Here is a 72,089-nt window from a genome sequence, read left to right as displayed (position 1 = left end):
TCATGCTAAGGAAAGGAGAAAGCGCTTAATGGAGCATTAATGGATTTATGACCTGGAAAAAAAGGTTATACCAGCTTATAAGGAAAGTTCACCCAAAAATGATAATTCTGTCTCCATTTAACCTCTCTTTACTTGTTTTAAACCTGGGAGTTTCATTCTTCTGTTTAACGTAAAAGCAGATATTTTGAAGAATGCTGAAAACCGGTAACCATTGACTTCCTTAGTACTAATTGAAACTCATAAATGTCTGGAACAATTTGATGGACAGGAAAAGGTTATGCCAGCTGTATATATAAAGGGTTATACCGAAGAATGCTGAAAACCGGTAACCATTGACTTCCATAGTATTCCTACTATGAAAGTCAATTGTTTCAGTGAAAGATTATACCAGCTTAAAGGGATATTTTACTCAAAAATGATAATTCTGTCATAATTTAACCTCCCTTTAATTGTTTCAAACCCTTAATGAGTTTCTTTTTTTCTGTTGAACGCAAGAGAAGATATTTCGAAGAATGCTGAAAACCGGTAACCATTGATTCCATAGTATTGGTTTAAACTCATAAATGTTTGGAACAATTTGATGGAGAGTAAAAGTTTATACCAGCTTAAAGGGATAGTTCACCCTCTTTATGAGTTTCTTCCTGCTGTTGAACACAAAAGAAGATATTTTAATGAATGCTGAAAACCGGTAACCATTGACTTCCATAGTATTCATTTAAACTCATAAATGTTTGGAACAATTTAATGGAGAGTAAAAGGTTATACCAGCTTAAAGGGATAGTTCACCCTCTTTATGAGTTTCTTTCAGCTGTTGAACGTAAAAGAAGATATTTTAATGAATGCTGAAAACCGGTAACCATTGACTTCCATAGTATTCGTTTAAACTGATAAATGTCTTCAACAATTTGATGGAGAGTAAAAAGTTATACCAGCTTAAAGGGATAGTCCACCCTCTTTATGAGTTTCTTCTGTTGAAAACAAAAGATATTTCGAAGAATGCTGAAAACCGGTAACCATTGACTTCCAAAGTATTCCTACTCAGAAAGTCAAAGGTTTAAGCTTTCTTCAAAATATCTTCTTTTGTGTTCAGCTGAAGGAAGAAACTTTAAACTTTAAGGGATAATTCACCCAAAAATGATAATTCTATCATCATTTAACTACCTTTACTTGTTTCAAACTTGTACTTGTGTTTTTTTCTGCTGTTGAACATAAAAGAAGATATTTTGATTAATGCTGAAAACTGGTAACCATTGATTCCACAGTATTCAATTAAACTCATAAATGTTTGGAACAATTTGATGGAGAGTAAAAGGTTATACCAGCTTAAAGAGATAGTTCACCCTCTTTTTGAGTTTCTTTCTGCTGTTGAACACAAAAGATATTTCGAAGAATGCTGAAAACCGGTAACCATTGACTTCCATAGTATTCATTTAAACTCATAAATGTCTGGAACAATTTGATGGAGAGTAAAAGGTTATACCAGCTGTATATATAAAAGGTTATACCGAAGAATGCTGAAAACCGGTAACCATTGACTTCCATAGTATTCCTACTCAGAGAGTCAAAGGTTTAAGCTTTCTTCAAAATATCTTCTTTTGTGTTCAGCTGAAGGAAGACACTTTAAACTTTAAGGGATAATTCACCCAAAAATGAAAGTTTACCCTCTTTATGAGTTTCTTTCAGCTGTTGAAAACAAAATATATTTCGAAGAATGCTGAAAACCAGTAACCATTGGCTTCCATAGTATTCCTACTTAGAAAGTCAATTGTTTCAGTGAAAGATTAAATTCTGTCATCATTTATCCTCCCTTTAATTGTTTTAAACCCTTTATGGGTTTCTTTTTTTCTGTTGAACGCAAGAGAAGATATTTAGAAGAATACTGTAAACCAGTAACCATTGACTTCCATAGTATTCCTACTTAGAAAGTCAATGGTTTTAGCTTTCTTCAAAATATCTTCTTTTGTGTTGAGCTGAAGGAAGAAACTCATAAATGTTTGGAACAGTTTGATGGAGAGTAAAAGGTTATACCAGCTTAAAGAGATGGTTCTCCCAAAAATGATAATACTGTCCTAATTTAACCTCCCTTTTCTTGTTTCAAACATTTCTGAGGTTCATTCTTCTGTTAGAATCAGAATCAGAATCAGAATCGGTTTTATTGCCAAGTGTGCTTCACACACACAAGGAATTTGTTTTGGCTACAGAAGCTTCCAGTGTACATAAAGTGACATGTGACAACACAAAATAATCTGAAAAAAAAAATAATAATAATAAAAAAAAAAAATAATAAAAAAATAAAATAAAAAAATGATGAACATTAAACAGATGCGGTTAGTGAAGAAACCTGGATGTTGAGTTGTATGTACAGATTGTTATAAATATACAGGTTATAAGGTGCTGTGTACAAGTGCGAATGTAGAAAGTATTGCATTGTACATTGATATAAGGTGCTGTGTACAAGTGCGTATGAGAAAGTGTTGCACATATTTATTGCACAGTAGGGGAATATTTAACTGTTCATAAGGTAGACAGCCTGAGGAAAGAAACTTTTCCTGTGTCTGGCTGTTTTTGTGCTCAGTACTCTGAAGCGCCGACCAGACGGTAACAGTTCGAACAGGTAGTGTGCTGGGTGTGAGGCGTCCAGAGTGATTTTGCGAGCCCTTTTACTCACTCTGGAAGAGTACAGTTCTTGAAGTGTAGGAAGGGTAGTGCCAGTGATTCGTTCAGCAGTCCGGACTATTCGCTGTAGTCTACGGAGGTCAGATTTGGCAGCTGAGCCGAACCAGACGGTGATTGAAGTGCAGAGGATGGATGGTTAAACACAAAAGGAGATATTTCAAAGAATGCTGAAAACCGGTAACCATTGACTACCATAGTATTTTTAAACAAAAGTCAATGATTTTTGAGCATTCTTCAAAATATCTTCTTTTGTGTTTAGCTAAAGAAAGAAACTCATAAATGTTTGGAACAATTTGATGGGCAGGTTATACCAGCTTAAAGGAAAAGTTCACCCAAAAATCATAATTCTGTCATCATTTAACCTCCCTTTACTTGTTTCAAACCTTTTATGAGTTTCTTTTTTGATTAAACGCAAAAGAAGATATTTTGAGGAATGCTGAAAACCGGTAACTATTGAGTTCCATAGTTCAATTCAATTCAATTCAATTCAATTCACCTTTATTTGTATAGCGCTTATACAATGTAGATTGTGTCAAAGCAGCTTCACATAAAAGGTCACAGTAAATTGGAACAGTGTAGTTCAGTTTGTAGTGTTTAAGTTCAGTTCAGTTTAGCTCAGTTCAGTGTGGTTTAATAATCACTACTGAGAGTCCAAATACTGAAGAGCAAATCCAACGATGCTCAGCTCTACAGATCCCGAACCATGCAAGCCAGTGGCGACAGCGGAGAGGGAAAAAAAACTTCACTAATGGCAGAAGTGAAGAAAAGAAAAAATCTTGAGAGAAATCAGGCTCAGTTGGGCACGACCATTTTAATTTCTCCGCTGGCCAAACGTCTTGTGCAGAGCTGCAGTCTCAGCGGCGGAGGCTGGAAGCTGGCATCAGCGAAGACTCGTCTGTCTCTGGAGCGTCACAGAAATCAGTCTCATGTTCTCCACTCCTCCATGACCATCACAGTAGCTGCTCAGGATACGGTCTGGTCCAGGATATGGAAACCTTGGGATCATCTCGTCGTTGGTCTTGGATCGAATCAGTGACTCTGCATAGTCTGAGGGCCTCGGGAAGAGTATCCCCAAGTGGAAATGGAGAATAAAGAAAATAATTAGCGTAGCTGATGTTCACAGTGTATATCAACAAGATGCAGAACCTGTGTGGAAGCCCCCTAAGTGGTGCACTAAGTGTATGCTTTACTGAACAGATAGGTCTTTAATCTAGTTTTGAATTGGGAGAGTGTGTCTGAGCCTCGGACGTTATCAGGAAGGCTATTCCAGAGTTTAGGAGCTATAAATGAGAAAGCTCGACCTCCTTTACTCGACTTTGCTATTCTAGGTACTACCAGAAGCCCTGAGTTTTGAGACCTTAAAGAGCGAGTTGGATTGTAGCGAGACAGAAGATTGGTTAGATAAACTAGATTATTTAAAGCTTTATATGTAAGAAGCAATATTTTAAATTCGATACGAAACTTAACAGGCAGCCAGTGTAAGGAGGATAAAATTGGGGTGATGTGATCAAATTTTCTAGACCTGGTAAGAACTCTGGCAGCTGCATTTTGTACTAATTGAAGTTTGTATTGATAGTATTTGTTTATGAAAGTCAATTATTTTTAGCTTTCTTCAAAATATCGTCTTTTGTGTTGAGCTGAAGGAATAAACTTATAAATGATTGGATTCATTTGAGAGAGAGTAAATAGTGAGTGTTCATCATTTTGGGGTGAACTATCCCTTCAGAGGGACAATTTAGCCTAAACTGATTCTGTTGATGCCACTTTTGGGTGGAAGTAAAAACATGCTGTTTTAGAGTGCGTCATTTTAAATGCAAATGTGCTGCTGCTACTGCACCTTTTCCAAAAGGAGGTGGTGCCTTTACAGCTTGTGCATCTCTTACTGCAGCTAAAGAAGGACAATTCTTGTGTGTTAAAGTCACTTTAAATAATGGCATTTAAAAAAAATGTATTTTTGGTATACACCATAGACTGTAAAATATATGGACGGAGTATCCGTGACGTCACCCATAGGTTTCTGAACACTGCAAAAGAAGCTACAAGTAGGCGCGGCCAACCGTCGCCATTTTGTTCGCGCATCATCGCACCCACGGCGGGATACCAAACAAGGGCAAAAAGGCGGAGAGTGAGCGGAGCTACAGACACCTGCTGGCACTTGCTTAGACCTGGCAGACAGACTTTACTTTGGGAGAAACGCTTGATACTTTATTACCTGCGACTCGTTTGTGTTCTGACCACATGTGCTTGGTTGTACACTATATCAATAAAGTGTTTAGACTTTTAAAAACACTGTTGTAATACAGTGAGCCACTAAGCATTGCTCTTATGACGTTTTTCTACAGGAGGAAAACCCGAATTACTTCCAAACACTTCAGATATAGTGTGTGTTAGTAAATGCAAGTCTATTGATGAACTCCAGGCATAACACTGTAGGACAACGCTTCAGATGACTGTTCTAGAACCTACAGCTAATCAATCTGTCACATTATGGAGTGCTTTACAGCTCTAAAGAACATTATAAATGATAAATGATCTTAAATAAAACACACATTTATAGAGATGGTATACAAGTTTATAACTTTACTCACATGGGAAACGAGGCAACATAAATGGTTTGTAATCACAATTAAATGCACACAGCATCCCATATCATCTGATAATTGTAAGAAATAAGTCCAAAAGGCAGCTGACTGTGTAAAGCCACATAAAACAAAACAAAAATACGATGAATATGCCGAGATCAGTGGCTAATCTGCCGGATTCAGCTGAGGTGAAGTGACAGCGACCAGCGAGACCTAGCTGTCACTCAAGTGGCCACGCCCTTAATTATGCAAACTTAATATAACCTAATATAAAGGAAATGGATGAGTTATAAAAAAATTCACCCCCCTCACAGTTGTCATGGAGGGTAATAATAGCTATATGAACCAAAATCGTTCTTTGTACCAGGCTGTAAACACCTTTTTTTCTGCTGTAAAGTTGGCCATTCTAACAGTGGGCTAAATTGCAATTTGCTCTATTATGGAGCCAGGACTAGCGGAATTTTGATGAATTGCAGTTTCAGCTACTTTCGTATTGGCTTCCCGAGGGAGAGTGGGAGGTTGCCGCTTGGTATACACTCACATGCAGCCTAAGAATGTATAGGTACAATCTGATCAAGTAATTAAAAGTCTTATGTATACAAATAAAGAGTATAAAAGTAAGTTTTATTAATTAAAATGTTTATTTTTTAGCCAATAACTTTATCGTGAACTTTTATCACATCATTTTTTTTTGGTCTGTCTCCAGCAGGTAAGGTCTGCTGCAGAAAAAATAAATAAAAAAGTCAGCGCCCAAAGAAGGGTTTGCTGGTGTAGAATATTGGTAGATCTGGCCTTTAGTACTTGCCTAACCATGTGGCTGGGGAGCAGAGGATGATGAGCTGGATGAAGCAGAAGGTTGAAGGGGCTTGATCTGTTTTAATGAGTTTTGGGAGAATCTGAGTCTGCGGAGACATTCAGAGCCTCAACAGCGACTAACCGCTCACACAGTAACTGACAGCAACTCTCACTTCAGCTTTTACTTTCTCTTACATGCTCTCACATCTCCTCACTTTTCCTCTTGTACTGTGTTTCACTCTTATGATGGCATTTTTTTCTTGGTGAATAATGTTAATGGGACACCTATGATGAAAATCATCTTTTGTAAGCTGTTTGGACAGAACTGTGTGTAGGTATAGTGTGTCCACAATCATACTGGAGTTATATAAACCCAATAAGTCTTTTTTTTAGTTTCCTGATGTTAAAATTGGGCTCAAATCCCACTGATTTTGAGGCCCACTGCAATGTGATGTAGGAGTGCGGTTTTTCCCGCCCCCCGAATTGATTGACAGACACCATGTTTCTATAATGACATTCATACACGTGTCCATAGAACATTTTTTTGCAAAGAAACTGAGATTAAAATATCTGTCTCTGTGATTTTTATAAGTTGAAACAGCCTGATCTATTTTACGTTTTGTCAGTTTAGTGGCTAATTCGTACGAAGAGTTCAGTCGTACGAAATTGTACGATTTTAAAAAGCAGGCGTGGCACCTAACCCCACCCCTAAACCCAACCGTCATTGGGGGATGAGCAAAGTAGTAAATTATACGAATTAGATCATACGAATTCATGCGAATTAGCCACTAAATCAAAAAGTTACCAATTGCCGTGAGATTGTGTTGGTTGAAAACCTTTTTAAAACAGAGCATGTTTGTAATAAAGACAGTAAAATCACTATGTAATAGAGTGGAGGAACTTCATCAGTGTCTGTATCTATCACTGACTGCTGTTTATCTGATGTAACCCAGGAGAAGCAGACACACATGTGGGAGCGGTGGGTGGGGAGAAGCAGCTCTTTTGCATTGAAAGTCACAGACTACAAAAAAACAAGCAACAGTATATTATACACCAAAATGGGCAGATTCTGGAGGCTCTAATAAATGATCTGATGGGTATTTTCAGTCGAAACTTTACAGACACATTCTGAAGACACCAAAGGCTTATCTTATATCTTGTAAAATGGGTAAAATAGGTATCGTTTAACATTCAGATTATGTGTGAATTTGGAGACCTCAGAGACCCTCAGAAAATAGACTTAACATTTAACCATCAATTTTCCCCCCTAAATTATTTCAGAAGATGCAGCTTGCATACACCATGCTCATCCCATCCCTCAGCTCCTCATAAAGTCATCAATCGGTCAGACGCAATCACGTTTTATTTGACACCAGGCTGTTTTTTTCCCCCTAGGCACTCTATGAAATTAAGAGATGTTCAACTAAATGTTGAATTACGTGAGCAAAGCCAATTGAAAGAGCTCCACCCTGATTTATGGATGCAATTACAGCACACCTTCACACCCATCTCTCTCTTTATCTTCTATATATTCATTTTCTGAAGGACTTCTGAAGATACGTCCAAATTGTGGTATATATATATATATTTTTTTGTGGATTCTAAACGTTTCACATCCATGCACATATCTTTTAAATGGTGTAATATGTATGTCACACCTACGGGGGTTGGATAATGAAACTGAAGTGCCTTGTTTTAGACCATAATTATTCAATGGTATAGGGTAGGGCCTTGTTTTGTGGGCAATACAGCATCAGTTGGTCTTGGGAATGATAGATACATGTCCTGCACAGCGGCCAGAGAGATTTTGAGCCATTCTTCTTGCAGAAAAGTGGCCAGGTTATTACATGAAGCTGGTGGAGGCAAACGTTTCCTGACTTCTCCAAAACACCCCAAAGTGGCTCAATAATATTTGGGTCTGGTCACTGTGCAGGCCATGAGAGATGTTCAGCTTGACTTTCATGTTCATCAAACTACTCTGTCACCAGTCTTGCTGTATGTATATGAGCATTATCATCTGTATACTGTATGTGGGGCTGTAAACAAACACAGACAGAGACGTAGGGTATACTAAACTCATGTTAGCATTCGCATTACGTTTTTTATGAAGATATATGCGTTTCCATTAAGCAATTTTAAATGCGGTCTTCACAAATGAAAATAGGTGGATTGTTGTTGTTGTTACATGCAGGGTTCTTCTTTCTTTTGGTCATGTGGTATTGTGATGTCATCATTTCCAAAAAGTAGCATTAGTTATTAACAAAATGTAAACAAACAAAACAAAATGTTAAAGGCAGCGTTTTGAGATTTATTCATTTATTTATTCATTCATTCATTTTCTTTTCGGCTTACTCCCTTTATTAATCTGGGGTCGCCACAGAGGAATGAACCACCAACTTATCCAGCATAAGTTTTATGCAGCAAATGCCCTTTCAGCTGCAACCCATCACTGGGAAACATCCATACACACATTCACACACATACACTACGGACAATTTCGCTTATTCAATTCACGTATACCACATGCGTTTGGACTTGTGGGAGAGACCGGAGTATCCGGAGGAAACCCACATGAACACAGGGAAAACATGCACACATAAATGCCAACTGACTCAGCCTAGGCTTGAACCAGCGACCTTCTTGCTGTGAGGCGATCATGCTACCCTCTGCACCACCGTGACGCCCTGATTTATTTATTTATTTATTTATTTATTTATTATTTGTTTTACTCTGTAGCCCAACATTGAAAATATTCAGGGCACCAACAATGGCTTTGCTGTATTTATGAAAGTCTGAAACTGCAGACATGCCTTATTCCGTTGCTGTGTGGAAGGGTCCTCAACTCAACCAGAAGACCCCAGCCATAATAATTATAACAATAATTTATTGCTAAATACATAAATTATTATTTGTAATTTTTGATATCATTCATTTATTCATTTTCCTTCAGCTTAGTCCCTTTATTCATCAGGGGTCGTTACAGCGGAATGAACCACCTGCATATGTTTTACACAGCGGATGCCCTTCCAGCCGCAACCCAGTACTGGGAAACACCCATACTCGTACATTCGCCAACATACACACTATGGCCAATTTAGTTTATTCAATTCACCTACAGTATGTCTTTGGACTGTGTGGGAAACCGAAGCACCGGGAGGAAACTCACGCCATGAGGAGAACATGCAAATCCACACAGAAATGCCAACTGACCCAAACCAAACTCAAACGATCTCTTGCTGCCTCCAATTTTTGCTATCAGAATTGATACAAAGAAGGATAATTGTTACATTGTATGTCAAAGATAATAAATCAAAACATTTTAAATGCACGTTTTTCTCCAAAGTTTGCATGTGTATAATTATAAAACTGTTGCACATATTTAACCATAAGTAGTATTAAATATTTCTTAATTTCATTTCAGATTTAGGTTGTTAGCCAACTTTTTTTATCCTAAATTTTAAGGCCAATTCTCAGAGATAATAGGAAACAAATATGGCTTAAAATAGTTGAATTGTACAGTTGAAGTCAGAATTATTTGAATAATATTTTTTTTTAATATTTCCCAAATAATGTTTAACAGAACAAGGAAATTTTTACAGTATGTCTGATAATATTTTTTCTTCTGGAGAAAGTCTTATTTGTTTTATTTTGGCTAGAATAAAAGCAGTTTTAATTTTTTTATGAACCATTTTAAGGTCAAAATTATTAGCCCCTTTAAGCAAATTTTTTTTCAATGGTCTACAGAACAAACTATTATGTTTAGAAATGTGTTGAAAATAATCTTCTCTCCGTTAAACAGAAATTGGGGGGAAAAATAAACAGGGGGGGCTAATAATTCAGGGCGGCTAATAATTCTGACTTCAACTGTATATGGTGGTCAAAAACCAAATGTGGCCCCCTTTGCAAATAGCTGATACTTTTTTTTTTTGCTTTTAAAGGGGAGTATTAAGTATTGCTGCAATTAGAAAAGTATCTCATTGTATATATTTAAGTGGCATGAAACATACTTGTCTAAATGACACAAATATTATTCTGTGTTTCTGTAACTCTAGAACAGGGGTAGGGAACCTATGGCTCGGGAGCCACATGTGGCTCTTTGACCAAAAATATGTGGCTTTCCCTTAAATTCCCTTTTTAATGTATTTTTACAGCAAAATTAATAAGAACTCAGTTTACAATAAAAGCGGTGCTGTGAATTAACTTGAATTGCGACACTAATAAAGGGCAAGCAACTTACATTTTTATGGTCACCTCGTACAAGTAGATTCAAACAGCATTCATGAGTGGTGATGGCGAAAGAGAACAATCCTATAAATTGTCCTTTCTTCATTTATGGACTTGCTCAACGTGATGCTTTATATTTGTTTATTTTTGAGTTGTACAGGGAAATAAATGAAAAAAGGATGTAAGATACACTCCAATGGCTCTTTAAAAAAATTAATTTGCTAAAAAAATCAGAAATGGCTCTTTGCTAAATAAAAAAAAAAGTTTCCCAACCCCTGCTCTAGAAGATACTAAAGATATCTTAATATAATTTTAGAAATATTTTTTAAAGAACATTTCCTTTGGCTTCACACTTTTTAAGGCTCTAAATGCCTCAGTTTCAAAGTTATTGGGATCTCTGTACCCTGCTGAAAAATCCAGCTTAAACCAGCCTAGGCTGGTTGGCTGGTTTTAGATGGTTGACCAGCCTGGTTTTAGCCATTTCCAGGCTGGTTTGCAGCCATTTCCAGCCTGGTCTTAGCTGGTCAGGCTGGAAAATGACCAGCTAAATCCAGCTAAAACCAACTTGACCAGCCTGGTTTAAGCTGGACATAGCTGGTTTTGGCTGGGCTCCCAGCCTGGCTAGGCTGGTCAAGCTGGTTTTAGCTGGTCGTTTTCCAGCCTGACCAGCTAAGACCAGGCTGGAAATGGCTGGAAACCAGCCTGGAAATGGCCAAAACCCCTCTAAAACCAGGCTGGTCAACCAGCTAAAACCAGCCAACCAGCTTAGGCTGGTTTAAGCTGTTTTTTTTTTTCAGTAGGGTGAAGGCTTCTTAAAAGTTGCATGCTCTTTGTGGCATAAATACACGTAAGAGAATAGTGTTTGGAATAACTGTCTGGATTGGTCAACCATCTTCTTCATCATCCTTATTGACAGACTCTTCCACAGAATTCTCACTTACAGTCTGTCTCTTGTAAATGGCAATAGAAGTTTTGTACACCTTGACAGAAATCAACTGTATAGGATCAACGTTTAGACCCATTCAGTACATAGCATTGAATGATTTTTGAACCAAAATGTGTTGATTTTCATACCTTAAAGAATATTTCTCATTGCTTTATACCTGTTTATTTGTAAAACAGATCTATCTGAACACTATTGCATTGTCTTGCAAAATTTATGAAACTAGTTGTTTATTAAACAGGACACCTGCTTTATAAACTCAGAGCGGTATATGTGCAATAAACCTGCTTGATTTTATGTGGATTGTTTACAAGTTCTGTGTTTGGCCTGTGTCGGTTGTCCAGTGCTGTTTAAAGCACCTGGTAAAAGCAGTCTATATGCTTATAACCTTGCGGTTGCAGATCAATGAATTTCAGTAAAACACAACAGAAATAACATTATACAGCACACCTAGAAGCACCAAGATAATGGTGTGCATAGTGATGTTAGCATGTTTGCCTCGTTACCATAGAAATACAGTATTTTATGACGGGAATAGAAGACAATTTTACGTTTTGACCCTTGCCACTGTCATGACACTCAGCGTGAAACAAGTTTTCTGTTTGATGTGCACAATTACAGACGCACAATGCAGTACGAGATGATTTTAATTTACATCTTAACTATGGTAAATGATGTTCAAATCAAATAAATGCATGGATCCAATATACTGATAAACAGGAGATTTTTTTCTTTTGAAGATTACACTTATTGTTGACAAATGCAATCACATGCAAAGCATTCTGGAACTGCAAATCCACTATTAGGGTTAAGTAGACAATACAATTACTCTGTCAAAAAACATCATGGTGTTATTACATTTTCATTCATTCAAGTCAAGTTTAATATGAAAAAGCATCATATTTATCTATCTATCTATCTATCTATCTATCTATCTATCTATCTGTCTGTCTGTCTGTCTGTCTGTCTGTCTGTCTGTCTGGCTGTCTGTCTCTGTCTGTCTCTGTCTGTCTGTCTGTCTGTCTGTCTGTCTGTCTGTCTGTCTGTCTGTCTGTCTGTCTGTCTGTCTGTCTATCTATCTATCTATCTATCTATCTATCTATCTATCTATCTATCTACATATCTATAAATATCTATATATATATCTATCTATAAACACTCCGGATTCGGCACCTCTGAAATCTGATCCGGCACCTCATTTGACCGATCCCCGTCCTTAACTGCCCTCTTCCCGTCTGCTGTTCACTCTCACTTTCTTCCGCGACTCCGCAACCCTCTTCACGTTCATCCGCGACACCCCCGCCTAGCTCACTTTCATCCGCGACACCCCTCTGCCATCCAACGCACCGACACCCCCCATTCCCCCATATATATATATATATATATATATATATATATAAACAAATGAGTAGCAGTGCAATATGACTGGGAGGCGTGCCTTGGCGCGATGCCGCATGCCGAGTACTTAACGCTCCATTCACACAGGGCTTCAGCGCCAACGCTTGACAGAGGGTGTGTCTGAAGTTGGGGCTGACGCGATCGTCATAGCAGCATCAGCCAATGAAATTAGTCAGCAATAGTCCACTGTCTGAGCTGGTGAATTTGAATTCAGCGATCTGATTGGCTGACGTTTCCGTCGGCGCTTTAAAAGTTAAGCAAGTCCCAACTTTTGCAGCGAGCAACGGCTCTGAAGCGGCGCCGACGGATCCACAATGCAGTACGGCAACGCCTGACGTCACCCATTTAAAGTGAATGGGAAGTGTTAAAGCTGACGCCCCAGTGAATGGGGCGTTAGTGTCCCACCAGTGGTGATATACATCCATATCGCACATCTACTAGTGTGATGTTGCGTTTATACAACAATATGACAGCAAACTCATGTATATAAAAAAGAAAATCAAACACGGAGAGTCTCAAATCCTTTTGTATGAGGAACAACTTTCTTCCACCACTTATTCACATCTGCAGCTAACTGTCAGAACAGCAGAAACTGTTCAACTAATTCACCAACGTCACTTTAGAGCTAGTGTTTGAATCATTCTAACATAACATAATCTAACATAATGTCTAAAGTGATGACAAAACAGATGATTTTGCTCACATTTTAGGATTATAAGGCTGAACAGCATGAAATGCCATCTGTCTTCAGAGATTTCCCAGTATTTCTCTGTTGCAATTGGGATATCACAATAATTAACCCCGAAAAAGCCAAGGCAAAGCAAACACTACCAGACTACCATGGTATAAATACAGCATTACAAAATACAAAACACAGATATCAACTTAGAACATCACTTACCTGTTCTATAATGATTTGACCACATGTAGTTTGAAGTTACGCTGAGTTTTTCCTCCCCAAATGGTTTATAATAAGGTCTCTGTCGCCATCTTGTGGCAGAACTTTAACCGTCTTCGCTCTGCTCAGTATGACAGGCTGATTGGTGCCGATGCGCTCAATCTCCAAAATAATTTAAAATAGGCTCTATCCTTATAAATAAACTGCAAAGATACAATCTAAACAACTATGTTCTTGCCTAAAAAGCCTGAAAAGTACATTATGTTGTCCAACAGCTGCAATATTGGTCAAACTGTAGTGAGTTTATTGATCTGCTGTCAATCTATGTCTGTGGAGTAATACGCTATAGTGAAGAGGCTGAACAAGTGCTGTTTTTGCAGAATATCGCATGGCTATCAGCCAATTTGATTCAAGAACAAGATACGTATATTCATATCTTAAAATTTATTTTATTATTATTATTTTGGCCCCATTGAATTGAATTGAATTCATCTTTATTTGAAAACAGTGTAGTTCAGTTTTCAGAGTTTAAGTTCAGTTCAGTTTAGATCAGTTCAGTTCAATGTGTTTTAATATTCACTGCTGAGAGTCCAAACACTGAAGAGTAATCTATCGATGCGCAGCTCTACAAGTCCCGAACTATTCTCTCTGTTAACTCACCCCCGATCCCCCCCACCCTCCAACTTACTCCGCCCCTGGGATGGAATAATAAATGCTGTACAAGTATTGTTCATAATAAGTTCATGTTAGTATACATTAACTAATGAAACCTTATTGTAAAGGGTGACCATTATTTCTATTTCATTATCATTGTTCTTAATTAATTAATTTGTATTTTTTGAGTGTCGAAGACTCCTCACTGGGAGGGGCTCTGAGGTCTGTCATTCACAGGTAACCATGGCAACATCAGCAGGCCTCTAATGATGCAGTGTGTGCACAGATACAATCACATTTACATAAATGCATATGCGCAGTTAATGCAGAGATCTACCTAACAAAATCAATCTGGTCTGTGCGTGTAAGTGATTGTATACATTTGTGTCCATTCACGTTCTCTCTCTCTCTCTCTCTCTCTCTCTCTCTCTCTCTCTCTCTCTCTCTCTCTCTCTCTCTTTCTCAGTGTTGATTGGATTCTGCCAGCTCATGCTCACTGTGCATATTAATTAGGAGGAGAGGCGACCTGCTGTGCCCTGGATCACACTGTGCTCTTGTCCTTTTGGGAGAGAGAGAGGACATTTTTTGTTGCAGGGGTTCATCTCCTGCAGGTGTCAGTGCTGCCTCATGACAGATCATCCTCATGAGAGATCGACTGCAGTGCATTATGGGATAGGCCTTCACAGGTAGATTCGTTCGAAATGGCCTACTACTCTAATATGTATTACATTTGAATGTGAATCTATTACACGATTGTTTGAAACAACACAGGCTCATTGTTGAGACATACCTGTGTCTACATTTTTGGGAAAGCACAGATATGTACCCGGAGGTATGTCTGGCTGCATTTGTCTGTAAAATGAATACTACGCTACACTACGAAGCTGCTGATGGCTTCTGTTTTTATTTCGCACTACCAACTGACCTCCTACTTCTGTGTGGATGGAATTTCTGGTGTTACCAGTTTGCTCAGTGGCTTGCCATGTAGGCTAGCGAACTTGGGATGCGAAGCGAACCGCGACAATAGAGTTCAAGTCCGGCGAATAAAGCAAGTAAAACAACAGCAAAAAATTAAATTAACGGGAAAACAACAGTCTGAGAACATGGTGAGATCTACAAATGTGGTAAAATCACACAGCCACGAGCGCTTTTCTTTTGCTGAATTGTATATTTTTGCTGCCTTTGGTGGATTTACATGAGAAGACGACTAACAAATGGCATGCGCAAGAGAAATTTGAGATCTCAATAAGCATCACAGCAGCCTCTAGTGCATTTGTGAAAAGAAAACATGCTAACTGACTGGTACATATTTCACGGTCTCCAGAAATGTAGATCTGGGTATGTATCCACAATGAGCCTGGGTTGGTTCGAAAAGTATGTTCTATATAGTATGAAATGAACTCGAATATACTACATCCGCCATTAATCATTATCATGTGACCTCCCTGCAGCTGGAAAAACTGGAAAATGGTATAATATGTATGCCACACCTGTAGGTGGTGCTGTAAACAAATACAGCCAGAGCCTTAGGATACACTAAAATCATGGCTGCTTTCCAGTTCATTTTTAGACATGCATTTGCTTCTCTTCCTTTGTTCCCTTTGGGGAATTTTGACGTGCGTTCCACTTCTTCAAGTGAACGAGGGAAGTTTACATTGACCACCTTGATCCCTTGATTTTGACAGAGGGAGCGACTCTATATGCACTTTATATGTCCCAGAATGAAATGCAATTGGGGGAGAGGCTGCATTTGACTTCGCCTACTACTCAGAAGGTGCTACATTTGAAATTTAATTTACTACATGATTGTTAGAAAAGTATGTTCTATATAGCAGGGTTTCCCAACCCTGTTGCTGAAGGCACACCAGCAGTATACATTTTCAACCTCTTCCTAATCAAACACACCTGAATCAACTCATCAGAACATTAGAAGAAACTCCAAAACCTGAAGCCAATGAATTAGATAATGGAGACATCCAAAATATGTACTGTTGGTGTGCCTCTAGGAACAGGGTTGGGAAACACTGCTATATAGTATGTTAAAGCAGTAGTATGCGAGCCGAGTAGTATTGTAGTGTCTGTAGTAACAATAATGAGTATATGTGACAGTATAATGAGTATATAAAACAGTATATGAGAAGTACTCGGATGATCTACTACTTTCGTTGAGATTTTGAAGTTTGCATCTGATGTACGCTACGCTACGCTATCCCAAAATATCACCTGAGAGAATTCATGAATGGGAGTGAAGCAACGCAACAGATGCGAGTTGGTCACATGATAATGACAAATGGCAGATGAAGTATGTCCATTCATACTACTCACATTCATACTATATAGCAGTGTTTCCCAACCCTGTTCCTGAAGGCACACCAGCAGTACACATTTACCTCTCCCTAATCAAACACACCTGAACAAACTCATCAGAACATTAGAAGACCCTCCAAAACCTGAAGTTAATGGGTCAGATAATGAAGACATCCAAAATATGTACTGTTGGTGTGCCTCCAGGAACAGGGTTGGGAACGCCGCTATATAGTGTGTTAAAAACAATAGTATGCAAGCCGAGTAATATGTCTGTATTCATAGTATAAAATAAATAGTATGTGAGAAGTACGCGGATGACCTACAATTTCTGCCGAGATTCTGAGGTTTAAATCCGATAGACGATACGCTGTCCTATAATGCTACGTGCCAGAATTCATGAATGCGAGTGAAGCAATGCAACTGACGTGGGTTGGTCATGTGATAATGTCAGATGGTGTAAGTCGTATATCCATTCATACTACTCACATTCGTACTATATAGCGGTGTTTCCCAACCCTGTTCCTGGAGGCACACCAACAGTACGTATTTTGGATGTCTTCATTATCTGACCCATTAACTTCAGGTTTTGGAGTTTCTTCTAATGTTCTGATGAGTTGATTCAGGTGTGTTTAATCAGGGAGAGGTTGAAAATGTGTACTGCTGGTGTGCCTTCAGGAACAGGTTCGGGAAACACCCCAGGTAGCAAAGAATTCTAGCCTAAATTTGGCATAAAGCTGGCACAGCAGACACTCATCCGGAACTGGCATACAACATGCCAGATGTAAAATGTAGTATTTAGCCCAGTTGTTAATGATTGATATGTGGGCCATGTAAGTTTGGCCTATCTTGACCCACATTTAAAATACATTTTAATTATTTTCATTCATTTTATTTTCTGTCTTAGTCCTTTTAATAATCAGGAGTCGCCACAGTGGAATGAACCGCCAACTTATCCAGCATACGTTTAATGCAGCGGATGCCCTTCCAGCTGCAACCCATCACTGGGTAACACCCTTACACACTCATTCACACACTCATCCACTACGGACAATTTAGCTTACCTAATTCACCAACAACGTACGTCTTTGGACTGTGGGGATACAGGAGCGCTCAGAGGAAGCCCGCACCAACAATGGAGAACATGAAAACTCCACACAGAAACACCAACTTACCCAGCCGAGGCTCGAACCAGCGACCTTCTTGCTGTGAGGCAATAATGCTATCCACTATGCCACCCTTTATTATTTTCAAATAAAGGAAAAAAATTCTACCAAACAAGTTGCTTCAAGGCAAAGCACACCCATAGCATGCCTAAAGCGCAATGCTTCATGGGTTTATCAATTTCATTGCAGTCATAACACAGCAACATATCCGGCCCAGTTCAAGCCCAGTTATGGGTTAGTAACTTGGCTGAGACTTGGCTCAAATGTGGTCCATGTTTGGCCCTTGTCTGGAAAAAAGGCTTGGTCTGGTCATGTACCTTAATTCACTGCAGCATGTGGGCCAAGCAAAGGCTATTTATGTGGGCCAGAGCTGGGCCAGAGCTTTTTGCTATATGAGACTGCTATATAGCATGGAAGTATGCAATTTCTGACGCACCGAGAGAGAAAGTAGTCTGAACTTGGGGCGAGTTGCATAAACTTTGCATCTATGTGAGAGAGAGAGAGAGAGCGAGAAAAAAGAGAGACAGTAGTCTGATCTTGGGGCGAGTTGAGTAAACTTTGCATCTATGCTAGGACAGACTGTGATGTCATAAAAATATTTGATTTCTACTGGCGGAAGTGCGAAACTGCAAGTTCTGAAAGCCTATATCTTCTAAATGCAAATTGCATCTTAATTTTGAAGCACACTAGTTTATAGATAGCCTTTAAACTAACATATTAATACCAACTCCCCCAAAAACTCAATTTTGATTTCAGTTGGACTTTAGAGGAGAAGAGCTGTAAAAAAAGAGAAGATGAATGTGTGTGTAGAGGAAGGAGAGCTGAAGTGATGAATGAGAGATGAGGATAAAGCCACGATGAAACTCAGAGACCCAGAGAAGAAAATAGATGGCAGATATTAGCCGTTTAGCCGAGTTTACTGAGCCACGCAGCACAAAATCTTACTGTATATGTGGTGAGATGCAGAGACAGAAAGAGGAATGATGCGTCAGCTAACAATAGAGACAAATAATAAAGCTGAAGTGAATAGAGGAGAGCAGAGAAAACTAATGAAGAGAACAAGAGACGTCTATTAATCACACTAACAGTCACGCTTTCGGCTGTTTCGCTTTCCATTGTTGGAAAGTTTGACTTTTTTGACATTTATTCATTCTTCTGTTTACTGAAGGTCATAAAATGTATCGTTACGCACACACACACACACACATGTTGGTATCGGTAGTTTGCAGGGGCTCTGCATAGGCATAATATGTTTTATACAGTAATTAATAATATAATAATATATAATATAATAAGCTGCTTATTATATGGCCCTATCTCAACCCTACTTCTATGCCCAACCTTCACTAGAAACCTGTGGCAAACTTTTAATGTCAAAAGACCCCATTAGGTGTGTAAGTACCCTATTTTATAAGCAATATAAAAGGGTATAACTACTGTATGTACAACTATGGGTACAACTATGTCATACCCATGTTTTTATACAAAAACACAGTAACACAAATTTCTAATCGGCAAATCACATGGCAACAAAATGCATGTAGGCTTGTAGACATGGTCAAGACGATCTGCTGCAGTTCAAACCTAACCCTAACCCTAACCCTAACCTCAGAATGAGGAAGAAAGGTGATTTTAAGTCACTTTGAACGTGGCATGGTTGTTGGTGCCAGACAGGCTGGTCTGAGTATTTCAGAAACTGCTGATCTACTGGAATTTTCAAGCACAACCATCTCTAGGGTTTACAGAGAATGTACCGAAAAAGAGAAAATCTCTAGTCAGTGAAAGTTCTGTGGGCGATAATGCCTTGTTGATGCCAGAGGTCAGAGGAGAATGGCCAGACTGGTTCCAGCTGATAGAAAGGCAACAGTAACTCAAATATTCACCCATTATAACTAAGGTATGCAGAAGAGCATCTCTGAACGCACAACACGTCCAACCTTGAAGCGAATGGGCTACAGCAGCAGAAGACTACACCGGCCAACACTCCTATCAGCTAAAAACAGAAAACTGAGGCTACAATTCTCACTGACTCACCGAAATTGGACAATAGAAGATTAGAAAAATGTTGCCTGGTCTGCTGAGTCTCGTTTCATGCTGCAACATTTGGATGGTACGGTCAGAATTTGGCGTCAACAACATGAAATCATGAATCCATCCTGCCTTGGGTCAACGGTTCATGCTGCTGGTGGTGTAATGTGTGGGGAATATGTTCTTGGCACACTTTGGGCCCATTAGTACCAATTGACCATCGTGTCAGTGCCACAGCCTACCTGAGTATTGTTGCTGACCATGTCTATCCCTTTATGACCACAGTGTCCCCATCCTCTGATGGCTACTTTCAGCAGGATAACGCACCATGTCATAAAGCGTGAATCATCTCAGACTGGTTTCTTGAACATGACAGTGAGTTCACTGTACTCAAATGGCCTCCACAGTCACCAGAGCTCAATCCAATAGGACACCTTTGGGATTTGGTGGAATAGGAGATTCGCATCATGGATGTGCAGCCAACAAATCTGCAGCAACTGCATGATGGTATCAGGTCAATGTGGAGAAAAATCTCTGAGGAACCCTGTACCCTGTTCCAGTACCCTGTTAAATCTATGCCATGAAGGATTAAAGTATTTCTGAAGGCAAAAGGGGGTCCAACCTGGTACTAATAAAGTGTACCTAATAAAGTGGCCGGTGAGTGTATAAATATACATATAAAACGTACACACACATATATATATATATATATATATATATATATATATATATATATATATATATATATATATATATATATTATATATATATATATATATATATATATATATATATAATCTAAATATAAATAAACAGCTATCAGATATTGATTGCAGGCCAGTTTTCATTTCATGGGCCCTTTAATGTGTTCTTTAAGATGAAGTATAATTGCTTATTTTGACCTGGATTGTTCTTCACAAGGTTTGTCTGTTTCTAGAGCGGGAGAGCTGGAATGATGGATATCTCTAATATTATATTCATCTGGGAGCTGAATATAGACATGAGATCATCCAGGAGGACAGTCGTACAGCCTGTTAATATGAAGAAGTGGACCCTCGAGTCACACACTCCATGCGTCAAACACGGATCTCACCGCTACACTTGCACACGCCGGTAAATCTGCTTTACATTGCACAGATGTTCCTCATATAGATGCTGTGACATTGAATAGAAATCACTGTTTATCCTTATGAAATAAATATAGGCTAATAAAAACCTCAACATCATCCTGGAGAAAGGTTTATCTGGATACTTACAATTCCAGGGAATAGCTTTTGCCCGAGCGTTTGCTTTTGCTCATGCTTGAAGTCCCCGTGAAATCAAAATATATTTTGTGTGTTAGTATCAATATGTTAGTTTTAACATATGGGTGGGCGTCACGGTGGTGCAGTGGGAAGCACTATCGCCTCACAGCAAGAAGGTCGCTGGTTCGAGCCCCAGCTGGGTCAGTTGGCATTTCTGTGTGGAGTTTGCATGTTCTCCGTGTTGGTGTGGGTTTCCTCCGGGTGCTCCGGTTTCCCCCACAGTCCAAAGACATGTGGTATAGGTGAATTGAATAAACTAAATTGGCTGTAGTGTATGTGTGTGAAAGAGTGTGTATGGGTGTTTCTCAGTACCGGGTTGCAGCTGGGAGGGCATCCGCTGTGTAAAACATATGCTGGATGAGTTGAAGGTTCATTCCGCTGTGGCGACCCCTGATTAATAAAGGAGCTAAGCCAAAAAGAAAATGTATGAATAGCCTAGTGGTTAATGTGTCGACATGTAGCACCCAGGTGCTTGCCGCGACCTGAGTTCGATTCCCAGCTTGAGGTCCTTTGCCGATCCTTCCCCTCTCTCTGCTCCCCGCACTGTCAGGTTTGTTATTCTCCACTGTCCTGTCAATAAAGGTAAAAACCCCCAAAAAATTATTAAAAAAATGTATATCATAAAATTTTTTATCATATATGAGTTATCAAAATGCAGCGCTGCGCTGTGTGAACGCAGAAGGAAGATTGCCGGAAAGAGTGCATTCACGTCTAGAACACGCTGACGTGAGAAGTCTACTTTAGCCAATCAGAACACTCGGGCTCTTTCACATCCATGCGGTTTATGAAAATAAAAGCCTTTGAATATTTTTCCAGACGCATTTATATGCTAGATGTTAGTCAGATAACGTTTCTATATTCCTTCTGAATGCCAACTGTCTAAAAAATTATCAATAAAATGCTTATGACAAATCGCTGTTGTTTACCTTCAAGTTCTGCTTGACACGAATGCACATGAAGGAGCCGGTGAGCGCCAACACACACACACACACACACACACACACACACACACACACACGCGCACACACACACACACACACATACATTACAAAGTCCCTTTAAGTGTATTCTAGTCTTTGCATATTATGAACATCTCGACATCTGAAAGTGTTCCTCCATATGTTTTCATATACGTTGTTCACAATACTTATCCTTCCACATAATTTGTAATGTAGTCAAGTGTGTAAACATTTAGCTGTGATTCGCGTTTCTGCCTTTGGATGTCTCACAATACAGCTGCATGAATGCTAAAGCTTTAAATAAAAAAGTGAAACCATCAAGAAAAGGCAGACCACTTCTGTTTAGAAATACAAGCACTGCCGTTTATAGGTCATTTCTGGTTATTGATGTCAGAATTTACCGGTATTTTGGATTGGCCTATTCTGGAAAAATTACAGAACATCCTCGTCTGTGAAAACACCATTTTTTTTAATTACGGCGAAGTCATTCCTGAAATTTTCTGGATATTTATTGCTATCGCTGTGCGAAAGGGGCTATTGTATCTGCTAGTACTTCTGAAATTTGTTTATAAAACATCACTTTCGGGTATTTATTTGGTGTAGAACTGCACAAAAACAATCCAGTATTTGTCAATCACATGTCCCTGTAATATCATTAATGTAAAAAGGACAACACAGGCTCATTGTGAAAACGTAGCCCTGCAGACGTTTCTGGAGACAGCGAATTACGTAGGCGGAGGTACGTATGGCTGCATTTAATTTCTTTAAACGAACGCTATGGGGCGGAGTGACAGCGTTCCTTTTCGCGCTTACCAGCTGACCGCTTACCTCCGTATGGACGGCATTCCATCTGCAACCAGTTTGTCCCGTTAGTGCGCCACGTCCGTCAGCGGATTAGAGATGCAGAGAGGAGTTGACCACGAAGACGGGGGTTCGTTTCCGGTGAAGACCGGTTCCAGAAAGAAGGTAAGACAAAAACAGAATCCAAAATATAAAACAAACAAGTGAATAGCAGGGTGAGGATGTGGTTAAAAAAAAAAGTCAGACAAGGGCTTTTATTTTTTTGGATTGCTTTTGAAACGTGTTGGTTGGGTTTCGGGAAGTGGGTTGGCGGGACAATCGATAAAATTGGTTGGGTTTAGGGAAGGGGGAGGGTGGGTCAGCCGATCGTTCGCTCAGTCAGTCAGAAAGTCTGTCCAAAAGTGAGTCGACAGCGGCCTTTGGTGGGTTTACGTGAGAACAGCAGGCGCGAATGGCACTCGCGAGGGAAATTTGAGATCTCGAAAAGCGTACCAGGCGCGCTCTGGCGGATTCGCGAAAAAAAAAACTGCAGAAAAACGTGCCGCCGTGATGTATTTCGCGGTCTCCAGAAACGTCCGTGGAGGTACGTTTTCAGAATGAGCCTGGGTTGGAAAAGGAGCAAAAATTGTCGGCATTATACTGCCCCCTGGTGTTCATTCTACCAAGAAACTGCAGTCAAACGTTGAATTACGTTATTTTGTGGTTTCAGAATAGGTCTAAACCATTTCAAACCAGGTAGAGACTTTCTTAGACTAGTCAAGTAGGTTAAAATCATCTGTTTGCTGGTTTTAAATCAACAAGTCACCCACAACATGCAGTATTGTTTCGAAAATCTAGCTTTGTTTGTTCCCTCTCTTTCTCTCTCTGCCTCTTCTTTTCTGTGCACAGTATGATGCAGCGTTTAACACGATGGCAGAACAGATACAGTAGTTCCTGGAGCTTCATTAATCATAAAAGGGATATTTTGTGCCAATTACCGCTGCTTTGGCTGCCTGTGCGATTATGAAAGAGAAATGCATAAAGAGAGGAAGAAATATTCATGTGATCAAAGAGCGACAGGAAACGGGAGCTACAGGTGACTGTCACATTACACCGCAGATTTTCCCCAAACTAAAGTATCCTGATGATATTTGAGCGACAGGGAGCTAAATTGGTTGCCAGGTCTTACAAGAAGTGTACTGATGTTTTTTTTAGGCAGAGATCAGTGTCGACGATGCACAGCGAGCAACACAAGCCAACTCACAGGGAGAAAGAGACACGGTAATGAGTCTCTCTGTCCCTCAACGCGCATAGGGGAAATGATGATGGTGTCTTTAAAATGATGTAGGATGAAAAGGTAAGATGAAAAGGAGAACGAAAAGCAACTAGGCATAATGTTCTTTATGCACGCAAACACAAACCTATATTCTCTTTGAAAGGCAAGCAGATGAAGGAACATCTGCGAATGAATGATGTAAAATCAAAAAATGTCTGGTCAAAAGTTTGGAATAATATTTTAATGCTTGTGAAGTGTGTTTCACCGTAAAAACTAGGAAATTGTGAGCAATTATTGTCATTGTGTATATATGTTACACTATATCCAGTCACGAATCCTTCATAAATCATGATTTCCTAATTAATGCAGAAAATAAAATAAGCTATAAATTTAATACATTTTATTTTACTGTTTAAAAGTGAATAAGACAGCTTTTATTTTTAAAGTTAGCATATTGTTCTGCGCTTATATGAGCAATATCACACGAGAAGCAGTGGAATATCGCTGTATATCAGCACTGGTGAGTGCCTTAGTGTCCCACCAGTGATGAAGCAGTAGTGTTTAAAGATGATGTCTTTGGTACTCGGATTCTAGGAGAAAGTTCAATTTACACAGCAGAAGCTTATGCAATAAATATGGCTTTAGATCGAATGGAAAAGACACAGCATCGTAACTTTTTAATTTGCACAGATTCCAAATCCTGTCTTCAAGCACTTGAAGCTTCTATGTATGATCACCCCATAATGTCCATAATTTTAAAGAAAATGACAACACTAGAAAATCAGAAGTTCAACATTATCTTCTGTTGGATTCCAGGTCATATGGGACCACGTGGAAATGAACTGGCAGATGAAACTGCAAAAAAGGCTATCTCTTTGAATGTGACCGAATGTTTAATTCCTCCTGATGACTTGAAATCCACCATCAATTTGTATATAAACGAAACATGGCAAAGAGAATGGGACAACAACATCAACAACAAATGACATGAAATTAACCTGAAAATAAATGAAAGACATTTATTATATATATATAATTTAAATAAATATATATTTTTTTTATTTTTTTTTTATTATTATTATTTTTTTGTGTGTGTACATATGTAAGCATCTCTTGTAAGTTAGACCTGTTAATATTAAGTAAAAGCATGTTTTACTTCAGATATTTGCCAAGGTGGTTTTCTAATTTAAAAAAGTACACTGACTCGGTAAACACTCATGTAACAGTAAAACTTCGGCATACATAATAAAACTAAAGAACATTCCTTCAGCATCAAATCATCATGCAGTATAAGAATGATTTCTGAAAGATCATCACATCAATGATCACTGTAGATGCAATATAATTAAATAAATTAAATAATAAATATAATTAAAAACAACTCTTTAAAGTTATATTATTGTACTTTATTTTATTCAAATAAATGCAGCTTTTGGGAGTTTTCCAGACTTTTTATGCTGTATTAACCATAACAAAAATGTAAAAAAAGATAAATAAATGTATAAAAAAATAAAAGAAAAACAATAAATAACAAATTATTATTATTAGTAGTAGTAGTAGTAGTTTTATTGTTAAATGAATAACAATTATTATTATTATTATTATTATTATTATTATTATTATTATTATTATTAGTTTATTATTAAATGAATAACTATTATTATTATTATTATTATTATTATTATTATTATTTATTTATTTAATTTTTTTATTAAATAAATAACGATTATTATTATTATTATTATTATTATTATTATTATTATTATTATTATTATTATTATTAACAATTATTATTATTATTATTATTATTATTATTATTGTTATTATTATTATTATTAACAATTATTATTATTATTGTTGTTGTTATTAACAATTATATGAATAACAATTATTATTATTATTATTATTAGTAGTAGTAGTAGTAGTATTATATCATAACTATTATTATTACTATTATTATTACTATTATTATAAATTAAAATATATATTTTAAAATGTGACAATAAATAATAAAGGTATTTGTGCTAATATTACTCATACTCTATAGTGTTACTCAGATGCACATGGAACAAATTAAGCAGATTTGGGTTCACCTCTCAGCTGTGAGATGTGGTGTCAGACTAGAGAAAACTGGAGAAAGTGTCAGATGTTGTTCTGTAAATGCGATGAGTGATGCACACACATCTTACTAACTCAGACAGGAAAGATACATCAAGTCAAATTGCACCGTCAGAAAGTTGAAGATGACAAACCTTTGCAGCTCTCCTGGACCCCTTGATACTGCTATAAAAAGCTCAGAAAGAGGTCGGCTGCTTGTGTAAGTGCAAAGTTTTGAAAGAGGATTTGCTCTTTGTACTTCTGAATCAGCACAGTATACTGCAGCCATTAGTTCTGATTGTTTGTAACTGTTTGAAAATTAGCCTTATTTCAAATGCATTTAATATGTTGATGTTATTTAATAAGATGATGTAAATACAACGTCAGGGTTAATGAAGCCTTCCCAGTATTAGGTTGTGGCTGGAAGGGCATCCACTGCGTAGGCTGGAATAGTTGGCAGTTCATTCCGCTGTGGCGACCTCTGATAAATGAGGGACTAAACTGAAGGAAAATTAACCTGTACCCAGTCATTCATTAGTTTTCTTTTAGCTTATTCCGTTTATTTATCAGGGGTCGTCACAGTGGAATGAACCGCCAACTATTCCAGCATATGTTTTACACAGTGGATTCCCTTTCAGCCATAACCCAGCACTGGGAAACACCCATACATTCTTGCATTCACACACATTTAGCTTATTCAATATAGCACATGTCTTTGCACTGTGGGGGAAATCGGAGCACCCTGAGGAAACCCACGCCAACATGGGGAGAACTTGCAAACTCCACACAGAAATGCCAACTGGCACAGCCGAGACTTGAACCAGCAACCTTCTTGCTGTTGGTGACAATGCTAACCACTGAGCCACCATGCCACCCTGTAACCATTCACTTTGATAGTATTTTCCTTGGAAGTCAATGATTACCGGATTTGAGCATTCTTCAAAATACCTCCTTTTGTGCTGAACAGAAGAAAGAAACTCAGAAAGGATTGGAATCATTTGTGAGAGATTAAATAATAAGTATATTTACATTTTTTAATGAGCTGTCCCTTTAACTAGGTTAATTAGTTTAATGTTAATTAAGTTTATTCATTAGGCAAGTCATTGGAAAACAGTGCTTTGTTTTGTAGCTAATCACAAAAAAAACTATATTAATATAGTCAAACTAAATATAGTTTCAGCATTAATAATAATAATAATAATAATAATAATAATAATAATAATAATAATAATAATAATAATAATATATACAATAATAGTGGAACACTGGACCAGCTCTATACCCTTACCAGGGTGCTCGAGGGTTCATGGGAGTATGCCCAACCAGTCCACATGTGTTTTGTGGACTTGGAGAAGACATTCGACCGTGTCCCTCGCTGCATTCTGTGGAGGGTGCTCTGGGACTATGGGGTCAGAGGCGCTCTGTTAAGGGCGGTCTCATCCCTGTATGAACAGAGTAAGAGTTTGCTTCGCATTGCCGGTAATAATTCAGACTTGTTCCCAGTGCATGTTGGACTCCAGCAGGGCTGCCCTTGTCACCAATTCTGTTCTGTATTCTGTTGTTATGGACAAAATTTCAAAGTGTACCCTTGGGCTGGAGGGGGTCTGGTTCGAGGATCTCAGACGCCTTCATCGAACACTCAATTCAATTCAGTTCAATTCATGATTACTTATATAGCGCTTTTCACAATGTAGATTGTGTCAAAGTAGCTTAACATAGTTCTAGTAAAGTCCAGATTCCAGAGTTGAAGTTCAGTTCAGTGTGGTTTAATTTTCACTGCTGAAAGTTCAAACACTGAAGAGCAAATCCACTGATGCGCAGCTCCACAAGTCCCGATCCAAGCAAGCCAGTGGTGACAGCGGTGAGAAAAAAAACTTCACCAACTGATGAAGTAAAGGGAAAAAAAAAATTGAGTGAAACTAGGCTCTTTTGGGCACAACCATTAATCTTCTGGCCAAACTTCCTGTGTGGCGCTGCATCTAGGCATCGGAGGCTGGAGAAGCTGGACGTCCATCGTGGAGAAGCTGCAGGTGTGAGTAGGTCACCAGTGGAAACATGGACCTTCAGCATGCACTGGGGCAGTTTGTTGCCAAGTGTGACGCACCTGGGATGCAAGGCCATGGTGCTCCACCAGAACAAAAGGTGGTTTGCCATCTCCAGGTTGGAGGAAAGTCCTTATCCCATGTGAAGGAGTTCAAGTATCTTGGGGTTTTGTTCATGAGTGAGGGAAGGATGGAACAGGCGGATTGGTGCAGTGGCAGTATGCGGTCGATGTACCGGTCCATTGTAGTTAAGAAGGAGCTGAGCCGAAAGGCAAAGCTTTCGATTTACTGATCAATCTACATTCCTACTCTCACCTATGGTCATGAGCTTTGGGGGATGACCGAAAGGCTAAGATCTTGGATACAAGCGGCCGAAATAAGTTTCCTCCGCTGGCTGGCAGGGCGCACCCTTATAGATGGGATGAGGAGCTCGGTCACCCAGGAGGAGCTCGGAGTAGAGCCGCTGCTCCTCCACATCGAGAGAAGTTCGCTGAGGAGGCTCGGGCATCTGTTTCAGATGCCTACCTAAGAAGGTGTTCCAGGCATGTTCCACTGGGAGGAGGGCTCGGAGAAGACCCAGGACATGCTGGAGGGACTAGACCAGTGTCTTGGGAGAGGGAAGTCTGAGGTTCTCTCATAAGACTGCTGCCGACCCGACCCCACAAAAGCAGTTGAAAATGAATGAATGAACAATAATAATAATAGCAATATAATAGCAATAAAATATTATTATTAATAATAATAATAATAGTTATAATAATAATAATGATACTACTAATAGTAACATAATGAAATAATAATAATAATAATAATAATAATAATAATAATAATAATAACAACAATATTAATAGAAATATAATAGCAATGTAATAATAATTCAAATAATAATAATAATATAAAAAGGATAAATAATAATAATAATAATAATAATAATAGTAATAATAATAATAATAACAACAATATGAATAGCAATATAATAGCAATGTAATAATAATTAAAATAATAATATAATAACAATAACAACAAAATTAATAGCAATGTAATAGCAATGAAATAATTCAAATAATAATAATATAATAATTATAATAATAATAATAACAATATTAATAGCAATGTAATAGCAATGAAATAATTCAAATAATAATAATATAATAATTATAATAATAATAATAATAATAATAACAATATTAATAGGAATGTAATAGCAATGTAATAATAATTAAAATAATAATAATAATAATAATAATAATAATAATAATAATAATAATAATAATAATAATAATAATAACATAATTATAACAACAATACTATTAGCAATATAATAGCAATGTAATAATTCAAATAATAATAAAATAATTATAATAATAATAACAATATTAATAGCAATATAATAGCAATGTAATAATAATTAAAATAATATCAATAATAATAATAATAATAATAATAATAATAATGCTACTAATAATAGTAACATAATGAAATAATAATAATATAACAATAATATAATACTACTAATAAAATGTAATAACAATAGCAACATGGTGATGATAATAATAATAATAATAATAATAATAATAATAAGCAAAAAGACAAATAAACAAGCCAATAAACAACAAACAAAATCTAATAAATAAATGAATAAATAAATAAACATGACTCATAGTAACATTAAAAAAAAATCTTTAAAAAAGAGATACAACAAATATCACCAACATCTTGATGAAACGAAGTACATTCATTCATTCATTTTCTTATCGTCTCTTTATTAATCTGGGATCGAAGAACATTTATTTTAATCTTTATTTTTATGATTGTGTGAACCGTCCCTTTAACTTTAGGAAGAGTGTTGCACAGAGCACCAAATAAAGTCTAAATGTTCTCCTTCTGCTTTTATTTCATTGGAGCAGACAGTTTAATGTGCTGTTCGTCTCCTTCATTCGCCCTCTGATCCTCTGAGGGAATTTGGCACTTCGGGGTCGAGGCGGTGACAGGGTCTTACGCAGCACAATACTGCAACGGGACGGTCATTTACTGCAGCTTTAACATGGTCAGAGTGACTGTCAGCTCCGGTAACTCTCTGACACTGAGCTTCATGTGTCTCCGAGATGGAAGTGTCTTTAGGTCATGGCTGAAAGAAACTGGGACAATTATTCAGATGTTTGTTCTGACAGGCTGATAATAGAGTATAGGTTTTCCTCAGGGTCCTAAAAAGTCCTATAAAAGTTCTAAATATAAATGGCAGGCCTGAAAAAGTGATCCAAAAAGGAAAATCATTTATTCATCCCCAAGTTTCTTTCTTCTGTTTAACACAAAAGAAGATATTTTGAAAAATGTGATTGCTGGCTCCTATTGACTACCATGGTATTTTTTCCTACTATAGAAGTCAATGGGTGCCAGCATCCAGCATTCTTCAAAATATCTTCTTTTGTGTTGAACAGAAGAAATAAAATCATAATTGTTTAACACAACATGGGGAGAAATAAACAAACAAAATTCGTTTCAAGAAGAAAATTTCTCAGACAAAAAAGAATTTTTCAGACATGCTTTCATACAGTTTCTCCATCTCACTATAGGCGAGTTTGTTTAGATTGTGCCATCTGTCATATACAGTAGGCGTATAGGTCTGTTATTTTTACTAAAGAAGATATATTATTTGAGTTTATCACCAGTGTAACAAGGAGACTGACACGGAGGGATCCATTATGCAGTATTTATTAGTCACAGTCAAACACAAACATCCAATACGCACTAAAGTGCGAACACACATCAACAGTAATCAATAATGGTCTTGGGGCTGGCGGCTGACAGACACAGAGTGATTTACCAGGCATAGATCAGTGGCAGGCGGTGTGGTACAGAATCCGTTAGACAGGCTTGGGTCAAGGGGCAGGCAGCGTGGTTCAGAGTCCGTGTATAAAGTAAGGGTCGTGGGCAGGCAGAAGGCAACTCAGAGTCAGAAACAGTCCGGGGTTATTCTCAGAAGATCAGACAGGAAAGACCGCTCAGTAATGCTGGCCAGGGCTAAACATGACTTCGCAATGAACTGGTGTTTGAGTGTGGCTTATATAGGAAGCAAGGGTCGTTAACTAGATTCAGTTCAGGTGTGTGCACAATCAGTTTAGATGGATGATGTAATGCTTAAAAGTCCAGGGATGATGACCTCTGCTGGCCAGCGAGGGGAATGACTGGGACCGAGACGGTAACAACCAGAAATATAGAAACTGTATTATGTTAATAAAAAAAATTAAATAATAATAATAATAAAAAACGGCACAGTATCGGGATCGAATCTGTATCGGTTGATACTCAGAATTTTGGTGTCAAGATCAGATTAGTTCCAAAAAAAAAAAAATGGTATCGGTGCATCCCATATTAATAACAAAGTGTGGTCAAAAAACTGAGTTATATCCAAATACACATGCTATTCCCCATACGGGCCAAAACCTGACAGGTGGACAAATCTAAGCTTGTTTTTAATAAAACAAATATGAATATGCATATGATAAATAATAATACTACTAATAATACCAATATACAAAAGCAAGTTGTCATGAATAAACTGGAAAAAGCCACCCGAGATGGCATGAAAGCAGTGATTTTTACATTTATGTAGAAAATAATAATTTTTGTAATATTTTATTCCTTTAATTCGTTTTCATTTGTAAAGATATTTGTGTATTGCTGTACATCCTGTGTTTTAAGCATTGTGTAAGGGAGGCACACAACTAACGCACTCTGCGCGTGGACTTTAGACCTGCTCTCAGCTACTTTAGATCTTCAAAATAGCAACATGCCAGAAATGTGCCTTAACACACTACCTTGTTTAGACCAGAACGCCTATGGGCGCACATATTAGCACAAATGCATTTGCTATTTAAACAGCGTGGTACAAAAGCCAAAATGACACTTGCATCGAGCTGAAACTAACAAAAATTATTTGCGTAGTGTCTTGCGCTGCATTGCGCTGGGTGTATGATAGGGCCCTTTGTTTTTTTATCACAGCTCTACCAGTAAGAGTGTTTGAGCTGAAGCACATCAAATGAAAAGCAAATGAGAAGCATCTTGAAGGGAATGACGCATGTCAGATACTGGAGAGCATTTAATTGGTCAAGATTTGATAAGAAACTGATGTATGGGGTGACATGAATAAAATTGTTGATCCATTTATGCGGAAGTGACAAACTACAAGCTTTACATGTTTTATATCTTCTAAATGTGAATTTTGTCACTGTTTTGGAGCAAACTAGACAACTAACAGACTGAAACTAACATCGACTTTTTGTTTTAATTTCACAGGACCTTTAATGTTAACTCTTGCTTATCATAATTGAACAGTTGTGCAGGGTCAACTGAGGCAGAATGTCCCATCATTGTAACTCAGTGCTGCTCTTTATAATCACTGCTGTAGGACCCTGAAAGTGTTTATGAGGGTCTTCAATGTCTGTTTTACACTGCCGATGCCAGTCGGTGTTCAGACAGTAAGACGTTTACAAGACTTTACAAGAGCAGTGTGTGTGTGTGTGTTGTAGTGCAGACTCTCCGTAAAGATTTCTGTCTGTGGGTGTGTGCGAAATAATCCATTAACACACTCGTGATTTTACAGGACGACGACTTCCTGATTTTACTGCAGCTCATTTTATCAGCCATCAGGAGAAGCAATGTGCCTTAAAATGTGTACTTTAAACTTGCCTGATGTTAAAGTCAACATGAAATGCAGCCACAATCTATTATATCTTTAAAAACGTGTCATTTGCTCAATGTGAAGCAGAATGGATTATAAAATTTGAGAGTATAAAGTCAGATCTGAATGTGATGGGAACATCCCACTTTTAAAGCTCCCATGAAATCAAAACGGACAATTCTTATATTGTATTACTTACTATTAATGACTTATTGTTGAACATCTTTTATTATTATTATTAATGTGCTATTGTTATCTTTAATCAGAGTAACTTCCCTCCCCCTCCCATTTCAACATCATCTCTGATTAGTTTTTACTAGCATTAAGGCGGGGTCAAACTGTCACTCGCAAGAGATCCACCAATAGCCAACCACAAGCTTCTGATCAATTCACTTTGGACAAATCAAGCTAAGCCCTTTTGATTTACTTTAACTATTAGATACATTCATGGAAAGGTAAATGTAAAATAAATGTGTTTCTCACTGTAAAAATAAGTTTGACTTTCACAAAATAAGATTTCACTTTTTTGTTATATTTTTATATATCTAATATATTTTTATATATTTTGGAATATTTTGGAATTTATGTATTTCACTTTTTGTTTGAATTAATTAATTTGTTTACGAATAGTTTAATTCTTTATTTGTTTGTTTTGCTGTGTTTGATAAAGTAACACCTTTAAATTAAAATAAAATAAGTGTACATGTTCCACTGTAATCATTATAGCTAATGAAAAACTTTCAAAATGCCTTTTTTATTTAATTGTTTTATATTTTTATGCTAGAATGCATTAATGCAATGTTATTTATTTATTTATTTATTTATTTAAAATACAGACTGGATACGGATTAAGTCAAATCTAATAAATGAAAAAAATTAAAGAAACAATTCAATAAAGAAACAATTCACTTATATATATATATATATATATACACATATACATATACATACAATAGGTAGTGCTGTCGCCTCACAGCAAGAAGGTCGCTGGTTCGAGCCTAGGCTGTGTCAGTTGGTGTTTCTGTGTGAAGTTTGCATGTTCTCCCTGCGTTCGCGTGGGTTTCCCTGTGGGTTTCCCTGAGGGGGGAACCGGGTGCTCCGGTTTCCTCCACAGTCCAAAGACATGCGGTACAAGTGAATTGGGTAGGCTAAATTGTCGATAGTTGTATGAGTGTGAATGAGAATGTATGAATGGGTTGCAGCTGGAAAGGCATCCGCTGCGTAAAACATGTGCTGGAAAAGTTGGCAGTTGATTCCACTGTGGTGACCCCGCATTAATAAAGGGACTAAGCCGAAAAGAAAATGAATGAAGCTATAATGAAGCTATATAAGCCCTTTAAGCTATATATTTTTTGATGGTCTACAGAACAAACCATCATTATACAATAACTAATTACCCTAACCTGCCTAGTTAACCTAATTAACCTAGTTAAGCCTTTAAATGTCACTTTAAGCTGTATAGAAGTGTCTTGAAAAATATCTAGTCAAATATTATTTACTGTCATCATGGCAAAGATAAAATAAATCAGTTATTAGAAATGAGTTATTAAAACTATTATGTTTAGAAATGTGATGAAAAAAAATCTTCTCTCCCTTAAACAGACATTGGGGGAAAAAATAAACAAGGGGGCTAATAATTCTGGCCATACCTGTCAACATCGGGATGTGAAAATAAGGGATATGCCCACCATAATAAGGAATTAAAAAATCCCCAAATTACTAAATATATTCATTTTGAGCTGTTTCATTGTAAATAAACAGTTAAATTGCCAGTAATATGTTTTGTTAATATTATTTACAAAAGAAAAATTAAATACTATACATTAGCAAACAGTTCAGCTTATTAAAATTAAAAGCTAATGAAATAGATATCTATCAAATCATCAAGCTATCAAATCTCATTAGCAGTTTCTTCACTGTATGACTTACACATTCTGATTAAAGAGCAACAAATGAATCTCTTATTTATTTAGATCTTTTCTTTTCATTACATTAAATGACAAGTGTCACTTTAAAAATGCACACATCTAACGTTATAATGAAGCTTTTGAATGCTTTCTTAACTTTTTATGCTCATTTAGGACGAAATTAGTTGTGTTTGAAAACAACCCACTAAGATCGACATGTTTAGATATTATTATTAATTATATGTTATTATTAATTTTATGTCTATGTCTGCTTAAACACGCACCCAAAACCCAGACTTTCGCTCGACTGAAAATACGGCAGAAATACGGGAAAATACTTTTACAGGATAATAGCGGGATAGAACTTTTGACAGGGAGGGTTGACAGGTATGATTCTGACTTCAACTGTACATATATATATATATATATATATATATATATATATATATATATATATATATATATATATATATATATGTATATGTGTATATATACAGGTATATATATATATATATATATATATATATATATATATATATATATATATATATATATACACACACACGTACACCACACAGTTCTGTCTGGTTTTCGAGTCTGATAGGCTGATAGCCATGTGACATTCAGCAATAATAGCACTCGTACAGCCTCTTCTCCCTTATGTATTGCTCCGCCCACATAGAGTGACAGACAAATCAATAAACTCACCACAGTTTGACAAAAATTGCAGCTGTTGGACAACATAATGTACTTTTGAGGCTTTTTTAGGTAGAATGTAGTTTTTGTAGATTGCAACTTAGCAGTTATTCATAAGGACAGTGCCTTTTTAAAATAATTATAATTTCGGAAATACAGCTCATCACAACGCCTCCCACCAGTGCCAATATACAGCCATATTGCACTGCTACTCATGTGATATTGCTCATATATTTTATTCAGTGCTTTCAAACGATTACCTGTTATTAATTGCCTTTCTAAACAAGAATTGATTTACTCTTCAGTAAGATTATCAAGATGATTTTAGCTGCTTGGTGGATAATAAAATGCGCGTGAATGGCTACCAGCTCTTTGGGAGTCAAAAAACTTAAAAGGTGGAACTAAATGAAATCTCACAGCTGCTGACTGACCGACAAAGATTTGACTTTTGATTTCTTTTTCCTACATTACACCGCCAGGCAATCAGAACACCACATCTGCACAAATCATGTTGTGAAAGACCGATTTCTTTCAGCACAACATCATGTTTTTAGATTACCTCTGATGGCTGGCTTATTCTGCAGAAACGTACTGTAACTCCATTTCCCACAACTGGGATTTTAGAGGAGAATATCACTCTGAAAGTCTGTTAGGTTCACGAGAGGAAGCGGATGTGCAGAAACGCTCAGAAGTGGAAGATAAAACTGCTCAGTAATAACAGAGGAGATTTTATTTCTCTCTCTCTTTTTACAAAGCAGGTTTTTTTTCCATGGGTTTTAAATGTAGCCCTTTGCAGAAATTGTATTATTTTTATAACTGGCGAAATTAGCAATTTATTATTCTAGAAATGACAATGTTGAACAAAGAAGTAGGCAAAATATTGTATCGGTTAAAAAACATGATTAAATCTAGAATTATTGTTAATTTAGGTTATTATTAGTTGATGTAAGGGCGTCATGGTGGCACAGTGGGTAGCACGATCGCCTCACAGCAAGAAGGTCCGGGTGCTCCGGTTTCCCCCACAGTCAAAAGACATGCACTATAGGCGAATTGGGTAAACAAAACTGTCCATACTGTATGTGTGTGAATGAGAGTGTATGGGTGTTTCCCATGGGTTGTAGCTGGAAGGGCATCCGCTGTGTAAAACATATGCTGGATAAGTTGGCAGTTCATTCCGCTGTGGCGAGCCCTGATTAATAAAAGGACTGAGCCGAATAGAAATGAATGAATGAATTGATGTTAATATTATGATAACGTTATGTGAAATGGTTAAAAAATAATTTGTTTGTAAAATCAAATCTCTCTCTCTCTCAAATGTTAAATTCAAATGAGCTTCATTGGCATGACTTGCACAGAATTTCCAAAGCATTGTCCAGATAATTATATAATACATAAGAAACAAACAAGAATGGATCTGTAAAATAATTAAAGAAACAATATATGCAAATAAATAAACTAATAAATAATAGATAATTAAACAAATAAATAAATATTCAAATACATAATACAATTATTAATAATCTGGGAGGAGGCCTCAGGGAAGACCCAGGACACACTTGAAGGACTATGTCTCTTGGCTGGCCTGGGAACGCCTCGGGATTCCCCTGGAGGAGCTGGAGGAAGTGTCTGGGGAGAGGGAAGTCTGGGGTTCTCTCCTATAACTGCTGCCCCTGCGACCCAGCCCCGAAAAAGCAGTAGAAACTGAATCAAATAATGAATTTAGTAATAATAGTTTGAATATTTATTTATCATAAATCATATTGTTATATTTATTGATTAATTTGATTGATTGATTGATTGATTAATTGATTGATTGATTGAACAAAATGTAATATCAGGATATTTTTTGTTCATTATTTGTGTCATTTGATGCCATTTTTTAAATAATTTAATTTAATTTAATTTAATTTAATTTAATAAGTAACATATTTAACATATTTAACATATTAAATATTAACATATTTAATTAAATAATTAATATTAACATATTTTCCAAAAGTAGTAACATAAAATATATATATATATTTTTACTTTCTTCTGCAATTTTAGCACAACACTAACCCTAACCCCCCCCCCCCCCCAAAAAAAAAGCAAAACAACAATATTTAAAAAAAAAATAATAATAATAAATAATAATAATAAAAGCAAAACAACAACACGAATATAATAATAATTATTATATACATATAATATATAATATATAATAATAATAATAATTATTATTATTATTATTATGAAATTCCATAACAACACAACAATTAAAACGATGGACATATTCTGATGCACATTTTTCTGCTCTACAAAACCATGGAAATGCATTACTGAAGTGGAGTATGAATGAATTATTTCTGGAAATTGTCACTTTGGCTATATCATTGTCAAGGTTGTTGAAGATTTCTTTTTAATCATTCAGAGGCTGAAGATGTCAGATTGGTGTTTTTTTCTCATCTCCTGTCAGGCTGATGAATGATTGGATGATTGATTCTCCATCTCGGACACACAGCTGATTACATATGCATACATGCACACACACACGCACACATACACACCACCTGAAGACTGTAATCAGACACAATCACACACTGTCATGGCAGATTTATTAAATCAGAATGTGCTTAACAACTGCTGATTGAAAATGAAGGGGAACGAAAATAAACGCTGATCAGCAGTGATATTTTAAGGATAGACGCTGATCATCATATCATCAGTGCTTCTCTGATCATTTCTTTCAGCTCAGTGGTGCTACAAAACAATACAGCACCACTGTACAATACAGCAGACAACAATACAGCAGACTAGTTTTTCACACAACAATAATACCTTCCATAAATATTTTCTAAATGTCCTTGAAAATGTTCATTTACTCAACTTACAAACTTCTTTCTTTTTTTATTAAAATCAAATTAAATAAAACTTCAGACTTTGAAAAGTCATAATGACATCATGAAAACTGTCAGAAAAAAATGTAACATGGAAAATTAAAGATTAAATTAAATTAAATTAAAAATAATTAAATTATAGGATCAAATAATACAAATATGGAACAAATAATGTCCTAATATTACAATTTGTTCAAACAATCAATTAATCAACAAATCAAGGATAAATAAATATTAATAACACACTTAAACAAAATTAAATAAAACAAAATAAGTATGGGATCAAATGACACAAATATGGAACACATAATGCCTTAATATTACATTATGTTCATTCAATCAATTATGTTCATCAATCAATCAATAAATAAATAAATAAATAAATCGATCAATCAATCAATCAACCAGCCAACACACCAATCAACCAACCAACCAACACCAGCCCACCAACACCAACCAACCCACCAACCAACCAATCAACATCAACCAACACCAAGCAACCAGCCGACACACCAATCAACTAACAAAACCCACCAACCAACACCCCAATCAACCAACCGACCAACCAACACCAACACACCAACCAACCAATCAACACCAACCCACCAACCAACCAACCGACCAACCAACCAACCAACACACACCAACCACCCAACCAACCAACCAACACACACCAACCAACCAACCAACCAACCAACCAACCAACCAACCAACCAACACACACCAACCAACACACCAATCAACCAACAAAACCATCCAACCTACCAAACCACCAACCAACCTACCAAACCACCAACCAACACACCTATCAACCAACCGACCAACCAAACAACCAACCAAACAACCAACCAACCAACCAACCAACAAAACCAGCGAACCAACCAAACAACCAACCAACACCAACCAACCATCCAACACCAACCAACCAACCAACCAACACCAACCAACCAACCAACCAACCAACCAACCAACCAACCAACACCAACCAACCATCCAACACCAACCAACCAACCAACCAACACCGACCAACCAAACAACCAACCAACCAAACAACCAACACACACCAACCAAAACCAACACACCAACTAACCAATCAACCAATCAACCAACCAACCCCAACCCCAACCAACCAATCAACACCAACCAACCAACCAACCAACCAACCAACACACCATTCAACCAACAAAACCGGCGAACCAACCAAACAACCAACCAACCAACCAACCAACCAACACACCAATCAACCAACAAAACCAGCGAACCAACCAACCAACACCAACCAACCAACCAACCAACACCAACCAACCAACCAACCAACACCAACCAACCATCCAACACCAACCAACCAACCAACCAACCAACCAACACCAACCAACCAACCAACCAACCAACCAACCAACCAAACAACCAATCAATCAATCAATCAATCAATCAATCAATCAATCAATCAATCAATCAATCAATCAATCAATATCCCGCCCCCCATCCAATGTGCATACCCAATCCCCAAAACAAAATAAATATATGGGATCAAAATACTCCAAAGTAAAATGCAAAAAGGAGATAACAATTAGGGGATGAAAAATAAACCGAAAATGTGAGCAGAGCATGTTTTTTGTCACTTTCACTCTTATTCTTCTATTGTCTATTAGCATGCGCTCTACTTTCCAACAGTCGGACGTCATAACTGGATTGTCACAGTATTGTCACAGAGGATGAAGAGGGCTGAAATAACACAAACAAACAAACAAACCGACTGACGCACCAGCGAAATGTACAATGAGCAATCAATGGCTGGAGAGTCAGCATGTAATGAGAATTAAAAGCTTGACTTAATCCAGCATTCTGCGCAGGAGAACAAGCGAAACACAGGACAATCCCATCTGAAAAAAGCTGATTTCAATAGAAACTGAAGAGGTTTGCAAAAAGAAAGAGAGTAAAAAAAAGGATAGTTCAAAGGATAATGAAAATTTACTCACTATTTAATCACCCTTGAGTAGTTGCAAACCTTTTCTGAGAGTCTTTATTCTGATAAACACAGAACATATTTAGAACAAAGCTGAAAACCTGTAACCATTGACTTACAAATAAGGAAAAACAAATAATGCGAAAGCCAATTGGTGCCAGCTACCAACATTCTTCAAAATATCTTCTTTTGTTTTCAACAGTAAAAAGAAACTCATAAAGGTTTGAAACAAGTAAAGGGTGAGTAAATGGTGATAGAATTGTAATTTTGGGGTGAACTATCCCTGTTTATATACTGTAAAATGTAAAATAAATCTCCTCAGAATGTGTCAGCTCATTTCAGCTCAAAATACCCCTCATAATTTTTAAAAATCTTGTCAAATTTGCCCATTTAGTAGAGCTGAATGATTCTGGCTAAAATGAGAATCACAATTTTTTTCACGATTTTGTCACTATTCTGTAGATGTAAAATACAGGTTAATATGAGTCTGCAATTATTATTGATTTTTCTCAAACATATGGTAAAACAACAACAATAATAGTATGTGTAGGTCTACTGCTTTCTATAAATAATTCTATTCTACTTATAATAATTCTGATGTTGAATTATGTTTGAGATATATGCTTGCAATCTGTCATTGACAACATTAGACCATTTAATTCACTGGTAAAATCAACATTATATAGGCTAGAGTAGTTATACTGACACTAAACATTTATTTTCATGCACAACTCTGTGTTCGCTATGAAAGTAAAAACATATCAAGCGCTTGTTGCAATCATAGCTCTAAAATGCGATATGATTATTTAAATGATGTACACGCTTTCGGTTTCATTTTCGCTGCTAAGTGCTGTTCATACTTCGCGCAGCTCCCGAATGATCACTCTGTGCCACAAACTGAATATCATTTACAACTTTATTACCTGTTACTCACAGCCTATGCAGGTTCTGTTCACTAAAGTAGATGCGCGAACATCTATCATTAAGTAGGGCACGCACCCGCTCTCTCTGTGGTAACAGATCACGGTCAGCAGCTCACGTCACGTGTGATTTCCCGGCCGCGAATACAGCATTATATGAAAACAAAAATGACATTTTTAGGTGAATTATACCTTATAAATACAGTATTGCACTCTTTTAACATCATTTGGAGGTGTCTATGTCGTTGAGCAATGTATGTGAAACAATGAAAAGACTCGTGCAGCCACATTTGCTTCTCTCCTGAACTTGAAAATATGATTGGCAGAATTGTAGAAATGCTAAATTAAGATCGTCTAGGGCGTTGAATCGAGATCGCGATCTTTTTTTCGATTAATTGTGTAGCTCTACCATTTAGACACCAAAACAAAAATATGTGCATGTTCCTTTAAATGCAAATTTAAGACGCTGCTTTCAAGAAGAGGGCGGAGCCTACACTCACGCTCTATTCTGATACTCAAAACAATCAGATATTATGCAGCTAAAATGTCAGAAAAACAAGTAGTGGATTAAAGTCTACGAGGTCAAACCAGAGACAATGTTGGAGAGGAAGAGTTTACAACTTCTAGACTGAAGCTGGATGTTTCTAAACGGTCAGTAGAAACATTTATGTAGCTGCTGTGGAGTAAATTTGATTGAACTCGTGATTAGCATGAGCTAACGTTAGGCCTAACGTCACTGCACTGTTCTCTTGAGGTAAAGTTGGTTTTATACTCACACTTTCTGACCTTCTGCTTAATATAATTTCAGTATTATTTTCAAATTCTAATTAGTTAAATCATAACAGCCAATGACTATCAAAGTACAACGTTGTTCACAGCCAATTAAATAATGCTTATGTTGTTTTGAAGTCATACTTTAATGCGATTTCAGACCCACTGTTCAAAGTAGCATGGTAAACAATATAGAGACCGTTAAATGAACCAATGTGCGAATATAAAGCCAACTTTACCTCAATATCTGTTCTTATGTGTGTTTATGAAATTTGCTGATGGTGACTGATGGTGGCGTTTTTAGGCCAGGAAAAATACAGAAGGCAAAGTTAACTTTAGCCATAATAGTCATACAGCATGCTAACAAGAACATTAAAAAAAGGATATTTGAAATCATGTTGAAAATGAGTGATGAGAAAATGAGTTACTCTGTTTTGGATATGGACGTTATATGGGACATTCCAGGGGCGAACAGGGGGGATACGTCCCCCTCGCTTTTAGAGACAAACTATTTAGAAACAGGTGATTAATAATTATATGAAAGTATGATCTCATACAGCACAGCTTTTAAAATGTCCGCTACTCCCCTGGGACATTCTACCAGAAACGCACATTATCTGTCCCTTAAATAAAAAATAAATACAGTAAATAAAAAGTATTTGTAATTTATTTTGTAAATGAATTGATGGTTGATTTATGTGAATTGTTCTGTAAAGGAATGTCATTTATTTGGTTCAGATTTATGATATATTTTTTATTAAAAACTCTTTACAAATGTACAAACCCTGTCATTGTCCGTGTCCTCAGCACAACTGACGCTAGAGCTTTAATAGTCTTGTCATGCTAAAAACTGTTATTTAGAGAAAAAAACGGAAATAGCAAGTTTAAGCTGTTATCAATCACATCAATTCATTAAAAACATAAAGTTATAAATATATTCTACAAATACAAATATATTATACAGATAAATTTACAGATGTCACCATGTTTCTGTCAGTCCTGTCACATTTGCATTAAATTTAACACCTTTAAGGTTATGACTCGGAAGTGACATCATTTGATGGAGAAGAAGCTGACAGTGATCAATTATGCGTTCTATTATTAAATTGTATGATTTTATGCATGTTTTTGTATGATTTTTAAGCACGACAAGCTTGAAGATTAGTCCCCGTCACATTTTTTTTTATAAGTGAAAATGTAAATTTCTGGTAGAATGTCCCATATAGAAATGACCCTCAATGGTGAACGCTGGTGTTAAATATATTTTGCCTAAATATATATAGTTAAGTAGCCTAATAAGCCTAATTTATTTTAATGCTTTGAACTTTCTTAAGAAAACCAAACGTTTTGAATGTGTTGAGCTGAATCTTTTGTTGTTTTGTTTCCTGAAGAAAGTAAAAAAAAAAAATGATATATTAAAATGAGATTGTATCTTGAAATAAGTATATATATATATATATATATATATATATATATATATATATATATATATATATATATATATATATATTTCATTTAAGTAAATGTGCTGAAAGTCACTATATATATATGTATATGTATATATTAAAATGAGTGTGTATCTTGAAATAAGTATATATATATATATATATATATATATATATATATATATATATATATATATATATATATATACTTATTTCAAGATACACGCTCATTTTAATATATATATATATATATATATATATATATATATATATATATATATATATATATATATATATATATATATATATATATATATATATATATATATATATAGTGACTTTCAGCACATTTACTTAAATGAAATTTGCCCACAGTTTCTTACTTTCATTTGTTCATCCAAAATCAGAAGATTAGTGTAATTTTTTGGCTCAGACGTTGTTAAAATCCAGCTGCTGTAAGTTAGAGAGCAAACAGAAATGGCAACTGCACAGATAAATGGGTGATTAGTAAGGGATAAAGTACATCCAGGTGGTTGTTATCACAGAATAAAGCCTGACAGGCTTATCAGCAGCCCAATGTGAAGCGGAGCAATGTTGTGTAAGACTGAAGGGCTTTATGTAAAAACAACCACCAGGATGTACTTTTCCCCCTTTATTACATGTCTACTTGACACAAAATGTGAAAATTAGACACAAAACATTGTTTTGAACTGAAATAGTTTATTAATTTTTTAATTAATTAAAGGCAAAGCTGACAAAAACCAAAATGGTTGAATTATGCATCTCAATAATTGATTTATTATGCAGTCACAAGATGGCGCCAAACAGCGGCATAACAGACAAGCATATAAATATTGATGTGAACTTGATGTGAATATAATCTACTTAAAGACAGAAAATATATGACTATAAAGTAGGGCTGCACAAAATTACAAAAATCGGACATGGCGGTATTTTAATTTTCAGCAATATACTGTGTACAATTTCACCAAATGATTGAATAACACTATTTGCAAATAATCTATAGTCACACTTTATTTTTAGGTTCAATTCTCACTAGCAAACCATTAAATATGACTTTTGCATCAATAAACTCCTAATTTATTAATATATATTAAGGTTGTTTAGGTATTGCGTTAGGGAGGAAGAATAAGATCATGCAGAATATGTATAGTTCTCAGCATAATTGAGTCCACCCCATTTTGAAATTTAATATATTTATCCATTTCTCAATGAATATTGGCAATGTATTTTGGTGCATTTAAACTAAACAGATTTATTAAACAGATATATTTATGAAAATAATATTTTAGTCACCAAACATATTTAGAAATAGAAAGATAACACATTTAAATTCAAGAAAATTATTGCAAAAAAAAAATTACAACCTACAAAATTTTTCCACTTCCTCATTTTAACGTGTATTTAATATTTTTATTATAAATTTAACATATAAATTTGAGTTTTTGAACCGTTATCGTATGTTATTTTGTTAGATAAGCTCCAGATTTGGCTTCAGTACTGACTAAACTAATGTATATGTATTTAAATATTTAAAATATTTCCCAAATTATGTTTAACAGAGCAAGAAAATGTCCAAAGTATGTCTGATCATATTTTTTCTTCTGGAGAAAGTCTTATCTTTTTATTTCGGCTAGAATAAAAGCAGTTTTTAATTTTTAAAACCATTTTAAGGTCAATATTAGTAGCCCCTTTAAGCTATATGTTTTTTCGAAAGTCTATAGAACAAACCATCATTATACAATAACTTGCCTAATTACCCTAACCTGTTAGCCTAATTAACCTAGTTAAGCCTTTAAATGTCACTTTAAGCTGTATAGAAGTGTCTTGAAAACTATTATGTTTAAAAACGTGTTGAAAAAAATCTTCTCTCTGTTAAGAAAAAAATAAACAGGGGGCTAATAATTCTGACTTCAACTGTATGCTGAGCACTGTAGATAAGAACTAATAAGCAGCCAATATCTCAATAACATCCATGTTATTAAGAACCTATTTAATATTGATAATTGGTCTCTAAAATGTATAAGTTTTGATTGATTGAGATGATTCTGTAGGCCAGTGAAGCATGCGGAAAATGTAATAAACTACAATCATAGATGAACACAATGAAGCAAAGATAAAAGTGAAATAAATAGTGCATGCTTTATCGTTTTGTATATTTAAATGTAAAAAAAAAAAACTCAACTCAACATGTCATTTATTTCTTGCGATGTGATTATTGCGGATGCACACATTGCGATAACGATATATGCTGAAACGATATATTGTGTATCCCTATTACATGCTGTATTGTAAATAAATCATCTGAACATTTTTATATCAGTCAAAATATTACTGAAATTTATTTAAAGTCATGGAAACGCAAGTTCGTGCATCAAGTTTCACAGTTTGCTGCGTTGCAAAGTTCAAGCTTGGGGAATTCTGACCTGCGAAATTGCATCACTTGACTGCGTGAGACCAATCGAGGATCAAAACATGACCTCTCTGAACAGAAATGTAAAATATGGACCAATCGCTCGCTGTTTTAAATGTCTAATTATCGTGTTTAATCCCGCCCCTTTTCGCAACGCCGTACAACAGAATTTTGCATGTTCAAACTCTAGTGTGACCGCAACTTTACGCAGGTGCAACCAATCATGAAAAAGGATGTTTAAGATGACTGATTGTTAGTGGTGCTTCTCCTTATTGTAAACCAGAAAGTGACAACATGGGAACCTCAAAAGAACTTCCTAATTATCTAAAAACTAGGCTAATTCACCAACATAAATTAGGAGAAGGATGCAAAAAGCTATCACAAAAGTCTCCATCTCCACAGTCAGAAATATAGTAAGAAAATGGAAGGCCGCATGAACAGTTCTTGTGATGGAAAGATGTGCTAGACCAAGAAAAATATCTGAAAGGCAAAGTCAAAGAATGGTTAGAGTGGTCACAGACAAACAACAGACCACCTCCAAAGAGCTCCAGGAACATCTTCCTGCTAATAATGTCATTGTACATCAGCTGTTTCAGCTGTCGTTTTCTGGATATGTTGTGACTGACCGTTCTCAGAATCAAAGATCAAAAGAATTGTGTTATAATATCTAAGATCCCCTTAATAAATCACAAGAGGAGCTAAATCTTAACATGTTTATGGTGATTATAAAAATTAAGTCACCTTAACAGTTCCAAGTAATGGGTTTACTCACTTTTTTAAGTAACTAATAGGTTTTTACAGTGTAGAGAAATGCATGATGGGTGAAGAGACAGTGCGCCTGACACAAACACACATTTGACATTGACAATATTAGCATGTCGGGTCCTGTGAAGCATGACTGACACTGGGAATCAGACACACATCTTCATGTCTCCATATCTCATTACACTCTATTAAAGTGAAGCCATTCGGTCAAATAAATGAACGGACGACTAAAGACAGCAAACAAACACATCGCAGGGAAATAAATTAATGAAGAGGTTTTAATGAAGATGTGAGGATCGTCTAATGCTGTAACTTCCGATCATAATTTTTTTCCCCCTGCCAATTTAAAGCATTAGAGACTCTATTCCCATGTTTTTTGCGAGTGCTATATTAAATATCTTTGATAAATTATTAACCTAGAATGAGAAGTATGTCTAAAATAATAATTTTGTCCCGTCATGCTTCAGACGCTCTGACCTTGATAATCACACAAAAATGATGTAATATTTCACTAGTCTTTAGAAATACGGTTGCATTCATTTATAATAAAGTGCTTTTGATTATTAACAGACTTTAAATGTCTAAAATGCATTTTGATATGTTTTATGTTAATGTTTATGTAATGATTGTTGATTAGAAAATTGTGCAATCACATCCCAGAGTTTTAGACTCTTATTAAATTGTATTAATCTTCCAGAGTTATGTTTATTTACAGTTGTGAATTGCATTATGGGCTGTTGACATCTGCTCTGTCAACTTCTGATGTTGAAAAATATAGCTTAACAAAGTGACTTTTATTGACCTTTTAGTAGTTTGGAATAATTTAATGTATAAGAAATTATATATAGAGATAAATAAGTCTGTAAAATAACAGAAAATGTACTGGCAGTTAATTACAAGGTTTTTGTAGCGTAATATCATACACCAACCCAGACAATATATCACTTTAAACTAGGGCTACACGATATTGGAAAGATTTTATATTGCAATATTAAATGATACACACTTATTGGCCACTTTATTAGGTACACCTGTTCCACTGCTTGTTAACGTAAATTTCGAATTAGCCAAAACATGGCAGCAACTCAATGCATTTAGGCATGTAGACATGGTCAAGATGATCTGCTGCAGTTCAAACCGAGCATCAGAATAGGAAAGAAAGCTGATTTAAGTGACTTTGAACGTGGCATGGGTGTTGGTGCCAGATGGGCTGGTCTGAGTATTTCAGAAACTGCTGATCTACTGGGATTTTCACGCACAACCATTACAGAGAAGAGAATATCCAGAGAGCGCCAGTTCTGTGGGCGCAAATGCCTTGTTGATGCCAGAGGTCAGAGGAGAATGGCCAGACTGGTTAGAGGTGATAGAAAGACAACAGTAACTCAAATAACCACTCATTATAACCGAGGTATGCAGAAGAGCATCTCTGAATGCACAACATGTCCAACCTTGAGGCGGATGGGCTACAGCAGCAGAAGACCACATCGGGTCACTCCTGTCGGCTAAGAACAGAAAACTGAGGCTACAATTCACACAGGCTCACCAAAATTGGACAATAAAAGATTGGAAAAATGTCTGGTCTGCTGAGTCTTGATTTCTGCTGCAACATTCGGATGGTAGGGTCAGAATTTGGTGTTAACAACATGAAAGCATGGATCCATCTTGCCTTGTATCAACAGTTCAGGTTGTTGTTGTTGGTGGTGTAATGGTGTGGGGGATATTTTCTTTGCACACTTTGGGTCCATTAGTACCAATTGAGCATCATGTCAACGCCACAACCTACCTGAGTATTGTTGCTGACCATGTCCATCCCTTTATGATCACAGTGTACCCATCTTCTGATGACTGCTTCCAACAGGATAATGCACAGTGTCATAAAGTGCAAAGCATCTCAGACTGGTTTCTTGAACATGACAATGAGTTCTCTGTACTCAAATGGCCTCCACAGCCACCAGACTCAATCCAATAGAGCACCTTTGGGATGTGGTGGAACGGGAGATTCGCATCATGGATGTGCAGCCGACAAATCTGCAGCAACTGTGTGATGCTATTATGTCAATATGGACCAAAATCTCTGAGGAATATTTCCAGTACCTTGTTGAAGCCACAAAGGATTAGGCAATTCTGAAGGCAAAAGCCGGTCCTAGCCGGTACTGGTAAAGTGTACCTAATAATGTGGCTAGTGAGTTTATTTTGCAATATAGTTTCACCAGATGACTTAAAAAGCTTGATTAATTGTGATGATTTTGTTGGGGTTAGGTTCAAAAATATAAATATATTTGTATGTAATTATTATATGCATAATCTACAGTCATAAGTAAACACAATTCACTAACACAGACTATATTTGAAGGATTAGGAAGTAATTCGCATTTTCCTCCTGTAGAAAAACGTGTTAAGAACAGTGCTCAGTGGCTCAATGTATTACAACACATTGTACAATGTACAATTATAATTTATTGATATAGTATACGACCAAGCACATGTGATCAGAACACAAACGAGTCGCAGGTAATAAAGTATTAAGCGCTTTTCCCAAAGAAAAAGCCTGTCAAAGCAAAAAGCTAGCAGGTGTTTGTAACTCCACTGACACTCTGCTTTGCCCTTATTTGGTCACCCTCGGTGATTGCGATGACATGCGAATAAAATGGCGACGATTGGCCACGCCTACTTCTTGCTTCATTTGCGCTCATCAGAAACCTATTGGTGACATCATGGATACTATGTCCATATTGTTTACAGTCTACGGTTACACCACTATTTTCACCTTTTTTCAAGGATAAATGTTGTTCAAAGATAGATCAAGCTCCCATAATGCAATTCAAAAGCAGAAATAAACAGGTAAAATAAAAAAATGGAAATATGAATCTCTACATATGGAAAACTGCTAATTTATGGATATTTTTACCTCCAAGTTTTAGGCTGGATATTTAGATTTAAATGTATCTTGGATTTCTCTTGTTCAGAATCAGGTTTTATTCAGTGTTGTGTCAGTGTCATATTGAAAACACTAGAGAGAGAGAGAAATAGAGGAGCAGCATAATCATACCACTTAACACAGTTATGGGAATAGCAAAAAAAATCAATCTTGAGATACGAGTGGTTTAGAAGTCGTTTTGAAATATGTATTCCACCTGATACGAAAGCTTTTGAATTAAACAGGGCCGGATTGGAGGAGAAGGAGCGCTGCTGATGTATATTTCATGAGTTACAGTGAGCGCTGGTTTGTGTATCTTCAGTCTTCAGATGAGATAACGCTCACCGATGCTCCTCTGTCCTCTCACAAAGTCCGCTTTTGCAGGAGAAGAGGGCAGGATGAGGCCAGAAGAGGCTTCTTTAATTAAAGCATACAGTATTTGAGGTTGTGTGACCTGCTGTGGGAGACAAAATGTCAAAAAGTGCTGCAACGATAACCGAGCTAATTTATTAAAGATTTCTGAGAAATCACTGGTGATCTGCGTGCATGCATAGAACATTCAGAGAAAATGGAAATGACTTGCTTTCTTAAAATGCTCCCTTGGTGCATGATTCTTTCAGAAGTTTGTAATCTTTTGTGAAAATGAACTGAAATAACTGGTTCTTCTCCCAAAAAGCAAGAACATTGCAATGTCACATTAGTTAGTTAATACCATATATGGTATAGACTCTAAAAGACATGGTTGTAGCATCTGTGACATCACCCATAGGTTTCTGAAGAGTGTAAATGAAGCTATAAGTAGGCGTGGCCAATCGTCGCCATTTTGTTCACGTGGCATTGCGCCGACCGGGGGTAACCTAAAAAGGGACAAACATGCAGAGCTTCAGTGGAGCTACAAACGCCTGCTAGCATTTTGCTTAGGCTTTTCTTTGGGATACTTTATTATCTGCGATTCGTTTGTGTTCTGACCACATGTGTTTGGTTGTATATTATATCAATAAAGTGTTTAGTCTTTTAAAAACACTGTTGCAATACATTAAGCCACTGAGCATTGTTCTTATGAAGTTTTTCTACAGGAGAAACATTTGAATGACTTCCAAATACTAATAAATGCAAGGCTATTTATGAAATCCAGGCATAACACTGTATGAAATTGTTTCAGACAACTGTTTTATAGCCTACAGCTAATCAATCTGTCAGATTCTGGACTGCATTACAGGTCTAAAGAAAATTATATATGCTAAATTATTTTAAATAAAACAAATACATTCATAGATATTAGGGATGTCCAGATCCGATAGCAAATTGGACCTGATCGCGTGGTTTTAGACTCGATCGGAATCTGACGTTACCTCTCGATCAGGACTTGAATATATATATATATATATATATATATATATATATATATATATATATATATATATATATATATATATATATATAGCATAGATTAATTTGTTTAATCTACATTAATCTCACTGTAATTTTGGAATTAATCAAGATTAAAATGGCTCATTGAGCATGAGTATGTCTGCGCTCTGGAGGTATTATAAAGTTGATGATGACAACATTGCCATAGCAAACTGTGAGATATGTAAACTTGGGATTGCCGGATATTTTAAGTTGAAGTGCTGTTTGTTTTTGCATTACATTTTATAATATTAACTGTTTCACTAAAGTCCAAAAGTGAAGAATTGATTTTATTTATTACTTGATTGTTCAAGCTACTTCACAGAAGTGCTGTTTGTTGATAGAGTGGTTGAATGTTAAAATAAAGTGAATTAAATAAAAAATTCTTCTGTTTCTTTGCTTTTCTTTATTTATTTTGTGTATTATAAAAGTATCGGATTGGGTTTCGGTATTGGCAGATAATTAAAATCAAATGACTTAGACTCGGATTTGAGGGCAAAAAAACCTGATCGGAACATCCCTAATAGATATGGTATATTAGTATATAATTTCACTCACCTGGGAAATGGAGGCCATGTGAATGGCTTGTGAGCACAATTAAGTGCACAGCATGCCATATCATCTGAAAATTGTAGGAAATAAGTCCAAAAGGCAACTGACTTTGTAAAGCCACATAAAACAACACAAAAATCCGATATATTTGTCGAGTTCAGCGGCTAATCAGCTGGAATTAGCTGAGGTGAAGTGACGGCGACCAGCGAGACCTAGCTGTCACTCAAGACGCCACGCCCTTAATCATGCAGACTTAATAACTGAATATAAATGAAACCCCCTCACAGTTGTCATGAAGGGTAATATTAACTATATGAACCAAAATCGTTCTTTTTACCAGGCTGTAAACACCTTTTTTTTTCTGCTGTGAGGTTTTGGCCATTTTAACATTGGGCTCAATAGAAATGTGCTCTATTATAAAGCCAGGCCTAGCGGAATTTCGATAAATTGCAGTTTCAGTTACTTCCGTATTAGCTTCACGAGGCAGAGCGGGATGTTGCCGCTTGGTTAGTACGCACCCCTAAATCATAATGGGCTTGATCACTCTCCAGTCTAATCCAAATGTATTAACTTTGTTCTGTATGCAGAAACCCTGAAGAGATTCCACCAAATCTGTAAAGTTTTGTGAGTGCCTAGAAAATCACTATATAAATTTAAAGGAGACTTGATGAAAAATAGGTCTCTCATGTCCTTAGAGTTTGTATGTGAGGTTTCTGCTCAAAATACCAAATTCCCACATTAAAAAAATAAATAAAAAAAATATTTATATATATTAATCACTGTAATAAATATCAAATTTGAAACTAAGCTGCTTTAACACAATCTACATTGTAAAAGCACTTTATAAATGAACATTTATATATAGTCAGTAACTTTTCCCAGAGATGGGTTGCAGCTGGAAGGCCATCTGCTGTGTAAAGCATATGTTAGATATGTTATGATATGCTGGTTCTTTCCACTGTGGCGACCCCATAATAAAAGGACTAAGCCGAAAAGAAAATTAATGAATGAATAGTCAGTAACTTAGGAGGACTATGTTTAATTTGAATTGACTAGACTGACTCTCGACATCACAGACTGGTTTAAAGTGAGTTAACCAGAGATAGACTCGACACAATGCACTCTGGGGCTGCATATCCCTTGCTGAATGGCACAGTTAAAGCTCTCTTTGAACATGTTTGAAAGAGTATCAGAACAGATTCTGCACAATACCATTTCTTCCCTTTACACTCGCCACACTGTCGATGTTTCAATGGGATTATGTCAGATAATGACGACAGAGCGCTTTAAAAAAATGAGGCTTACTCAAACAATATGAGAACACGACCTTCATTAGAAACTCGATTCAGTTTTAAATGAAACTTCAGAGCTTTTTCAATGAATTCTGTCAGTCTTAACTATTTTTTGGGCAACTTGTAATGCTAAACATGTTGAAAGTCTTTCTAGCATTACTCACATTATATTTGTATGTTTGTTTGTTTGTTTTGCATTTACCTCATTAGGTTGTAATTATTTTTGTATTTATTATTGTTTTATTTAATTTATTTCATTGTTTGTTTGTTTAGATTTTGGAAAATTACTTTTATTAATTTTTGCAAGACAAGTTGGTTAATTTTATTTATTTATTTATTTATGTATTTATATAGATTTTGGGAAATTAAAAAAACAACAAAAGTACCATATAATTGGTACTGGTATAATAATTCTTTATTTATTTAGTCTTTTTTTTTTTAGAGTCGGTCTATTCAAGAGTGAATATTATAGTCCTAGTAAGTTGCTGATTGTATTCCAGTAAATTAATACTTAAGAGTCTAGAATTTGATGTTTATTCAACAGATTAATATGTTTTGATTGTTGCTAAAAAACGAAAAACACATTTTGTTAAGTTTTTGGTAGGTTTTAATTATTTTGAAACAGATTTTATTAAATTTATTTAATGGTTTGCTTGTTTATTTTCAGTATTTGTTCATATTTTGGGAAATTACTTTTATTAAACAGTACCATACAACTTGGTTGATTTTATTTATTTTATTTTATTTATTTATTTATTTATTTATTTATTTATTTACTTATTTATTACTATAGATTTTGTGGAATGACTTTAAAGAAAAAACAAAAGTACCAAATCAGTGAATTTATTTATTTATTTATTTGTTTGTTTGTTTTGGTGAATTACTTTTTAAACCAGTAACATATAAGTTGATTAATTAATTAATTTATTAATTAATATAAATTCTTTTTTTAGTCTTTTTTTTAGTCAATCTATTCAAGAGTGAATATAGTCCTAGTAAGTTGCTGATTGTATTCCAGTAAACTAATACTTAAGAGTCTAGAATTTTATATGTATTACCGTGATTAATATGTTTCTGTTACTAAAGAAAAAAAAATTACATTTTCTTTTCTTTTTAGTAGGTTGTAATCATTTTTTAAATCATTTTTTATTTAATTTAGAATTAAGAATTAACAGGAAAAAAGTCAAGCCCCAAAGGAAGTATTACATTTTGTAAATGTTTTGGTAGGCTGAAACACTACATTGCATTGTAACCTAAAGATGCTAAATGTTTGATGTATACAAATATGGAGTTTAGCATTACTTTTTTTAAAATTTATTTAATGGTTTATTTATTCAGATTTGGGACATGACTTTTATTGAACAGTGCCATACACGTTTTATTTATTTATTTATTTATTTATTACTATTGAATTCGGCGGAAGGACTATAAAAAGCACGTAGCATATAAGTAGATGTATTTATTACTATTGATTTTGGGAAAGGTCTTTAAAAAAAAACAATACCATATAAGTGGATTTTATTTATTTATTTATTTATTTATCTATTTATTACTATTTTTTTTGTAGAAAGACTTAACAGTATCATATAAGTGAATTTTATGTATCTATTTATTACTATTGATTTTGAGGAAGGACTTTAAAAACAGTTCTATATAATTGGATTTTATTTATTCATTTATTACTATTGATTTTGGGGAGGGACTTTAAAAAAACAATATCATATAAGTGGATTTTATTTATTTATTTATTTATTTATCTATTTATTACTATTGGTTTTGTAGAAAGACTTCAAACAGTACCATATAAGTGAATTTTATTTATTTATTTATTTATTACTATTGATTTTGGGGAAGGACTTTAAAAAAACAATATCATATAAGTGGATTTTATTTACTTATTTATTTATCTATTTATTACTATTGGTTTTGTAGAAAGACTTCAAACAGTACCATACAAGTGAATTTTATTTATTTATTTATTTATTACTATTGATTTTGGGGAAGGACTTTTAAAAAAATATATATTTAGATTTTGGGGGATGACTTTTATTAAACAGTGCCATTCAAGTTGGATTTATTCATTTAAAAAACATTTATTACTATTGATTTTGGGGAAGGACTACCATACTAACATATAAGTGCAATTATTTATTTAGATTTTGGGGAATTTAGTTTTTTAACAATACCATTTTAGTTTAGTTGGTTGATTAGTTGGTTGATTTGATTGATTGATTGATTCCATAGTATCATTACTACTTTCATTCTTCTTAAGCAATGTGTAAATATGTTTTTGATACTGTCAGTACATAATGGTCTCTGCAAAGTCATTTCCTAATTCTGAATTCATTATGTCCATATACAGTCAAATCAGTCTTGACGTTTATATCCAGCATCTCCAACTTTTGTTTTTGTGAATGTGTTCATCATAATTGCATATCCAGACTCAATTCTATGAAGATTTCACCCCTTTTCTGCAAATGACAGTCAGCCATTTAATGCAAAGGGTTTTTTTTTTTCATGCCTATTAGATATTAAACTGTATGGCCTCTCCTGACGTGTGCTTGAATGCTCATTTCCAGTTTTCTCAGAATAGAGCCAGTAATTTTTCAAAGCCCCGTTTCAAAGACTCTCACGGCAAAAAAATTAGATGCTACTCATGGTAAAGGTTGCTGAGGTCAGCGCAGCACAATCTGTTCAGCAGCTTTACTGATGAATGAGTAGAAGACCCTCAACTTTGCTGGTCTTTGACCCCTGAAACTGTGAAAAGAGCAAAGCCATCTGTTTCCAGACTCACCAGATCTGCCTTTTCAGGAGCTCTTCTCCAATACCTAGTTTTCTATATTGGCAGCATTTTAAAAGTAATCATGAAATGGAAGTTAAGATTGTCCTCATTCTCCTCTGTCGTGATATACATTTAACAGTCCTGGAACGAGAATAAAAGTAGTCAGTACATGATTTCTTCCTTTGTGTACCTATTGGATTGTTGAAAGATGGGTGTTGCTATCCGACAGATGGATAAAAGCAGAGCAGAAACTAGAAACTGCCTGAAGGACTGATAGTTCCACCCTAAAGGACTGATAGCCTCACACTAATTGACTAACAGCCTTGCTAGAGCTGCACGATTCTGGCTAAAATGAGAATTGCGAATTATTATTATTATTTTTTTTTTTTTTTGCTTAAAATAAAGATCACGATTTTCTCACGATTCTGTAGATGTAAAATAAAGGTTAATAGGAGTAGGCTATTATTATTGTTATTTCTCAAACATATGTTAAAAAACTATATTAATATGTAGGTCTACTGTTTATTCTCATGCTCAACACTTTGTGTTCGCTAAGAAAGAAAAAAGCATATCAAATGTTTGTCGTAGCCTAATCATAACTCTATAATGCCATATGATTATTTAAATGTTGTGCACGCTTTCGCCCGCCCTCTCTGTGGTAACAGCTTACGGTCAGCAGCTGACGTCACGTGTGATATCGCGGCCGCGAATACATCATTACATGAAGACAAAAAAGGTATTTTTGGGTAAATTATACCTTATGAGTACAGTATGTGACTCTTTCAACCCCATTGGTGTCCACGTTGCTGAACAAGGTATGTAAAACAATGTGAAAACCTGTGCGGCCACCTTTTTTTCTCTCCTGAACTTAAAAATATGATTGGCAGAATTGTAGAAATGCTGGATTAAGATCGTCTAGGGGGTTGAATCGAGATCGCAATCTTTTTTCGATTAATTGTGCAGCTCTAAGCCTTGCCCTAAATGACAGATAGTCCCTCCCTAAATGACTGATAGCCTTGCCCTAAATGACGGAATGCCCCACCCCACCACAAATTACAAATAGCCCTGCCCTAAATCACTGATAGCCCTACTTCAAAGACTCATAGCTTCACCCTAAAGGACTGATGAGTAATAAATGACTAATAACCCCTACTTAAAGCTCCATCTGAAAGACTGATAGCTCCACCCTAAAGAACTAATAGCCCCACCCTAAAAATCTGACTGATAAAAAAATGACTCATAGCTCCACCCTAGTGGACTGATAGCCCTGCCCTAAAGGACTGATAGCTCCTCACTAAATGATGTATAACCTCTCCCTAAAGTAATGATTGCCCCACCTTAAATGACAGTTAGCTTCGCCCTAAAGGAATGATAGCTCTGCCCTAAAGAACTGATAGCCCTGCCCTAAAGTACTGATAGCCCTGCCCTAAATGACTGATAGCCCCATCCTAAAACACTTATGGCCTTACCCTAAAAAACTGATGGCCCCTCCCTTAAGGACTGATAGCTCCTACCCTAAAGGACTGATAACCCCACCCTAAATGACTGATAGCTCCGCCCTAAAAGAATGATGCCTTGCCATAAAGAACTGATGGCCCCACCCTAAATAACTGATAGCCTCGCCCCTAAAGGACTAATAGCCACACCCTAAATCGCCACTAATCACTAATAGCCCTGCCCTAAAAGACAGAGGGCCTTGCCCTAAAGAACTAAGTGCATTGCCCTAAAGGACTGATAGCCACTCGCTAAGGGACTGATAGTTCCACCCTAAAGGACTGATTGCTCCACCCTAAAGAACTGATAGCTCCGCCCTAAAGGACTGATTGCTTTGCCCCAAAAGACTTATAGCTCCACCCTAATGAACTGATAACTACACCCAAAATGACTGATAGCTCCGCCCTAAAGGACTGATTGCTTTGCCCCAAAAGACTTATAGCTCCGCCCTAATGGACTGATAACTACGCCCAAAATGACTGATAGTTCCACACTAAAGAACTGATAGCTCCACCCTAATGGAATGAGAGCTCCGCCCTAAAGGACTGATTGCTTTGCTCCAAAAGATTTATAGCTTCACCCTAATGGACTGATAACTACGCCCAAAATGACTGATAGCTCCGCCCTAAAGGCCTGATTTCTTTGTCCCAAAGGACTGATAGCTCCGCCCTAAATGACTGATAGCCCCTCCCTAAAGGACTGATAAATCCACCCTAAATGACTGATTGCTCCACCCTAATGGACTGATAGCTTCAGCCTAAAAGACTGATAACTCTGGCCTAAATGACTGATAGCTTCAGCCTAAAGGACTGATAGCTTAACTAATTAATATAATTCTTTTTTTTTTCTTTTTTTGCTGCTTTCAAATTTAATTATTACAATTAATAACAGATTTTTTATTATTAAATACAGATTATTACAGTTAATAATCAGTATATAAATGTAAACTGATATTTCTTGACTATTTATTGGCAAAAATAATAATGGCAAAAACCTTTGCACAGTACTGTATTTATACTTACCTTCTCTATGTCTCTGCATACCAGATTATAAGTCAATTCCACAAGGTACCGCAAGCGTCTGCCTTTTAACAAAATGTGTTTTTAAATACATTTTTAAGGTGTTACAACACAAAAATTGCATTGCAGACGGCAATCAGTGCTTGACTGTTAAGCAATATTTTGAGTCACACATAGGGTAGGGCTCATTTGGGTAGTGCAATATAGCAGCCCAGCCATCATCTGAATAATTTCATTCCTATTCACAGTTGTATTGTACTCCCCTGGACACTCCTTGCAAATCTCAAGTAATTTTCCTGAAAGAGATGTCAGCTTGATCCAGAGATGGAGATTGTAATGGCTGAGAGGAGGAGGAGGAGGAGGAGGAGGAAAGAAAAAAGTTGAAGTGTCTTTGTGGTTTAGTGGTTGGATCGCAGTAATATGTTTCATCACTTATCCAATTACATGTGTTAGAGGAAACTAATCTGAGACTCTATTAAAACAAGAGACCTGGCGGCGCAAGGTTAAACAATAGCAAATTACATTACCCTCATACTGCTTAGAGGGAAGACCCTGCCATGTTCATGCCTGTTCATATCTACTGAGAAATTATCAGGATGCTTCATATCTACAGGTGTGTGGTTTTCTAATTATAAAAAAACTTACCTGCAGGGTTTTTGTCACTTAAAAAGACTTTGGTAATGATCAATTTTGCATTAAGCATGGGTATATTGCTTAAACCGTATATATTAGATGATGTACTGTTTTTTTTTTGTTGAGTGCCAGTAATTACATTTGTTGTGGTGTTACTGAAATTGTAGTAAAAAGTGCATTTACAGTGAGTATTAATATGCATTGTGTTTTAAATTATATATATTTTTATAAATTAAGACAGTTTTACCTGATTTTTTAGATTTATTCAATTCAAGTTATTATTGTTTCAAAGCAGCTTTACAAAATATGCACATTATTGCATTACGTTACCATCAAATATAAGTTATTATACACCCACCGGCCACTTTATTACTAGTACCGGGTTGGACCCCATTTTGCCTTGAGAACTGCCTTAATCCTTCGTGGTATAGATTCAACAAGATACTGGAAAATTGCTCAAAGGTTTTGGTCCCTATTGACATGATGGCATCACACCGTTTCTGCAGATTTGTGGGCTGCACATCCATGATGCGAATCTCCCATTCACCACATCCCAAAGGTGCTCTATTGGATTGAATCTGGTGACTGTGGAGGCCATTTGAGTACAGCGAACTCATTGTCATGTTCAAGAAAGCAGTCTGAGATGATTTACGCTTTATGACATGGCACGTCATCCTACTGGAAGTAACCATCAGAAGATGGGTACACTGTGGTCATAAAGTAATGGACATGTGGTCAGCAACAATACTCAGGTAGGCTGTGGTGTTGACATGATGCTCAGTTGGTACTAATGGGCCCAAAGTGTACCAAGAAATTATCCCCCACACCATTACACCACCATCACCAGCCTGAACCATTGAAACAAGGCAGGATGGATCCATGCTTTCGTGTTGTTGACACCAAATTCTGACCCTACCATCTGAATGATGCAGCAGAAATGGAGACTCATCAGGCCAGGCAACATTTTTCCAATCTTCTATCATCCAGTTTTGGTGAGCCTGTGTGAATTGTAGCCTCAGTTTCCTGTTCTTAGCTGACAGGAGTGGCACCCGGTGTGGTCTTCTGCTGCTGTAGCCCATCTGCCTCAAGATTGGACATGCTTTGTTTTCAGAGATGCTATTCTGCAGACCTCGGTTGTATTTTTGAAATTTAAAATAAATAAAAAAATTAATAAAAAAAATAAATAAAGCCAATTAAATTAATTATTCGTTTATTAAAAGAACAACGAAATAGAGCGTCACACGATCGCACGATCGCCTCACGGCAGGAAGGTCGCTGGTTTGAGCCCCAGCTGGGTCAGTTGGCATTTCTTTGTGGAGTTTGCATGTTCTCCTCAAGTTGGCGTGGGTTTCCTCCACTAGTCCAAAGACATGTTGCATACTGTAGGTGAATTGGGTAAGCTAAATTGTCCAGTGTGTGTGAATGAGTGTGTGTGTGTGTGTGGTTGTTTCCCAGTGATGAGTTGCAGCTGGAAGGGCATCCGCTGCGTAAAACATGTGCTGGATAAGTTGGCGGTTCATTCCGCTGTGGCGACCCCAGATTAAAAAAGGGACTAAGCCAAACATAAAATGAATGAATAAATGAAAACGACAAATCCGTTCGAGTGAGTTAGGTTATAATTTGATTATTTTAAAAATTAAATTAAGTATTTGTTTGTTGTTAGGTACTAGCTAACTCATTGTGTTCTTGGCTCAGGGTTGAAAAAAAAAAAACTATAAAAATAAATAAATAAAAACACTTCAACCACAGGTTGTTTTTGCAGCTTAGATTTGATAAATGTTCTTTTTTGGCAGCTTTTAAGTTGAGAGGGTTACTTGACGCTTTTACAGTACAGGCACCTCTTTTATCTCAATAAAAAGAAAAATTGATTTGTCGTGATTCGAGCCTTTTAAATCACTTTAGATAACAGCGGACCTGCTAAACGTCTGCTGTATCATATAGACACATCAATCCGAGGTTAAAAAGTACATCATAGGTTTCAGGCAGAAGTTATTAATGGCCTCTTTTCTCAACCTTCAGCCGCTTTTTACTTTTGTCGACTTGCTGAACTTTCCTGGTTAAGAGCTTCAGCTCCAGAACTTGTTCATTTTCGCTCTCTAAGTTCCTGTGAATGTAATTACTTCTAATCTCTTTATCCTTCTGTGTGCTGGAAAAAGCCCTTTACCTGAGGCTGATGATGACAGAAACTGGCCTCAGCTTACTTTCGCTCTCACACACTTTTTTTCTCTCTCCTTCACTTCTCTGATATTCTACAAGTTCCTATCATTGGCTTCACAGATATGCATATCTTCTTCAGACTCAGACGGTTTATGTTATTTGAGCTGATTTGCCCTTTGCTGAGTGGCTTAAAATTAGTCTGTTTTTGATGTGAAAACATTTTCTTCCTTTACAGTTTAAAGTGGTCACATTATGTTTTTTTTTATTTTATATAATTTCCTTTTTATTTCAGCTATTTGTAAATGTCTGGAAAGTAGAAAGATCAAAGTGCGTGTTCTTTTCTCCTTCAATAATAAAATTAAGAAAACATATTGAACAATTATGATCAGTTCCAAATATGACACATGCTAAAAAAAATACCAAAAATAAAATAATATAAACTGTTATTTAATTAAGTAATGATGATGATGATAACAACAATAATAGTAATAATAGTATTATTATCAAATTGCAATTTGTGGAGTTCATGTTCTCCCTGTGTTGCTGTGGGTTTCCTTTGGGTGCTCGGGTTTCCCCAACTTCCCAAGACATGCAGTATAGGTGAATTGGGTAAGCTAAATTGTCTTTAATGTATGTGTGTGAATGGAAGTGTATGGGTGTTTCCCAGTGATGGATTGCAGCTGGAAGGGCATTCGCTGCATGGAACATATGCTGTATATATTGGCAGTTCATTCCGTGGTGGCAACCCCAGATTAATAAAAGGATTTAGCATTTCGTTTTTGTTTGTTCGTTCATTCATTTGTTTGTTTGTTCGTTTGTTCGTTCATTCATTGATTGGTTGGTTTCTTGATTGGTTGGTTAGTTGTTGGTTTGGTTGTTGGTTGGTTAGATGGATGGTTGGTTGGTTCGTTCATTGCTTCGTTGGTTCCTTCCTATGTTGGTTGGTTGGTTCATTAATTGTTTCGTTCATTGGTTGGTTGGTTCGTTTGTTGGCTGGTTGGTTGGTTGGTTCATTGGTTTGGTTGGTTGGTTGGTTGGTTGGTTCATTGGCTTGTTCGTCTGTTGGTTGGTTGGTTGGTTCATTGGTTTGTTTGTTTGTTCGTTGGTTGGTTCGTTCATTGGTAGGTTGGTTAGTTCATTTGTTGGTTGGTTGGTTGGTTGGTTCATTGTTTCTTGGTCAAAAATTTTTTTTTACAAAAATATGTTAATTATGGGAGTAAAGTAATAAAAAAATAGATAGCAACGTATGCTTACTATTTTTATTTTATTTGGTGGGACATTACCTAAATATATAAATGTCATAAATGTAAAAAATCTTTATATTTCATTTTTTTCTGAGAGCTGCACATCCAAAGTCTTCTGAATTTTGCATCACATTACATTTTAATTGAATTATGCCATGTGATTTCAGTTATTTCATAAATTCTTACAACTTCCAACCACAAGAAAACCAAAACAAACATAAAGCAATCACCAAGCAAACAAATATGGCCAATTTAATAATTATACAGAAAAGACTCATGATTTGCAGCTTTATTTACAGTCCTGTTAAGTGCAAATGCATTGAAACACTTCAGATGTGCACATGTTATTATGCAGATAACTTTTGAAACATGCATTCTGTCCAGGAAACATGTTTAGGCATATTTATTTCTATTATTTTTGCTGAGCACATTCAAAAGTGTCAGAAAAGGAAAGCTGTGCTGGTAAAGCCTGTTATTCACTCTGAAACATGGACCTGTTGAGACCCCAGGGAGCCTTCAGTATGAGCTCTTACTTACGTCCCTCAGAGGCTAAAATGTTTTGAATAAATGCAAAGTTTTTCGAGGGCTAAGTAATGATTTCATGCCAAAACCTGTGGAGACATTGGAAGAAAGTCATTACTAGAGCCATTATAGAACTTTACCAAGTTCACATTCGTCACAGCACGTGTTTTCTTACCAGACCTCTGTGGACATGTGAACTCCTGCTGATTCTGTGTAACTTTAGGTCATTCGGTTTTCAATTTTGAGAGTATTTTGACACATTCATAATTCTTGAATGTCATGTCAAACCGCAAGGGGTCCGAAGTTGAAACGGCAACAAAAAACTTTTTTGCATTGCTAAACCTGAACATAGCTGAAAATGTAAAACATTATTTATATTCCGTCCAAAAAAAAAAAGAAGAAATACAACAAATTTATGTCTCAGTTTTTAACGTTTATTAATGTTTGCATCACACAATTCAGATAAAAAAAAAAAAAAATTATATATGTCTTGGGATTCGGAGAAGGCCAGGTATTGCAATATACAGTAGTGTGAAAAAGTGCCTTCTCTTTCTGGTTTCTTAATATTTTTTGCATGTTAGTCACACTTTAATATTCAGTTCATCAAACTAATTTAAATATTAGTCAAAGATAACTAAAGTAAACACATCATGCAGTTTTGAAGGGAAAACAACATACAAAACTACATATGTGGAAAAACGTGTTTGGCACTTAAACCTAATAACAGTTTGGTTTATCCTTTTGGTCCATCCTTTTTAATAACTTGCAAGTCTGTTACAGTGCTGTGGTGGAATCGTTGGCTGATTATCTTTGCAGAATTGTTGTTTTCGAGCATAAACCTCCTTTTTAAGATCATGCCACAGAACCTCAATTGGATTCAGATCAGGGCTTTGACTAGGCCACTCCAAAGTCTTCAATTTGTTTTTCTTCAGCCATTCAGAGGTGGACTTACTGCTGTGCTATGGATCATTGTCCTGCTACTGAACCCAGGTTAGTTTTAGCTTGAGGTCACTAACAGATAACTGGATGTTCTTCTTCAGGATATTTTATTACAAAGAAAAATTCATGGTTTCATTTATCACAGCAAGTCTTCCAGGTTCTGAAGCAGCAAAACAGCCCCTTACCAACAAATTACCAACACCACATTGTACTGTTGGTATGATGTTCTTTTTCTGAAATGCAATGTTACTTTTACACCACACATAATGGGACAGACAGTTCAACTTTTGTCTCGGCAGTCTTGGGGAGCATCAAGATGTTTAAACAAGATGGCAAAACTAAGATGAGCCTTTATGTTCTTTTTGCTCAGTAGTGTTTTTTTGTCTTGGAACTCTGACATGCAAACCATTTTTACCCAGTCTCTTTCTTATGGTGGAGTCATGAACACTCACCTTAACTTCGCACATTGGCTCTCGCTTTGGTTTGCTGCCAGGGAGGCCATTTCCCAGTGGCCTGATGGACAATCTGGCCTGACACGTTCTCCCTGTGCTGTGTGGGTTTCCTTCGGGTGCTCCGGTTTCCCCCACAGTTCAAAGACATGCGCTTTAGGTGAATTGGGTAAACACAGTTCCCTTACATTATAAGTGGGTGTGTGAATGTGAGTGTGTATGGGTGTTTTCCTGTACTGGGTTGCGGCTGGAAGGGCATCCGCTGCGTAAAACAAATGCCGGAATAGTTGGCGGTTCATTCCGCTTTGACAACCTCTGATAAATAAGGGACTAAACCGAAGGAAAATTAATTAATGAATGAAGATATTTGACAAATAAAAAATGCATATTTTCAATTCTATTATTATTTTTTTTAACCCTAACTGACCTACTTTTAGCAAGATAATGCGCCATGTCGTGAAGCGTGAATCCTTCAATAAGTTCGCATTACTCAAATAACCTCCACAGTCACAAGATTTCAATCCAATAGAGCACCCTTGGGATGTGGTGGAACGGGAGATTCGCGTCATGGATGTGCAGCCGACAAATCTGCATCAACTGTGTGATGCTATCATGTCATATTGGACCAAAATCTCTGAGGAATATTTCCAGTATCTTGTTGAATCTATGCCATGAAGGATTAAGGCAGTTCTGAAGGCAAAAGGGGGTCCAACCCGGTACTAGTAAGGTGTACCTAATAATATATGTATATGTATGTATGTGTGTGTGTATGTTTATATATATATATATATATATATATATATATATATATATATATATATATATTGAAAAAATAGCGCTCAAAATGAACAGTTAGCAGAGCACAGAAAAACTTGTGTAACACCTGCCATATCGAAAGATGATTTCAGCCCAAATGAGGCAACAGACACAGTACATCTCAAATTAAATTACGCCCTTAAACTCCTTCAATAGAATAGGAAACTGATGCAATGGATTTTGACTGGTCTGCCTCTCCTGTATATGGGGAAATGTGAGAGCTGTTTATGTGTGTCAGATTTCTGCTCATGCTGCGTGACGCTCAGCTATGCCCCATTAATAACATTTAGAGCGACTGTCTCTGTAATGAGAATGACTAGCCACTGTTGTTTTGTTTTTTTTTGGCCCGTCCTGGATTTACTCCAGCACTACATGGCGTTTCTACACTGCTTCCAAATTTAAAAGCATTTCAGACAGAAGTCCAGATTGTTTCGCTCACTTCATAACCCTTCACATCTGTTGCCGCTTTCATTGTTCTCTGCTTGATGAGCGTCTCGTCATGTTAACAACAGCATTTAACGTCTCGTTGGACAAAGCAGGAGGTGTCACAGATTTTCCAGCTGAAACAAGAGGTTGATTTTACGACTTTTGCTGGAGTGTGGAAGATGCTCAGAGGTCAGGCTTTCTGCAGTCAGTCTGTCGTTCGGTGTGGTCATGCTGTTCTTTTCTTTGAATGAAAATGCTTGTGATTGCTGGATCATCTCCTCTGAAAATAGCAATTTTAGCAAGAATATCAGGATGTCCAAGCCTGTGAAATGACAGTATGCATGTTGAAATTATTTATAGAACAGTTAGTTCTGGTCTTCGAATGTCATTGGCCGAGAGTTCTTTCCTGCAGTGCAGAAGCTCACATTAGTGCCTGCCCACTTTTTCACAAGTATACTGGTTCTGGAAGTATACTCAAAAAATGACTGTTGCTGCTTGCTTAAATTACTTTCATGATTTAAAATGAGTTGAAACAACACAATTCTTATGTTTTTTTAGGGACAACTTAATTGTTTTATGTTCAATCCATTTAAATTTGTAAAAATGAATAAGTTAAGCGATTTGTGTTGGGACAACATGAACCCAGCATTTTTTACAGTGTATTTAAGATTTGCTGAAAAGAATTACAACCAGCCATGAATCAAACCAAGCACCTACGAGGATAATCATTACACATTTTGATTAGAAGCAAAGAAAACAGACACAAAAAAATGCAAGAATGTGAACTTAAAGTCTTTAAAGAGGGAAAGAACCACAGTACAATCCCCTGAAGCATTCAGAATGACACAACTGAAAAAAAAAATGATTGAGGCGCATAAAACTTCTCATTTAAAGGTACAGTATGTAAGTTTGACACCGTGGTTGAACTAGGTATTGCATTCCTATTCAAAACACGCAAAAGCAGGTTGCCAGATTGATGACTCTAACAATGGCTTATTTAAATTGTGTTTTAAATAAAAGCAACGGCACACCATAGATGGAATATTTTTATATCTAATATATATAGATATATATATATAATATATTTATATCTGTTTCTTGCAGTTGAACGACAGAGAACTGACAATGATCACCTCAGGTACACCTCATGTGCTTTGTTCAGTGTTAAATGTTAATCATGTGAGTTTGAATGCTATTTTAAATGACATTTATTGTCATACTACTGAAAGCAGCAGCAGATAGTTCACCTCAGATCTTGAAAATAAAATAACCTTTTGAAATTGAACTTTAGAACTGTGACCCCCAACACATATCAGTGATTCAGCATGTACATTTAATCATGTTAAAGAGAATTAATATGTACTAAATAAATTATAAACCTCACCATTTTGCTGGAGTGCAGTGAGTGAACTATTCTGTGCTTCTTAATGGCCGTATTAAAATTTCTGTCATGTTTCGTCTGGTGCAAACAGCCAAATTGCTTGTCACTGCAAATCTCATTACTTAGCGTGTTGTTAGGACACCGGGTTACAATGTACCCTGCTCACCGAATGTTTAAGTTTGTAATATTTATGTTATTTGCTAATTTATAACCACCTCATGTCAGCCTCACTCGTTAAGTGATGCACAGGCATGATGCATGCACAAATAAACTAAAGTTTGTTGTGGTCAATTTCCTTTATTTGCAACGATTGCATTCATATCAGAAGTGAACCGGAACCATACCTCTTTCAGGCGGACCCGGGTTTGTGGGTAAACGTACTAGCTAGCTAAAACTAGCTAAAAATACTGTCTTTTGACGTCAACGGAATCCAGGTGCGGACCAAAAGTGCTAGTAAGTGTGAAAGCACTCTTAGTGTACCATATTTATGCTGCGCAGTTTTAGTTGTTATTTGTCCAACATAGGCTCATTCTGAAAACGTAGCCTTATATACATTTATGGAGATAGCAAATTATGTAGCCAGAGGAACGTATGGCAGCGTTTCATCTTTAAATGAATGCTACAAGGCGGTATGATGCTGTTCCTATTCTCGCTTACCAGCTAACTGCTTACCTCTGTATGGACAGCTTTTCTGCTGTTACCAGTTTGTCCGGTAGCTCGACATGTACTTCGGCAGACTTGAGATGCAGCGTGGCGTTCTCCACAATGACAGGGTTCGAAACCGATAAAGAATGGTTCCAGAAAGCAGGTAAGACAAAACAAAAGCTAAAATAAAATAAGCAAGTTAATAACAGGGTGAGAATGTGGTAAAATCTGAAAACGGGCTGAAAATCAGGCAGCCGCAAGGGCTTTTCTTTTTCTGGATTGCTTTTGAAAACACTATTGGTTGGGCTTAGGGTAGTGGGTGGGCGTGTCAATCAGTGCTTTTGAAAACACTATTGGTTGGGTTTAGGGAAGGGGTAGGGTGGGGGTATCGGTCGGTTGGTGATATTTGAGATCTGAAATAGCTCCTGGGATGTGTTTTGCTCTCTCCAAAAATAGATAGGGGTACGTAATCAGAATGAGCCTGAGTTGTATGTGTCCTTTTACAGACAAATGACTTTGTTTTTGCTCTTAAACATGTTTCCAAGTTTTCCTCTATGCTTTTATAATTTGTTAATAAAGTACCGTTTATTCTCAGTTCCTCTTCAGAACCCTTAATTTCTCAAATATACATCACCTTAATTTAATTCAATGGAATTTTTTTTTACATTGGTCTGGAAAAAATAGCTTTTAGTGTCCTGTATATAATCCAATGTCATTCTGCCTCCATTAGCCCACAGATTGAGGCTCATTTTATTGTCATTTCATCTTAATGAAATAAATGAATATTTACTTTAAATGTTCAGGACGCCCTCGAGTACTTTTTGGAGATTTTAATAGATTTGTGTGTGTTGAGCATCAGTTAAGACAACATTAGCACCTGTCAGCTTTAATTGTTATAATTTTTGGATCATTTTGAGCTTTTGTAAGCTAATTTCATCTTCTGGGTTTACAATAATTTTCGAGGCAGGATCAAAATCAGTGACGTAGCGTGTGTCCGCAAGTGGAGTGATGACGCGTCGGTTTCTCATTATTACTCAGATGGCGCTCTGTGGCGTGGCAGAAATATGAACAGTGTCCTGAGTCTGGTCCAAGCCCCTCCCCCGGAGAATTGTCATTCTATAGCGATCGCTGATTGGCTACTGTACTAGAAGGTGGGCTTTATTCACCACATAGCGATCGCTGATTGGCTCCTGCACTAGAAGGCTGGGCTTCATTCGCCATATTGACTGTTACACTTTTCCCCATTCAAAATACGAGTGACCCGTCTTGTGTATTCTATAGTCTTTGTTTATAGTGTTTATATAAACACAATTATCTTTATGATGATTTAACAAATTGTGGTTATGTGTATATGAAATTACTGGGCATTAAATTACTGTTTATTTCTTTGCATTTTAACTGTGAACTAAAATCATGGGTCACCTCACGGTTTGTGTCTCATTTTGTGAGCCAACTAACAACAGTTGTTCATCCCCTCTCTTTTCCCCCTGCTTTGCTGGCTATTGCCCATTTCTCCCTCTGCCTGCAGAGCTCCACGCCCATCATAGAGCATTTTTTGAAAAAATTTCTGACTTGAACTGAAAGAGGGGGGTTTTCATGGCTTTTTTTATATGAAAAACCATTCTGCATTGATATTGTATCATTTCATAAGTTGCAGAAATGCAGCTGTTCTATACAGTATGGCCAGAAACACAATACAGTTTATATCCAGCAGGTAATGATGAAAATAATCCTTTTAAATGACTTGTTTGTTTATGTTCAATGACTGACAGTTTTGTCATTATATTTTTTGGTCTCCATAGTAATCACAAACAGACTGCAATAATTCATCTGAACAGCAAAGTGTGTGGACTGGAAAAGATTGCGTTGGGGATTATAAATGAAGTGCGATTCCCTTGGTTTCAGTATCGGTCATACGCGCTTCTGTTTGGAGGAGCTTTAGTCTTCTGTCATTAACTCGCTTCGTCTTTTTCACTGAGAGCTCCTGTGAGAAATAACACAAATCACAAACAAAATGACTGTTAACAAGTTGTCTCCTCAAACACATATACAAAACATAAAACATAACAAATGAGTTCTTCTGAGACTGGGGATGTTTTCATTTCTATAAAAATACAGCACTGAACAAAGATATCATTTATTTTAAACCATTGTAAACAGTGAGTTTTCCCCAAACACATGTACTCCATCAGTCATTATAATATGCTGTATGGGAAGCTATGAATTATAATGAATACATAAGGGAACTATAACGCGGATATGGAGATAATACATGTACTGCTTGTAACTTTATATGTTCATAAGGTTTGAAGGGACATGAAGGCATTTAAAAGTACATGGGTGGGTGGTATGTTTTTTATTAGGAGTAGATATGTACAGTTGAAGTCAGAATTATTAGCCGTGTTACAAACCCTTGATGTTTGTCTAGGGGAAAAGTGGGGTTTGACATTTATAGGCATTAAAAGTATTATACAAATAGTGAATGAATGTAAAAGACAACCAATGTAGATACCAAAAAAATTGTGACTTTATTTTTGATTAATTTGTTGTTTATGTTACTGAACTTTTGGGTATGGTAAATAAAGGAAAAGTACAGATTTCTTTTTTCTTTTTTTAAGTATTTCTCAAATGATGTTTAACAGAGCAAGGAATGTTCACAGTATGTCTGATAATATTTTTTCTTCTGGAGAAAGTATTATTTGTTTTATTTCCGACTAGAATAAAAATATTTTTATTTTTAATAAACATTTTAAGGTCAAAATTATTAGCCCCTATAAGCTATATATTTTTTCGATAGTCCATCACAAACCATCATTATGCAATAACTTGCTGACTAAAATATCTAGTCAAATGTTATTTACTGTCATTATGATAAAGATAAAATAAATCAGTTATTAGAAATGAGTTATTAAAACTATTATGTTTAGAATGTGTTGCAAAAAAATCTTCTCTCCGTTAAACAGAAATTGAGGACGAAAGAAAACGGGGGCTGAAAATTCTGACTAACTGTATGTATGTATATATATGTATATATATGTATGTGTGTATATATAGATGTGTGTGTATATATATATATATATATATATAGAGAGAGAGAGAGAGAGAGAGAGAGAGGGAGATAGATAGATAAGAAAGAAAGAAAACAAGGGGGCTGATAATTCTGACTTTATGTATATATAAATTTACTTAGACTTAGCCATGCTGAAATGTCCCTATATGTACATGATATCCCTTTTAGTGTCAATTAATATTCCAATGATTGTTTTTTAGAATTATTTTGGTGTCATTTTTTATTTTATTTTATGTTATTGTATTTAATATGAACTAATAATAAACAAATTTGTACAACATTTACTTATTATCGTTCAACATTTACTAATGCAACATTAAAATGAACATTTCTGCTTGCTAACGTTATGTAATGCAATGTGAGTTAACCTAAACTAACAATGAACAACACTGTGTATTAACTAACGTTAACAAAGATGAATAATTACTGTAATATAACTATGGTTCATGTTATTAAATACATTATCTAATACTACCTTTATGTACAGGATGTCCACGGGGACTAAAAATGTCCTTAATTTCAAATACTAAATTTTAGGCCCTAAAAATTTTAAAATTCACTGAAATATTAACAAGTAGGTTTAAAATCATTTTTAAAAGGTCTTCATGCTTTATCTAAGTAAAGCTATTCATTTGGGCCAACATCCCTCCAATGACCAACAATACATCTCAATAAAACTGCAAAATCTTAATGGTCTGAAAAGGATGTTAAAAAGTCTTAAATTTGATATTTGATGAAACCTGCAGAAACCCTGTATGTAAGTGTTCCTATTTTATTTATTTATTTATTTACTTGTTTTTAATTACTTAACCATACTAAATTATCAAGATTTTATCATGATGTCCTCCAAAATGTTTATTTTAGGGTCAATCAATATTAATATTATAGTTTACATTACATTGTTTTGGTGTTTTTATTATATTTAATGTATATTATGAATATTGTTTTTATTATTTTAAATTAGTTATATTTAAAGTAAAATGCTTTTAAATATTTCCCAAATGATGTTTAACAGAGCAAGGGAATTTTGATAATTTTTTTTCTTTTGGAGAAAGTCTTATTTGTTTTATTTTGGCTAGAATAAAAGCAGTTTTTAATTTTTTAAAAACCATTTTAAGGTCAAAATTATTATCCCCTTGAAGCAATTTTTTTTCTGATAGTCTACAGAGCAAACCATCGATATACAATAACTTGCCTAATTACCCTAACCTGCCTAGTTAACCTAATTAACCTAGTTAAGCCTTTAAATGTCACTTTAAGCTGTATAGAAGTATCTTGAAAATTATCTAGTCAAATATTATTTACTGTCATCATGGCAAAGATAAAATAAATTAGTTATTAGAAATGAGTTATTAAAGCTATTATGATTAGAAATGTGTTGAAGAAATCTTCTCTCCGTTAAACAGAAATTGGTGGAAAAAATAAACAGGGGGGCTGAATATGTATATGCTTAAATGTATATAAATATATGAACCGCCAACTTATCCAGACTATGTTTTACACAGCGGATGCCCTACCAGCTGCAACCCATCACTGGGAAACATTCATACACACTTATACTATGGACAATTTAGCTTACCCAATTCACATGTACCACGTCTGTGGACTTGTGGGTGAAACCAGAGCACCCAGAGGAAACCCATGCGAACACAGGGAGAACATGCAAACTCCACACAGAAATGCCAACTGACCCATTATTATTATTATTATTATTATTATTATTATTATTATTATTATTATTATTATTATTA

The sequence above is a fragment of the Danio aesculapii genome, chromosome 18 (genome assembly GCF_903798145.1).
Source record: "Danio aesculapii chromosome 18, fDanAes4.1, whole genome shotgun sequence".
Lineage (NCBI taxonomy): Eukaryota > Metazoa > Chordata > Actinopteri > Cypriniformes > Danionidae > Danio > Danio aesculapii.
Note: the sequence above shows the minus strand (reverse complement) of the source record.